The following is a 72,089-nucleotide window of genomic DNA, read 5'->3' as shown; positions in this document are numbered from 1 at the left end:
TTTTAAAACACATACCTCCACTACCCCAGCCAACAAGGATTGTCCTCAGAACTTTAGCTTTGAATGTTCAGAGAACATTCAAAAGTAGCATTCCAAGTATAAAATGAAATGTTCCTTAAATGTTCATATAACATAATCTGTTTCAATTTGGACCATTCCTTGTTTTAATGTGTTTCCTTTCTGTTTCCTGCGAACGTATCACTAGTTTGTTGTCATGGAGACTAATGATGTTGCGCACTTGTTTCTTGTTGAGCCCTCAGTTTGCTTCAGCCTTTGTTTGTGTTGTCATTACATTGTGTGTGTAAAGCTTTTGCACTCTTCTTCCTGGGATATATATGTATTTTTTTTTTTTTTTTTTTTTTTTTTTTTATAGATAGTATAAAGTATAGCTGCAATTGGATCCATATCTTCGTCCACATTCTGCCAAAACATGGCAATAACAAAAATATTTAAAAGTTGTAACCCTCTGGTGCTCTTCAGTCATTTTTGAAGATTCGTAAAAAATATATATATATATATATTTTTTTTTAGAATTGGATTTACATTGGAATGGTACAAAACTCGATAAAAAGACATGGAAGATTTCAAAGAGGTTAAATGGTCTGAAAAAAAAAAAGTCACACTTTTTCCGCGGTCAAAAATTGGATGGAAATAATAGGGAAACAAATTTCATCTAGTGTAAATTTTGATACTGAGCCCAAACAAAATTTTACTGAAAGCAAGCTCAAATTTGAAACACAACATAATATTTAATAGAAAGGTAATATTTAGAATGTTTTCATAACTTCATGAGAGTGGAAGCAAAACATTATTAGAACATATTTGTGTTAACTGGGACAGGATCTACCTGGGTATTGTGATGTAATTTGTGATGTCACTTAAAATGCAAAAAGATTTGCCAATAATTAGTTATACAATGTGTATAACTAAATGTGTATACCGTATAAAATTTCTGGGAGTCGGTTGCACAGTGACCACTCTTCTACTGTACTAACAAAAGAGTGTGCTACAGAGATCATGATTGGTTCAAAGCCTTGTTCCGCCCCAATGCCTTTCTTCCCAAGGTTCAGAAGTCGTGGTAGGCATCTTTTACTGCCTGAAGCCACTTCGCAGCCTCCTCCACTCTCACTACCCTTGATGGTAGGGCCACCAAGGGTTATTTGGAGATTCCCCAGGTCCCCAGGTGCACTTATGACCGCAAAGTGCCGCGACCAGGTGGAACAGTCTGGGAGCCTGGCTAGTGCTTCTCAGCCGGTCCCTGATGGCTCTTGTGGACAAACAGACTCGGCTGCGCGATTCAGTTCACAAGGCGTTGCCCCAGGTTCAGAGACGTCTTCTTTGCCTAAGTGGCATGTAACCACAGGCTTTATCACCCTGTCCTGCGTGTGTGATCCTTTTGGTGGAGGAAGCAGTACAGCCTGTCCCTCCAACAGAGATAAAGACAAGGTTTTACAGCCCTTACTTCATTGTACCAGAGAAAGGCAGTGGGTTACGGCCAATCTTGGCCCTTCACAAGTTCCCATTCAAAATGCTTACGCAGAAACATTTTCTCATGTGCATTCGTGCCTAAGATTGATTCGCAACAATCGACCTGAAGGAAGTGTACTTCTACGTTTCACGATTTCACATTCCTGGCAGTGAAAGGAACGAGCCAAGAGTGAGGAGTCGGGGCGGTGGAGGGATACTGAAAAACTGTCAAGGAATGTAGGTGAGTCGACTGAGTGAATATATATATATATATGCTTCCTCTCATGCTGATAGGATAGACATGATGATTGTTGATGACAAGTTGATTGGATTGATTATTTGAACGTGCTCCTCCCGAACTGTTTAATGAAACATCATTTCGATTCTGCCTCGACACACACCCTTTCTTTGGTTTGCCTTCAAAGGTCGGGCGTATCAGTACAAGGTCCTCCCCTTCTTCAACAAAGTTGCGGAGACTGCCCTTGTGAGAATGTGAGAAATCACATTCTCAACTATCTCAACGGCTGGCTCATTCTAACTCACTCTCGAGATCTGATGTACAGGGACCTGGTACCGAGGGGGGCCTTGTCAGGGGGTAAAAAACTCTCACACTCTCCCCTGTGCAGAGCATCTGCTTTCTCTGTATGGAGTTGGACTCGGTCAATATGCCAGCGCTTCTCTCACCAACGAGCGTGCGCAGTCAGTGCTGAACTGCTTGATTTTGTTCAGGGGCAAAACCGCTGTTCAACTGAACAGTTCCACCGCTACAGCACTGGCTGCACAGCCAAGTCCCGAGATGTGGTCCAGAGGTGTGGTCATCATACCGATCTGTTGATGAACTTTCAGCTTTTGGGTTGCTCTTGCTCTGGGTTGGGGTCAAATTCCGAGCTCAGACCCTTCCCAGCACACAAAATATGCATATCTATACTATATCTGATTATATGAAAGTGTGAACTCGTGAAACATTCTTAGAACATATTTTGATAGCTGGGAAATGTTTATATTTTACAATACAATGCAGTCCAGTAAGTGAACCAGAATGTATGCTGTCTGGTCAAAGGTCTGGCTATGTGAGATTGTAAAATGGATAACAAAAAAAGCTTGTAAATAAAGATAATAAATAGCTTGTAAGATTGTGGTCCGTTCCTCAAAATAAACATTAAACTACTGTATCCGGTCAGTAAAAGTTCCTATCGTAGATGCTGAAGGTGACAAGAGGGATTAGTGTCAATCCCTGGTGTTTCCATTAGCTGTGTTTTACTCCGTATGTGGTCTGACTGACAAATTGTGAATGCCCACACTGTCAGGGGAAACAAATGTAGTGGCTGTAGAAGGACATTAATCAAAACAACTTGAGGTTTTTCCCTTATTGCTAGTTTAAATGGACCCCTTTGCCTCTGTAGACATATCTCGGAAGCATTCATACTGTGAGATATCATCAATTCAGCTTCCTTGCTCACTCGGATGTTAGCAACCTGGGCTTTGGTCCAACTCTGAACCTTGTACGCTGTACTGTCAGACATCTGACGTTAATACTGTAGCTAACTTTGCGTTAATCTCTTCTGCTGCACAAAAAGAAGAGAAGACGGCACACTTTTATGCATGTGGAGATCACTCTTAAAATAGTTTTTCTTTTCTTTTTTCTTTTTTCTGTATTTACATTAATTTGTAATATTTTATTGTACACAAAAAAAGCATTAATCCTTAAAAAGAAAAAAAAAACTGTTGTTTCTTAAGCATGAGATACATTTAAGTGTTTATGTTGAAGTAAAATGATAATAATCTATTTATTCGGCTTATTCTGTCATAAATTCTGCAGGTTGTGTCAGTTGTGCACATTTGGATTCATTCAATTAGTCGAGCTGTCAAAGGTGTCACTGCTCTGTGGACCTCATTTGCACAAAGGGCAGCTAAAAAAAAAAAAAGACACATTCAACAATCTAAATATTGCTTTAATTTGTACACTCGAAAGACACATCAACTGTATTATACTCAAATATCACTTAATTTAAAGGGGGGGGTGAAATGCTCATTTTCACTCAATCTCCTGTTAATCTTGAGTACCTATAGAGTAGTATTGCATCCTTCATATCTCCAAAAAGTCTTTAGTTTTATTAGTTTCTTTAGTTTAAAGATAGGCTGTACCGAGTCTTTCCGAAAAAAACCCGAGCGTCTGGAGGCGGGCCGTGTGGGCGAAGCCAGAGCCATAGAGAGAATCCGTCGATCTGGGCTTTGTTTATAAAACATTCATCGTCGAAATGCAGGGAACAAACAGTCTACACAACTACACAACAATCTGCATCCACTGTTCCTAACGCTGGGTTCTTGGGAAGCTGAACATGGTAAGCTTTCCCTCACATCCAAAAACACACTTTGGAGACACTATGCAGCGCTGCCGATGATTTCCTGTTGAAGCGCGTTGATGTGCGCGGTCTCGCTCTCCTCTGGTCGACGTGTGCGCGGGCGAGCTTTTCCGGGAGAAATGCTCATATAAGGAGTTCCACTTTGGTCTACGTCATTAGATCCACGGTCGAAAAAAAACCAGCCGAAACTTGTACCAACCCGGAAGTAAGATTTTCGGCACAGAAATTCTCCGTTATTCGTCCAAAATATTTTTTAAAAACTTTGGCCATGTTATGCATGAGAATCCATCTCTTTAACACTGTAAACAACTCTGAATACATGAAACACCATTGTACCCCCCCTTTAAATTATGCAGTTTTGAACAGACATGATGTATGGATGAATAAGAGGCCAGTTGGCCTAGTGTTAATGTCAGGCATGTTAATGCAATCTTAGTTTTTTATTATTATTATTATGTTTGTTTTTTTTGTTTTTTGGGGGGGGGGGGGGTTGGGGGGGGGGGGCAGTGCAGAAAGTCTGTCATTATAACTGATCATAACAGTTGACCTTTCAAGCTCCCAACACTTACTTGGTCTAAATTAAAGGTGCTGTAAACTATTTTATAATGCCATGCTTAAAGTATCCGTACTACATGATATCACTGCAATAGATGTTCTGAGAAATCACACCTGTCTCTGTGACAGCCTTAGGCTCTGTGAACAGCAAAAATAGAGTGGGAAGTGGATGAAACACTTTCTTCCTGTAAATCATTTTTACTTGTTTTTCCTTGATTCCGGAAGTATTTTTCCCATAGATTTGTTGTTGTTGTTGTTGTTGTTTGTCTTCTTCTTCTTCGAGTCCGTTGCAATTACAGATATCGTTCTGCCAATATCTGGCGCAGGTCACAGCTGATGGGGTCGGTTCAGCCAGGTCCTGGGGGCTGCACTGGGGGGCGTTTGCCAGCTAGGGCGTAGAGACACGGGACTGGCGTTGTCTTTATACATCCTGTGATAATGTGGCAGGTGTCGTTGAGGGCTGTGTCAATCAGTTTGGTGTGGTGGGAGCGGCTCCAGCACGTATATCCGTGTGTGGGGAAGCACAGGGCTAGGGCAGTTGCATGGATGGTTGGTGGTTTGGCGCCCCATTTTGAGTTTACCAGTTTGCGCAGGATGTTATTGCGAGTGTTGATCTTGGCTTTGGTGTTCTGAAGGTGAGTTTTGAAAGAGAGTGTCCTGTCGACTGTGACTCCCAGGTACACAGGGTGAGGGTGGTTGGAGAGTTTGTAGCCATCCCATGAGACGCTCAGTTCTTTTTTCGTATCTCAATTTTTAAGATGGAAGCTGCATAGTTGGGTTTTTGATGGGTTGGGTTTCAGGTGGTTGTAATTGTAGTAGGTTGTCATCTCTTGGAAAGGCACTTCGCATAAAGCATTGCGAATGAAAAAATCTAATTAAAAACGACAGATAAATATTCAACTATTGATGTTAATTGTGTATATAGAAACAACATATTTTATGTTTATTGAAAAATATGCATATAAATACAAATGTTTAAGTAGTTTGAGTGTGTAGGGAGACTTGTGGCTTGGTTGTTTCGATTCGCTGATTATGCTGCATTCCAGGCAACTCGGAATTCAGATTTTTTTCCCACCTCCTACTTGGAAATAACATATGGAATGCCACCTGGAGTGTGAACTCAGGACAGATTGATCAACCCTGGCCTCAGCAAGACATTTGATGTCACTTTCAAGATGGTGGCAAGTGTAACAAGTTAGCTCAAAGGGGAAATATTAATAATAACTCATAATTATCATTTTAATATTTGGGTCAGTTAATTGGATTAACTTGAGGTAGCTAAATTAATATTACAATCAATTAATCAGTTCCAACGAACTCTTTTGATTATTCATTTATTCTAAGAAAAGCGTATCTTTCATGGCCACCGAAAAATAATAATTTCTTAGCATGTACAGCGCTTAGAGCTTGTAACAAGATCAAGATCGTAAAATGGACGTTGTTGCAAGCAGAGAATCAGAACCAAATACATATTGTGCACAAGTTTTATTAACTAAATCACAAACATAACTAAACTAAACAAACATGCATACATACATACATACATACATACATACATACATACATACATGCATAGGTAAAATGGTGAGTGATATGGAACCGGAAGCAGGAAAGGGAACTATGGAAAAGATCTATTTGACTATGAAAAGAACCATCAGCTTATCATTTTCAGAGCACCTCATTAAATTGATACTTGCATGGTCTGTGCAGTGGACACAATTCTTGAAGTGGTTGAAAATTTAGTTTGTTGATGGGTCCGTGAGTGTCAAATGTCACTGTACAAGTTGCAGTCGTTTTCTTCTCTGCTGGATGGAGAATATATGATGAACTTGCATGGTTATTTCGATGCTGTTCTCAGTATCCCCACAGTATCAACTTGAAGAAGCAGCAGTTGAGGCCAGAAGAGAAGAGAGGGAAGGGTCACTGTGGATTTGTCTCTAATAAAGCCTGAGAAAGGCCCCACCTCTCCGGGTTTGCTTGACCAATGAGAAGGGTGGAATTTCCAAGAGGGAAGATTCCTCTGTGGTTGATTTATGAATCTTTGTTCTAAGCGTTCTCATTTGCAATGGCAGCTGGATTGGTTTCTGATGAAGAAACTAAGAAAGATTCTTGTAATACTAATATGTTGCGCGGCTATCGGCATATCATGTACACAATCATTTCGATCTTCAAAGTACCAATTTATAGAGACCAAACATGGTATAGGTGAGGATACCTTGACCGTTAGTTTCTATAATAAAATACTTAGAATCAAAGAGATAATAGTATCAAAAGATAATAGTATTAAAAAACACAACACAATACAGTAAATCATTCACAAAAAGTTCTGGGATGCATGTTAATTTCAGGTTAATCAGTTCATCGATAAATGAATGCAGGAGAGTCTGTTCTTTGAGTTTCACATTGCTAAGAGTCATAAAACCAACTTATCTGATCGTGGTCATGGTAACTAAGACCTTCTTGCCCTGTTTGGGGGGATGGGGCCACAGATCCCAGAGTGAGTTCTAAATATCATTTGTTAAACTATAACAAATACTTGTGTCTGACTTGTCTTAGTAGTTACACAAGCCTGCTTCAAACGAGCATAGCGTGGAGCCAACTTATTTCAAACGTAAAAACAAACTTCAACATTAGACATTAAAGGGATACTCCACTTTTTTTGGAAATAGGCTAATTTTACAACTCCCCCAGAGTTAAACAGTTGAGTTTTACCGTTTTCGAATCCATTCAGCCGATCTCCGGGTCTGGGGGTCCCACTTTTAGCATAGCTTAGCATAATGAATTGAACCGGACAAGACCATTAGCATCTCTCTCAAAAAAATGAACAAAGAGTTTCGATATTTTTTCTATTTAAAACTTGACTCTTCTGTAGTTACATCGTGTACCAGTACCATGGGTGCAGCAGGCGTAATGATATGACGCAGCGCATGCCGCCTGATAATAGGCTACTGAGCTGGGAACTATTATCAGGTGCTGCGTCATATCATTACGCCTGCTTCACCCATGGTACTGCAGCAAAGTTTCTTGATTATTACGCAGGAATGAGAGTATAGTTCCTAGCCATATCAGCCTAGAAAATCTCAACTTTTCCTTTTCCGTCGGTCTTAGTACACGATGTAACTACAGAAGAGTCAAGTTTTAAATAGAAAAAATATCGAAACTCTTTGTTCATTTTTTTGAGAGAGATGCTAATGGTCTTGTCCGGTTCAATTCATTATGCTAAGCTATGCTAAAAGTGGGACCCCCAGACCCGGAGATCGGCTGAATGGATTCGAAAACGGTAAAACTCAACTGTTTAACTCTGGGGGAGTTGTAAAATTAGCCTATTTCCAAAAAAAGTGGAGTATCCCTTTAAGTTAATATAATAATACTCTATAAGCAAATGTCAGCATTTTATAGATGGTTACACTTTATTTTAAGGTGTCATTGTGTGAATATTTAGAATTATATATTTAAGCACTGAGTAATATTAAGTAACTACATGTACTTACTATAGGGTTAGGGTAGGACTGGATATGGTTAAGGGTTGTATGGTTATGGTTAATTTTACTCTTATGACTATGGTAATTACATGTAACAAGGACACTGTAAAATAAAGTGTTACTGATATTTCTTTCAGTTTTTGCCATAATTGAAACAAAAAGGCAAAATTTAGATTTCATATTGAAGCTCCATAAACTATAACAGTCTTCCATGCACAAAAGTGTGTCTTTAATCTCTTTATGACATAATGAAACAATATCGCACAAGCAAGAGAGCAAATAGCTGCAAGATTTCATTAGCAGAGCAACAGCATTTGTGAGTGACATTGTTTTTACAAAACAGTTCAATAAACAAGAAGTTAATACACATTTCAGACACAATACTGACAGCAATGAAAATAGATCCCAACTAATCCAAAGCAGAATGAACCGTTTAGTCTCCAAGCAACACAAAGTTGAGGTGTTTATATTCTTGATGAATCCGTGTGATGAATTCGATGAATCTGTGTTTTTCGAAAGAATCGGAGGAGTGAATGATTCAATGAATCATTTATATTAAAGTTCCTTACTATTTTTATCATATTGTTAAGCGGCTGAAATAGTATGAGAAGTATGCAAGTATGCACACATGCGCTGAATCTGAAATCGCACACTGCCTGAGTAGGTACTACATTTGAATTTTAACTTACTTCACGACTGTTAAAAAGCATGTTCTATATAGTATGAATGTGGGTAATATGAATGAAATTTAGACGTACTATATCCGCCACGTTGTCATTATCATGTGATGTAGTAGGTCATCTGGGGACTTTTCTCCTACTTTTTTAAACATACTGTACTATATAGTAGGGAAGAGAGATTCCGGACGCAGCGCTAGTCTTTTCAATTGAATAATTCATTGACTCACTCCTAAAGACAATAATTTTTTGAGTGATACATACAATAAAAAGTCCCTGTGCTGTTTTCTGTTTTCATATCCACAGTGTACAGTGTTTGTTTTTATCATTGCCATCATGATACCCCTTCAGTAAAACTACTGGAGTGAGTTGTCCTCCTACTGTCTGAAGCAGAACACTTGTGTGTTTGTTTGTAATGTATCAGCCATTAGAACAGATGATGACTCACTGCCCCATCCATGGAGGAAAAGATGTTATGATTAGTATGTGATACTACAGTACAGTGATACCCAGAGGGGCATTACGTCCTTCACGGGAGGTGTCAGGAGAGCCCTTAAGGTCTTATTAGACGGCTTCTGAAGAGCTTCTCCTGCCTCGTGATTAGGCAGAGCACATGCTGCTCAGACTGCAGTGCACCGCTATACACTGACACACAGGGTGAGCTTGCTGTAAGGCACCTGAACACTTCTGAATTGCGAATATGTCTTGCAATTTCATTTAAATTGAATGTCTTAGGACCAATGGATCAAGCGATTATTACGATGCAGACGGTGCTGCCTGTCTGTGATGAATTAGCCTATCTGTGTATCTATATTCTGTGAGTGGCATTACAAATAAGTAAAGTCAAGCCACCTTTATTTATATAGCGCTTTTTACAATACAGATTTTATCAAAGCAGCTTCACAGTGATAACATGAAAATAATACAATAAAGTTTGTTTCTAGAAGAAAATTGCATCATCGTCCACCCTAAGTAAGACAGATCAAAAATATTGTTGAATGTTATATATCCCCAACCAAGCAAGCCAAATATATATATATATATATATATATATATATATATATATTAATGAGTGCTTGTCATTTTTTTATAGTGTGGAATAGGGATGTAATAATAATAACAACATATTATGTAAAATATTATTATTGTGTAATTAATCCTTAAAATACTCAAATAAAAACATGAGTAGGCTATAACTGACAGTATGTAGAGTGCCATAATAATGTGGCTACATATTAACAGTCAAAATGCTTCTTGGTCAAAATTTCTGATTTGGAAAATGAATGTAAACGCAAAATGTGATTTATGTCATAATACTGTTGAATTTGTGCATTAGGCCTTGCAGCACTGTAAATGCTGCCTAAAATACCCACTACTATCCACTTGTATAATCAAACAGCAATATTGAAACCCAGTCGTTATTTTTAATTCATTTCTTTAGTTATTGATTGTTTACTTGAATAATTATTTAAAGAGATATCCACTTAATTGAGGAGTAGTTGAAAGCTGCATGTCTCTGTTTCAATTTAAGTTATATTTATATTGAATAATTAGATTAGATTAATGACAAAATCAGTTTATTATTATTATTATTATTATTATTATGTATTGTTGCAAGAGGTTTATATAGCTGTGTTAATTGTTTCCGCTCATTGCAGGTGAACAGTGTTCCAGCGCTGCGGGTAGCTTTTTCCAGACTGCTCCTCTCACTTCTGCTGCTGTCTGATTGTCTGCCCACCTGAGAAGACAGGAGAGAAGGAGGGATGAATGTTAAAGAGGTCAGGTGAATCATTGAAAACGCACAATCAAATGCAACCAAATCTTACTGCTGCTTGGTTTATTCATCCAATTTTCATTTCATCGAAGCATGAGATGCTCTTTGGATCATCTCAAATCATGCTGGAGAACATGTGAAATGAATTCAGCTCTGCTGTCATTAATGCAAAAGGGTGAAAAAAACAAATACTAAGACATCCATTCAACTTTGCTCTGAAATTCTTACTAAATACATACGCAGATAACACATTTTGCAATAAATATTTTTATTGCAAAATAGCATTTCCACTAATGTTCACAGACTTTCGACCTCCTTGTGTGTTATTAAAAGATCATCTTGACAGTGATATTTTCTCTATTTCAGTAGCTGTATGTTACACTCTTAAAAATGAAGGCTCCAAAAGGGGGGTTTTGCAGTGAAGCCACATAAGAACCATTTTGGGTTCCCAAAAGAACTTTTCAGTGAACCATTTTTTTTTTTCTTAATATGATTAACATTTTAATAATCTAAATAACCTTTTTTTAATATAAAGAACCTTTTGTGCAATAGAAAGGTTCCTTGGATGCAAAATGGTTTTCATTGAACCATTGATGCCAATAAAGAACCTTTATTTTTAGTGTACTATACAGAAAAGAGCTGCTCAGCATCACATGGCCACCAAGTGAGCTGACTTACTTTGTCGGACTGGAGCTTATTATTTTGGAAATCTTTTGTCATTTTTGTGAACAATATGCATCAGGAGGTCCATGTTCAGTCTATGTGTATGCTGTCTGAAGCTGAGACTTACTGTAATGTCGACTAGAAAGACCAGAGTTCTGTGGAGATCTTCACACTGACAAGAGTGTGAGCTTCTACACAAGTGACTTTTCTGTTTCACAGAACCAAAATCCATTTCAACTCATTCTTCAGGAAGAAGCCTTGTCACAAAAGGAAATGATCAATGTTTAAACTTCTCTCACTTCTTCCATTCCTTCCATTTTATTTTCCTTTTAGCAGAAGGTGTGAGCTATCTCATCCAGCACACACCACCTGTCTACGACTGAGCCTGTGCCAAACTGCTGAATTGTATGAATATAGAATTGGTCCTCTGTGACAAGACAAACTATGCAGAAAATTGAGAATACCTCCATCAGTATTTGCCACAGTCATCATGTGTGATCAAATATTCATGCATCTATTCCCCTGCCTCCTCCTTTCTGATAAATACAGGTCCATTTATCTTGATACCCTTATCATCATCATTATCTTTATTAAGCATAGCTGGGTAATTCCTAAAATTTGGTGGATTTTGAACTGAGCAGGTTTGTTGAAAAAATATAATTTTATTTATTTATTTTTATTTTTATTTTTTTATTGTCAGAGTAAAGAAATGTATTTTATCATACAAACAAATTTGGGTCAAATATGGACAAACCCAGCCATTGGGTTAATTTTTTTTAATTACATTTTTAAACCACATATTTGATTCAAAATTTGGTTAAAACAACCCAACATTTTTTAGAGTGTGGTCAAGCTATAACCTAATAATCCTAACCAAATATTTCAAATTTCACATTCTATGAAATTTGTCCACCCTGTTACATGACATTTTTACAATACAATATGTAACAGAGTGGACCTTAAAAACAGGGTGTATATTATAAACTTATGTTTATAATATTATGTCAACTTTTCAAGCCCCTTATTAGCAAAGAACAACATGCTAGCAGATTTACCTTTAGGAATAATTTTAATAGACATATACAATCTATTAAAAACAATATTTTCAGTACTGTATTAGGACCTTCCATTTGAGAAGTTAATTTCCAGTCAAATGCAACAATCAGAACTAACTGTTGTATAACCAATATTGATACTGATAAATTAAACATCACTAATGTTGGCTGATAATGATGATGGTAATGGCATATAGTGCATCCCTATTATTTATCGCTTCATCTCTTGTTTTATCTGAGAACTGTGGTCTGTGTGTTGAATTATAAGGTATTTTGTGGCTACACAGGCTACACCGTAATTTCAATTTTAATGGACATTAAAACAAAGGCAGATAACCGTATAATCTGGAAGGTAGCATTATTTAATAGAACACCGGCACAGTAACTTCATATTGACTCACGGCTAAACAACAGCAGAGTACCGTAACTCAATTTGAGCGTTCCAAAACAAAGCCAAAGAGCGGTAACTGGTGTTGTTCTGCCTTGGTTTCTCATGGGCTTTTGGAAGTTACTGTTAAGACAACCCATTATTTTCTCGAAAAAACAACAGAATTGATTCAAGATACTCATCCACATGATAAAGGAGATCTTGAATGTGCCAAAAATATCAAGAAGTCATTTTCGACCAAAAACGAAGTTACGGTCTTTTGCCTTTGCACGGCAGAATTGTTGCTCCATGTTCCTTTTCTTGTTATCATATGTCTTTCAGTTTGAATCCAAGCCCAAATCCTGGTAAGAACATTAATTGAGAGCTGATATTCAAGGGATAACAGTAACGTGTCTGCTCTTTTGAAAGTAAATGAGCACTGACTATGAAGAGGAGACTAAGCAAGATCCTCCCATCAATAATGAATCCAGCTAAACCTCTGAGAACTCTAAAATTTCTCCTTTACGTATGAATTATGCATGCGCTTTAGTGCATTGCTGATCTCTTTCAGACGTTGTGCCAGGGTGTTTGTGACAGTAAAAGGCCAAATATTACTGTTCTGTTTGGTCCGGAAGAAAGAAATTTTACTGAGCCCATAGACTGCAAAGCCAGCCAGTAATGTTGCTCAGCTCTGCGTGTGGCTGCCCATAACTGCCACAGACATTTTGATGTTATGATTTCAGATCCATCTTTTTTGAAGAAGGCCCTCCTCATAATAGGTATCCATTTTCAGTTTTGTATCTGTTGTCAAACTATGGAAGTAAAATAATGACAAATGTTTTTGAAACAAAAAGTCAATGTCAAGTCAATCCAGTGTCAAGCCAACTTTATGCCAGTTTTTTTCACTGGGAATCGCTTAGTGTAAAACTTGTTCATATTCTGAGTCTGCTTGCCTGTTCCTATATCTAGTATAGTCTACATCCCCAATAAGGTGCGTGTTTGGTCTTTTATATCACTGTTTTAGTCCATTAAGCCTTAAAGGAGAACTCCGGTCAATTTTAACATTGAGCTAATTTTTTTGTACATTTGGAGTGCTGTCAATACAGAGAACAACGACAAAAATCGGTGTTGCCTACACCGTGTTATCCTCTTTTTAAAATTTGCACCCTGTTGACTTCAATGGGGCAAGTTTTAAACCTGCTTTTAGCCTCTTAACATCCTTGATGTGTCATTACAAGTGCCCAGCCATGTGAGTGATTCCTTCAGAGTGAACACAAGTGAATCTGACTGCAGTAGATGTGCAAGATATGAATAAAAATGATGTTATTTCAGCCAGCGCACATACCTGTATTTACTTCCTGTTTTCCGTTGAAGTCCACAGTAGTCGATTGTCGAGTTCGGGCGCATGATCGTACGTACTAAACCTATGCGCGTGAACTCGACAATCGATTACTATGGGCTTCGACCGAAAACAGGATGTAAATACAGGTATGTGCGCTGGCTGAAATAACATAATTTTTATTCATATCTTTCACATCTACTGCAGTCAGACTCACTCGTGTTCACTCTGAAGGAATCACTCACATTGGCTGTGCACTTGTAATGACACATCAAGGATGTTAAGAGGCTAAAAGCAGGTTTAAAACTTGCCCCATTGAAGTCAACAGGGTGCAAATTTTAAAAAGAGGATAACACGGTGTAGGCAACACCGATTTTTGTCGTTGTTCTCTGTACTGACAGCACTCCAAATTTACAAAAAAAATGAGCTCAATGTTAAAATTGACCGGAGTTCTCCTTTAAGAGTCCTGACCGCAGGGGAATCCTGGAGAATGAGTATTGAGGGAAGTCGGCAATATAAAGTAAAAAAAAAAACTAAACGTCAATCTACTGATATTCCTGCCATTCCTGGATGTCAAATGTTGAATTTTCTGTCGAATTTGAACCACTGAATTTGTGGAAGCGAATTTGTAAAGCGAAATAAAATGGACCGAAAATTGCCTGTCAAATATTATAGGTATTATATTATATTATCAAATATTATAGGCATATTTTTAAACAGAATTTATATTTTGGAAGTGAAATCTGAATATGGATTATTGAATTTTTAAAAATAAAAACGTGTGTTAAATGTTTTGAATTGAAATATTCACAGCTTGAATATACAACCATGTTGAATTCCAGCCCATAAAAATACAAGCCCTAAAAATACAACGCATTAAAATGCAAGTAGGGTTAATGCAATGCATATTTTTTCAAGTAGTGCAATTCAACAAGCTGAATTCAACAAGCTAAGTGAACTATGACGACAGGCTTCGAGTCTGAAAGGGATTGTTCACCCGATTTATTTATTTTTTTCATCATTTACGCATCCTCAAGCTGTTCCAAACCTGTTTGAGTTTCTTTGTTCTGTTGAACACAAAAGAAGATATTTAAAAAAATGTTGGTAATCAAACAGTTGACGGTAGCCATTGACTTCCATAGTAGGAAAAAAAATACTCATACAGGTTTGGAACAATATGCGGGTGAGTAAATGATGACATAATTGTCACTGTTTGGGTGAGCTAGCCAGGATAAATATTTTATAATAAATACTGCAATTTTCCATTAAAAAAAAAAAAGAATTATAGCTTTTGATTGTATGGGGACTTTAAAGAGGAAATGCACCCAGTTAAAATGCTGTTCTCTTTCAATTGGTAATTTTTGATGAACAACTACTACCATGATTAATACAAAATGTAGGCCTACACAAACATCTCTTTTGAATAAATGCAGGTTTACCACCTGCTTTCCGTGGGTAGAAATAGCGCAACTCTAATTGCAGCAGACAAACAGCATTAGTTTTGTGAATAAGGTGCAATCCATAATAAGCCTAATTTGCATAAGAGATGTGTTTGTGCTGAAACAATAACAATGATTTTAAATCATTTAAATTCAAATACTCATTATAAGGTGCTGTTTTGATGCATTTAACGTTTGGTTAAATTGGCGGTTAGTGAATAAGAGACAGGTTTTGTGCTAAAATGTCGAATTAGTGAGTCAAAAGAGGATGAAATCGGGCTGTTGAAAGTTGAAAAGTAAGCAAGTGAGAGAGAAAGAAAGAAAGTGCTTTTTAATAGTGGAACACCTCTCAGTTTTTCACCTACAGTATGCACCTAATGAGACTGTTCTCTATCTGTGGCACTTGCGAATACCAAAAAACAGACTCTGAAAAATAATATATACAACATTTGCTATATGATGACATGGATTTTCCAAACAGCAGTCTGATTACTTTGACTTGAGGCAAGTTTGCATGTCTCCCTCATTAGTGCACAGAGAGTTCGCTGGGGGTTTTGCACCATGTTAATCACCTCCTGGATGCAATATGGATTCCACTCTCAAGTCCTCATTTCAGAGCACTGTTTTGACCAGGGCCTAGAGCAAATCACCTGCTATAATTGTGATCAATGGGCCATGTCAACCTATTTCACAGACAAGTGCTTCTCTTGGTGGCTGGGGTCAATGGCACAAATAGCAATGATTTACATAACCAATACTGAAAGTTGCAGAATCACTGCGAACAACTTACCTAATACAAGAGATTAAATCTTGCAGCGCAAGAGCATTTGAAAGCTTTTAGGGAAGACACTTAGCACTGTGGCTCTTAGATAGCACTGGCACCTGGGCACGAGCTTTTAAAAGAGATATATTGTCAATTTACTGAGAACAGAGTTAGCCTATAAAATCTTGTGTGGCAAAGGTTATTAGATAGTATTTCTGACTGCACTCTGCAATCTCACCACTGATGCTACAGATTTTACATTAGCAATCCAGGCTGGAATGGTGTATCACACAGGTTGTTAGTATTTTGCTAGATTTTAATGTATATTCTGGTGCAGAGAGTAATGGGACTTCCCCACAGCCCCTACCACTGAACCCTCAATTCGGAGGTGGCGAATTCAGGTTGTTCTGTCTGCAGGTGTCTTGCAAATGAAGTGCATTCACACATACTTTTTAATGTGCCATTAAATACAAAGTTGTGTCATGAAACTCTAGATGGCGCAGGCTTATTAACTGAATTGTTAGCAATCACATTGCTATCTGCATAGTGCAGCTGATTGGTTGCTGTGACATCAGCGACCAATGAGCTTGCTGCTCAACATTCAAATACTTGCCATTGTTTTTCAGAAACCCTCCACCTTCCCCAGCTCCACCTGTATAGATCTGCTACAGGGGTTATTTCATGTATGTTATATGTGCAACAGCAGTATGTCTGTGAATGTATTGGCAGTAGCAAGTCTCAGTACTTGTTTTGCAGCAGCAGCAGAGTAACCAAATACATTGCCATATCCAGTACCATGCCAATCTCTCAGAGATTGATAAAACTAAAACACACCCTTAGTTTATTTAAACCCGATTGATGAGTCGAAATTAATTTTTCCAGTTTCCGATTTGACCATAAAATTTAAATAGACCTGTTTTAAACCTGGACTATTCCCAAACACATACGTATTCTCAACATAATGAATTATCTTATCGTTGTTTCGGTTTTATGCACTTCCTTCTTAGTATTCATCAGCTATTGTTTCTGCAAGGACTTCTGCAGTCTGATTGCACATCACAACCTAAGGAAAAAATCCAGTCAAAATCCATTGAACACAAACTGTTTGCAGTGCAGTTTCTATTTGCAGCCCGCCTGAATGTGAATCACAAGGAGATTGTGCTTCTGTTTCTAGAAGGGACTAGCTCATAAGATCCTGTTTGCTATCCTGCCATTCAAACATAACGTAATCAATTGCATATGTATGTTGGACTGTGAATCTTCAAAAGTATTAATTAGGGTTCATTAACCATTAATACAACTATTATTAATGTAATTAAGTATTGTATTTTAACACAAGTATATGATGACTGACTTTTTATTTTTGGGTGACTCGCCCTTTAAAAACAGCATTTCAACTATATTTGCTTGCTTTCATGCTCCTGAAACGTCCGAAGTAGAAGGATCTCAAATGTATGTGTGTGGAAAACCAACATAAATTGATCAATAAACATTAATAATGGCCTTCCCGTGCAAGCACAGAGCGATTAAGCAAACGTGTGGCGTATAAAGAACCGAAGATGTGCAAATATGCTCACACCATCTGCAAATCAGACCTTAATGTGATGATAGTTTCTAATCATTATCCATGACCTCAGCCTCCAAAGACAACCCGGTTAGTTTTATTTGCACAGGGCCAGGCACATATCATTAGAAGAGTCATTTCCAGTCTGGGCTGACTGTGGCTCTGTGATAAATGACATCAATGAGAGGCGATTCTCATTTCTCTGCCATTTTGTTTGGATTCAATTTAGTCAGAGCCCACAGTGTGGATGACACTCTGGTTTGGGCCTGGAAGCGCCCGGTTTCCAAGAGTGTCAGAGAAGCAGATGCTATAAATGAACATGAGAGCGCGTTAAAAAAAAGGGAGGCTATCAAGAGGGTGTTGAAATCTTCATTACACCTGCCTAGCGATTATCATTTTCACGAGATTGTAAAAAAAAAAAAACTCAAGATTTTCAAAGACACATGTTGGCACACATGACTCGTGAAGAAAAAAAGAAGTTAATCAATATTGACTGCATATTATTTATGCATTGTATAATTACATATGCACTGCACATTATAATTTATTCGTATCAACACAATGTGCTTAAAGGTGATAGATTCAGCTTTTTTCTGCTTTTTTAATTTGTGATATTGCTAAGGAATGTATTTGGATGATACTAAAAGCAACCGACCAACCACCAGCATTGATCTGTGCCGGAAAGCATACACAGAACAAAATGAAACGGGCTGTGCTAAAATACATCTAAAATATTCCAGAGTTGAAGACACAGCCGAATAAATCTGGGAATTCTGCCAGTCAGAGGAAATTACCAAATGCCAGTCGGAGCAGGCGGTCCAGTTAATGATCACCTACTCCGTCTTGATCAAACTCCTGTACTTCAATCATCACTGATAACCACTAAATTACGATAAAATAAGGAACACTGACAAATAGACTACAAATCCCTGGAGAGAACGGCATTGTAAGCGAATTGACCTAAAACTGTTTTTAATATCAACTGTGTGGGCGGCTCGTTCATACTATATGGGGAAAGCTTTATGACACCCTAATAATATTTTACAGTGAAGTGTTCAGCTGTCTCTTAGAGAGACGAGCCAGACTAGATAAATTACTGGCAATTTCCAAGATGACATTCTGAGATAAAGGATCCTGTGTGTTTTTGTGAGTGTCATTAAACTATCCATCAAAGAGCCAAACCACCCTCGCTGCCCACAAACCATTTACCATTGCACTCAAGTGTTATCAGTTGAAACGTCTGATGTTTTCTTTTATTTATTTAATTATTGTCATTGTTGTGTCTTTTATCTCCATGCAAAAAAAGGTTCAGTTCGACTTATGCTAATCAGGTTTTAAGTTCACTACTTTATCTTTTTTTTTTTTTTTTTTTTTTTTGGAAAACCAAAAAATTCTAATTTTAGCAAAAATCTGAAACACATCTAAGCTGAAATAGTCGCTGTCTCTATCTTCTCATATACCGTGGGGTTAAAAGCGTAAAAGTGAGAGTGTGTGCTGGCAGGTCTCTGCACAGGAATATCTGTAAATATCGCTGCCTGCTGAGTTTCCTGCTGACTACTGCCAATGAGTGACAATTACCAGGTTCCAGAGAAAGGCTCAACCAAGACTCTGGGCTGATGACCAAAAGGTGACATTTAACTCATGTCCTCCTTTGGTGAGCAAACATTAGTGATCGATGGATCAAAACAGTTCTGATTTAAACAACACAGGGGAAATGTCAGTAACAATTAGCTGATTCAGTCATTGGCAGGAGAAGAAGTAGCCTGCTGTTCAATGGCCTTTGCTGGGCGTCCGATATTACCTTTTTCGTAATAAAGAAGAGATATAGCAACGTTTTTGCCTCTAGAATGCCACTAATGGTAAATACACAACGGTCGAATCTGTCACATTTTCCACTTGCAAAGGTTCGATGCAAAAAGAGGGTGAGAAAATTTCCTCTAGCCTTTGAGGCTGAGAATGATGCATGCAAGCAAGGGCTCTGATCTTATTACTGTTGAATGATTGCCCGAAACCGAATTCAGAGGAATGAACAGTCGTACAATGGTGATTGGAGCTTAGAGAGAAATGGTTCAGCCCTGTGGAAAAGGTAGGAGCACAAATTCCTTTCCACGAGAAGGACAAAACCTGCAGATTGGATTATTTCATTTGAAGAAAGTGAGACATTTTCTCATGCCATTGATTGGTAACCCTGTCATTATTAGGATTCAACTTTGGACATAAATAAGAAAGTTTCATAAATAAGAAACAGGGGGGAAAAAAATTACAGTTGGCTGAAAAAAAAAAAAAAAACAGTGACATTATTCATTCAGTTGAAAAGAACACTGTGGGTCTAAAAGAACGTGTATGTATGAGTAAATACAAGTACAGATGTTTTACTCATCCGGCTTCTAGTTTTTCCTGACGCTTTCAATTTTTCATTTGTTTTGAATGTGTTCCTTTGAGGGGTCACTCTGTTGTGTTCAGCTAGGTTATACTATAGGTACTATTTTAACATCGAGACCATTTGATGCATGTCTAAACGATTAGTGTGTCTTTTATAAAGCACCAGCATTCAGCACCATGGACAGAGGCACGGTGCTTAAATGAGTATGTTATTTAAAGTTGGCATGAAACGGAAGTTGCGCGGAAGTTGCAAAGTCTTTTTTGCCCATTTGTGATGTATATCCGAGTGAAATTTGATTATGAGGGCACATGAATTGCACAAATAAATAATTTATAATAAACTACATTATTACAAATACAAAAAGGAATTGTCCATTTTGATTTCATGGCGACTTTAAAGGATAGTTCAACAAAAAATGAAAATTCTCTCATAATTTACCCACCTTCATGTTGTACCAAGCCTCTATGGAACACAAAATATGATATATTTTTTCAAGAATTTTTGAACAATGGCCAATGTTGAAACCCATTGACTTTCATTATGTGGACAAAAAAAAATAAAAATAAAAATAAAGCACACACACTGAGAGTATCTTCTATGTTCAACAGAAGAAATAAAGCAAAACAGGTTTGGAATGACATGAGGGTGAGTAAATTATTTAGACAGAATAATTTTAAGCAAACTATCCCTCATCGGTGGAACACAAAAAGTATTTTGACAAATATTTCAGTACTTTTGTCCATTGAATGGAAGTCAAGGGTAACTAAAACTCTTTGGTTACCAAAAGCCTTCAAAATGTATGACAAAACAACATGAGGATGAGTGAATCATGACAGGATCTTCCTTTTTGGGTGAACTATTCCTTTAAATGCACAAGAAAAGTATTGTCAATTTAATCACTGAAGAAGGAACTAAGAAGGAGGTATAGTTGCATTGACACATGTATTGGAAAATACAGAATACAAAAACATATTACATTGGTAGGTTAAAACAACCCCCGGATGAATCTTTCCAGGATATAACCAGGTAATTGAAAATCATTTTGAAATGGCACTCCACTCCTCCGGAAATATTACATCCAGCAGAGTTTGAAATTGTTCCACTAAAAATTAAACAACTCCTTATAGGCTGACCGCACTTTGACCTGGGTTATTTTAGATGATATCTCGCAGCACTAACCTCTGCAGCCAATAACATTTCTATATATTGTAGAGATCGCGTTCAGAGATATCAGGAGAATGAGACTCAGAGCTTGGCGAAATGAAAAGGTTAATGAAGCCCCATGCTTAATTGTATCAATGTCATCTGGGCCAATGCTCTTGACCCAATTGATCCATGGTCTCTGATCACATTTCACTAAAAGCGGATTCAGAGTCTCAGCAAGGGTGGCTGATTAGCAAGACAGACTCTCTGGTGCCCCGCTAATTGGGAAAATTGTCTACAGAGAGACAATCTCTCTAAAAAACCCATGCTTTCACTGAAAAGAATAGTCACAGCTTGCATTATTATATTTACATGCTAAGCCCTCTGAGGCAAAGATATATTTTATGTCAAATAAAAGTAAAAACACCTTTTAAAACACTATTGCAAGGCACATTTTTCACTGAGCAACTGATAATCCCAATGTGTTCATGTTATTTTGGAGTACAGTGCTCATTTCATGGAATCAACATTTGTATAAATATAATCTGCACATTCAGTATTTGGTGGGAAATGTCAAACTGACACTCAACAAGATAGTGACATTTGCTGACTGAAATGCTCTTGTTCTCTTGAGCAATCCATGTCTACAACTTCCAAGCCTTTGGCGATGACAGAGGTTAGAAAGGATTTGATTGCCTGTAAGCATAAGTACAGGCCACGTAGGATTATATCCAATGCATGCAGGCAACATTCATAATGAGAATATGTTTATCACCTTAAGCCTCCTACACCACACACTAAGACATCTGGACATTAAAATCCTCCGCTCTGAGAGGAGGATTGTAATCGTAGGGATCTCACCTGGGCAAACCAAAGCCTGTTTGAATCAATCTCTCTCTCTCTCTCTCTCTCTCTCTCTCTCTCTCTCTCTCTCTCTCTCTCTCTCCAAGAGATATGAGACCTGTCAACATTAATGTTCCTCTAGACAGACACATTGAAATAAAGCTCTGTGTAGCAGATTATAGGGAATGAGGATTAAGGGCCTGTTTGTCTTGATAATTGTTTTTTAGGAAATATTAAATATTATTTAACCTTCCAGGTTGGTTAAACAGGTTGATATCTTCAAACAACAACAAGACAGGGAGAGAGAAAGAGAGGATTTCAATCAAAACGTTATTTACAGATGCTTAAATCACTGGATTCAGTACATTAACACATACATTAGGGTTCAAAAGTCTGAGACCACCAGTGAAAATACTTATATTTCACAATTTTCTAATTTAATACCAAATGTCAAATGATATTATCAGTATAGCAATTTGGGTGAAAAGTTAGATTGGACAATCAGTAACACTTTATTTTACAGTGTCCTTATTACTTACTATAGCAATAACAGTAAATAATGTATAATTACAAGCAACTAACCCTAAACCAAACTCTACTCATATCCCTAACCCTTTAGTACCCTATGTACATGATGCTAATTACTGTTACTCAGTACTTAATTGTATAATTACACTGTAACAAGGACACCTTAAAATAGTGTAAATAGTGCAAAGTAGTGTAAAAAGTATGATTAACATGAATTAAAGAATTGCTCAATATTTAATATGCCTCTTTTTGTTTCAATTAAAATATGCACACTGTAATCACTGTTTGGGATTTATGTATTTATTATATCAATTTAACTGGAATAAGTTGAAATAACATGTGAATATGCCAGTATATGCATCTCTTTATGACCAACAGTAAAGTCAATCTAGAATTTGAGGCTCAAATGTCTAAACAAAAACACCTTTTACTTACGTTTTTGAAGCAGGAATCAAAACAGAAGTTTTCAGTGCAATATTACTGTGAATGACATAATTTATTGTGCACATAGCATCATCTTAACACCTCTGGTGTGATAATCTCATAAATTATAGTTTTAAGCAGAGAGTTGTTTGCTTTCGGGTTAAGATAAGTAATTTTGTAAAACTATAAACATAATTTAGTATAACTGAAGAATCGATTAAGATTCCACTCCCTGGTCGCAAGCAATTCGTTTAGACGCGGGGCAAATGAGAATTTAAGCAGAATAATGGCACTTAGTGTAATGGTACACGCAGCCGTGCAGTACTCCTTTAAAAAGACAAACGCACGAGGAATATGAAAATATGACGTGACGTCAGGCGTCGTCTTTAAATATTGATCTCGAGCGCTTGACTGCCGCAAAGCCGCTCTTGAGAACTTCAGAAAGACACAAACATGAGCTGAACGGTGACCGGGCGAGCGCTGCGCGGCTTCGCGTTGGGTACTTGGAAGCAAAATGTGCCTTTTAGACCTGGAATATGCGATTTCCAAAACGGATTACATTTAGTAAGATGCTGTGTCACATTAGCAGGTCTAACAAAGGAATTACTTTAAACATTTTCAACACTATATCAGCACAGAATCAAGTCAAGTCAAGTTGCTGGAGTCCAGATATATGAGGTGATTTCACGTAGCCTACAAAAGTGACGCGACGTCGAAACTAAAGGGCAGTGGAATTACATTTGTTTTTTTGCAAATTTGGAAACTTTACCTTGTTCTTCTCAGACTTCCTGTCATCTTATGTGTCCGCTCGGAAATATTAACTATCATTTTCCCAAATTAGATGTAAGTTCGCGCAGTCGGAGTTGATGGGGAGCTCGAGACAACCAGCAAATCTCACAGAGAAACTTACGGGGAAAAACATGCCTTGTTTTCATCCATGGAGACATGGCATATAGGTTCCTGTCCAGCCGAATCGTGCCATCCTCAAACAGATTAAGCAGAAGATTTATTTTTATATTCACTATATCTTTGTGTTTCATGTATCTATGCTACAGCATCCTCTTCTGCTCCGGTACAATCATGCCTAGCCAGAGATTGGAGGATCATCGCTGCGTCCATCTGAAGAACATGGGAAGTAAAAAACTTTTACAGAAGTCACATTATTGCACTATATCAGCGAAAGCGAGAGTTCTCTCGGATGAGACGAGGGCTGTGGGTTTCTTGAACCTTACTGGCAACCAAAGCAAGCATTCAGCCTTCCAGAAAACACAAGATGTGGTAGATCACAAGCAGAGTAATAACAGTAATTCGCCAAAATACGGGAATAAGAAGTTGCCCAATGCACTTATAGTTGGCGTTAAGAAAGGAGGCACCAGGGCAGTTCTGGAGTTCATCCGGATCCATCCAGATGTTCGAGCTCTTGGGACTGAACCACATTTCTTTGATAGAAATTATGACAAAGGATTGGAATGGTACAGGTAGGTTTTTTTCTGGCTTTTTTTTTTTTTTTTGTATTGGCATTCTAGTTAGTCAATTCAATAACCAGGCAAGTACAATTGAAAAAAAAAAAATATATATATCCTTTTACAAATGTCTATTAAATGAACGCAATATCACACAAGTGATGTTGTACTGAAAATTGGCAGCAGGTAATCACAGCCATGCGAATATTCAATACTACGGCACAATTGCAAGAATTATATTAATATTAGGCCTACTAGTTATAATAAGGTCAATATTGAGTAACTTGCAGTTCAGACAAAAAAATTATAAAAAATAATTCAAATAAAAAATTGCACGTTAGTAGGCAAAAAAATATGTTTATTTTCCACCAATGAAAATACTTCCAACTTCCAAAAGTCAAGCATCAAGCTTTACTGTATGTGTCATCAAGCAGTGCACTGACTAAAAGCCAGAATGGAATTGATAATATAAGTGTAGACAGATTTATCTTCCCTTCTCAAAAATCTCTTTACAATCGGCATGAAACAGAAGTTGCGGTGTTCTCTTCTTCCCTATTTTGACATATTGTACTGTATATCTGAGTAAAATGGCTTCTCGAACAAGAAAAAATTTTGGGGGAGGGCTTGATTTTGTCTGTTGGGAATTGATTGAATGATTTGTTATTGCTATGATCTCATATGAGTGACAGGTTGTCCTGCCCTCCCACCAGTAGACACATCATCAGAGAAGAGAAGAGATGTTGTTGCAAGACGGAGGGGAAGTTATTTTGATTAAAGATTACAAGAGCACATAAAATAGGAAAAAAATAATAATGATGATGTGCATGTATAAATCATAATAAATACTGCAATATTCCATAAAAAAATAAAATAAAATAATATATATATATATTGTAATTTTTTTTTTATTTCATGGTGACTTTAATCACTCCAGCTCACTATGGGTTTTACATTCCGTTACTAGTGAGGGAAACCTGATCGTGGAGAGAGATATATATATATAATATATTTATCTCTCTCCACGATCAGGAGATCATATATAGATAGATAGATAGATAGATAGATAGATAGATAGATAGATAGATAGATCAAATTTTATTTTTTATTTTATTTATTTTTTCTAAACCAGCTCCGTTTTCTCTGATGCTGTTTACAAGAAAAAGAAGGGGGAAAATAGCATAGATATTCCACGTTACAAATCCCACGTTTTGTTCTAGACAAACTCTATTCAGAATTCTTGGAATTTTGATAAGTCAGTCAAATTACCCATAAAATGATGTGCTCAGTAAAACTACCCAGTATTCTGAACATGACAAAAGTTGTACAAACTATCTGTGATACTGTGCATGCGTAAACAAATATTCAATATTCAATTGTTTATATTAGGTTTTGCTTTAAAAAGGAATGTTATTCCTTGTATAGCAGCCATCATGGTCCAATACAATAAATATAAACAAACAAAAAACTGATTTAATCAAATAATATTAATAGAACAGCCAAAATGTCAATTTTAAGCAAATCAATCTTCAAAATTGCACAAATTTGAAAAAGAAAAAGAAATGCCTAATGGGTGAAATGTCATAAAGGTAATATCAGCAGAGTCCAAAAATGATGAAAACTGCCTTTTTTTGTGGTGGCAGTAAGACAAGAGCTGAAAACTCAAACTGCTGACAAGGAGATGTTAGCAGTAAGTCATACCGAGAGAGCAGGAATGATAGCGTTTTGGCCAGAGACCCAGAGCGGAATGACACAGAGTGATTGCAGTGTTCGGTTTCAGGGGGAAAATATGCAGATAAAGGCCAATGGATCTCTTTCAAGAGTAAACCTTCCATAAACCCTGTCAGAGAAAGGCATGGATCATATTGATCAGTGGGCAGATTAAAATCAACTCCTTCCTTCCCTTCTTCCCTATACTGATGGGCTGCCATTCAAATACCCATCGGGGAGCCGTTCGACTGTGCAAGAAGTCGGTGTCGATTCTGTGTGGTGTGTAGGGCCGTGATGCAGGGGTCTCTGGGAGATAATATCAGCCCTCCCTGTTTCAGCACGGCATCTGCCTGCAGCACAGCTTCAGTTATTACACACACACATCACATCCCAGCTCAGACAGGACAGAGAGGACTCCCCATGGGTCATGTCCAAACGTGAGGGGGAAAAGCCATAGAAGCCAACAGTACATACTTGTGTGAGAGCAGCCCTTCAGCCATTAGCAGGTGTTGCTGCTTGTTCAGTCTGCTCGTTGTCTGGAAACCATCATAAAACACACTTCTCCTATATTTACGTTCGTTCAGGGGCAACTCCACTCACCCACAGTCTTCTGTGCTTAAATCAATTGAAGCAGATGTGTTTGTGAGATGTGCGGATCGATGCTAGTCCCTTGTATTTGGACATGGGGAGAAAAAGATGCGGGGAAGAAAGAAAGGAATTCAAAGATGTTGTCATTTACAACATTATTACCGGTAATCTACAGCCACAGCAATCGGTCATGGGTGCGTTCACGACAAATTTTTGGGTGAGCTATCCCTTTAAGTTTTATCAATACATTTAATTCGAATAATAAGACATTATAGGGCTATTAGCAAATGAAATCACTATCAACAAAATTTCCACTGCAGAGGAAGCTGCATCTGAAGTGGCATCTAGATTTATTTAGAATGTTTAAAGGGTTAGTTCACCCAAAAATGGAAATTCTGTCATTAATAACTCACCCTCATGTCGTTCCAAACCTGTAAGACTTCCGTTCATCTTCGGAACACAAATGAAGATCTTTTTGATGAAATCTGAGAGATTTCTGTACTCTCCATTGACAGCTACGCAACTACCACTTTGACGCTTCAAAAAGTTAACAAAGAGATCGTAAAACATTTTTTTTTTTTTAAATATGCATTAATATAACACGTTATGAAAAATGCAATGATACTTTTAAATATGAAACTAAATCATCAATAGGCGGCGGCAAGTGACTGTCTTAAGTCATTGAGTCATTCATTCAACTGATTTGTTGAAATGGCTGAATGGGTCAATGTGTCATCAAATAGCCTCTTTTACACATCAATCCTGGTAAATTACCGTAAAATTTCCAGAATGAAATTCACTGAAATCCACATGCTGTTCACACAAGCAACGGCGTTTTGCCTTTTTACCAGTAAAAGACCATTCACACATCAGCAGCAAAATACCGGTAAATTCTGTGATGTCAGTCATCGGAAATGATCTTTTAACGCCACGCCGTTGTTTTCATTCTCCCGTATGAGGAAAAGCGCTTTAGTTTCACTATCTGTTCAATTTGACAACATTTTTTGATGTCTGAGTGAAAGGCATAATGGGTGATAAAACAGAATGCATTGTTGCCCTTAAAAACACAAGATGCACATAATAGTAACCAACTGCAGCGCTGATGAATGGACACATTGAAAAAGCTGCAAGACAGTCAAAAATTATAATTTAGCGCAGATATTTAAATAGAAAAACTAAAAAGCGTACTGTAAACAGTGCTGAGTAATCACGTCACCTTCATAAGTCTTTATTATTGGCCAAAAGCAGACTTCTTCGTCATCAAGTTTTGACTTTGTACGTGCAAATACCAGTAATCTTCATTCCGTATTCACATAGCACTCTACCGGTGGTAATGTTACAACCTCCCTTACTGGTAAATTGCCTGAACCAATTTATCGGTATTTTTTAAAAGGTCCTGTTCACACATGATCTGTTAACACTAATTTACTGGTAAATTACCAGTAAAGACTGTGTGTGTGAAAGGGGCTAATATTGACTCACCCAATTCTTTCAAAAACAGTGAAACATTCTGTAATGAAACTCCGCTGTGTGTTGCTCGGATATGCACAACAGTTCTGCTCTGGCTTTGTTTGGAGCTATGTTCATTGGCGAAATAGAGCAAAATAGTCAATATTGTGTCTAAAATGCAAGTCATTTAATATTAACTACTTGTTTGTTGAACTGTTGTATAAAATCAATGTCACATTTGCAACCGTGCTGATATTTGGGAAAACAGCACTTGGTTATGTGATGATGTAATATATGTAATATATTGATAATTCATCCATGAAACTCTATTTGTGCTCTGATAGGTTGTTTCAACATAACGTACACAATCCAATCAAATTCACGTATTCATTACCACTTCCCTTTATAACCATGACGCATCCAAATGAATTCACTAATTCTGCGCATTATGCATATTCTTATTCTAGCCCTTCACCTCCCCAGCACCACCTGCTTAGATCTGGTACAGGGGTCTTCCTCTGTCTAGCGGCAGAAGCTTGTTTCCATTAATTTTATGATCTGTGCATTTAGCAGAAGCAAGTTGTACTTTCTCTGCAGCAGCAGTGACCTTAACACCTTCGGCAGTGTAGCAGATCTAGTCCAATTATGTTTTGTTATTGATGTTTTAAAAAATGATATTTTTCTGGTCGGGAAAGTAAGATTCTCTTTCACTTTCCGCTTCAAAAAATTATTTATCCTGCCAAACGGACAAGCGTTAATCTCGAGCATATATATATATATATATATATATATATACACACATATATACAGTGCCATGCCTATAAAATAGGCCTCTTATTCTCACACTAAGACACTGAAATAGTCCCCCTAATCCTCACTGAAAGCCATTTTATTTTAGCCACTGACTTCTTGCAATGAGAGGACCAATAAGGGCTGCAATAAAGGGCAGAAGTAATGAGAAAGATGAATTGGCTGATTAAGTCAAAAGTTTCTTATAAAGCCCTTTAATAATGTGTTTTAGAGTCTTGTTTTTCATTTTACTTCAGTCTTTGTCTTGACAGGGCCCATTCATTAAATTCACGTAGCGTTTTTGAGATTACCCCTGGGTTTTTACTAAAAGTTGTCCTAGATGGAGCAACAAAGTCCTTGCTTGAAATAATAAGATCTCTTCTTTTGCCTTAAAAAAAGTGCAAGCAAGGTTCCTGGACAATTTCATAAATTGTTGAGTTTTGTGTGCTCTACCACTCCTCCGAAGCCTACGAGAGACATGTAATACATATGTGGATGCTCATTACTTTATTTTTAGAATGGACAAGGATCCTTATGGCCTCATTTGTTGTAGGCAAACCTGTTTTCCCATTATGAGTGGACACTCGTGAGCCTGCTGATGTAGGTTTCATATTCATTGGGCTCATCAAATCAAACAAATATTCTGCACTACACACCATCTAAACTTAAAAGGGCATCTGAATTCTATTGATTTTACTATAGTTGGAAGTTCTTCAAGCAGATTCCCTAAGAAATCCTCAGATTGTACGAGACGTCTTTTAACATTTGCTGGAGCCAAGAAATTCCTCCTGGTCCTCTATTAATTGGCTCGAAAGGGAAAGGAGCATTCAGAAAGGTTGACAAGGACAGAAAGTTGGACAGAGCTTATTTAACTGGGAAAACCGCACATTTCTCCATGCACATGAGAGACCTTTCTATTCCCCTGCATCACTAACGGGAATGGCTAATCCCAGTATGGTTCAGAGAGTTGTAGATCTTCCTGTAGCATTAATTACCTACACACTTCTTTCTTGGATGTGCCCCAGAGAACGGAAAGCTACCGAGATGTTTTGATTTGGTGATTTTAGTGTAAATTACTCATTAGACATGAGTGCCACTAGCAAGAGCGGCGAGTAAATATGAGCTACTCCGAGAAAGTGCGTCTACTGATGGGAGTCCATTATGGGACTGACTGGATTAAGAATGAATGTTGAATGCTCCGAGTCACTCTAGAGACAAACCACAGAACCGCTGAGAAGCTGAAGGTGAGCGCTCGGATTCACTTAGAATACTTGAAGAGAAGCAGTCATCATATATTATCATACATTATGCCATTCCACTGGCCCTCTGCAGTGCAAATTAAATCGTGCATATACCGGGCCTATAAAATGCTTTCACCCCTTTAGAATTTAGCACATTTTATTGAGTTACTCTGAAATGCAAAGTAAAAAAAGCCAGACAATTTACTATATAAATTACAAAAACTTGGAACTAAATGAATTTCATGAAACTCTTTCCCTTGCTTTTACGCATGTAAATCACCCCTAAAGTTTTCCTCTATGCACAATAACATCATCTGAGACCACTAGTATGTACAGTAAAAACACACATGCGTGTTGGAGAATCTGCTTCAATGTAGTACATTTCAAGGAAAATTGTACACCATAAAGACCAAGGACACACGTAGAAATATTTTGTTGGAAAAATAAAGCCCCATGAACCTTTAACTCTATAGGGCTGTTTCATTATAACCAAGCATTGCATATTAGAACAAGTTCCCTACAGTGAAGTACAGGTTTTCATGCTTGAATGTTCCAAAAACGCATTATTTTTCACATATTCTACGTTGTTGCAGCACCTCTCTTCTCAGTCTGTCAGTAACGCTATGTTTAGTTCCTGTCTCTGTGTAGCCACTCCTTCTTAAAAGCACAATGTGCTCTGATTGGTCGGCTGGATTAGTGTATCGTGATTGGTCAACCGCTATGAGTGTGAGCGTCTGAGCGTATAATGATCCGAGTAATGATACTCAAAATTCAGCTTTGCCATTACAGGAATAATTTATTTATATAGAGATATTAAGAAAAAAAATGGCAAAATTTCACAGTATTAATGTTTTACTGTATTTTTTTTATCAAAAAAATGCAGCCTTGGTGAGGATAAAGGCCCCGATATACTCATGGCGAAGTTCTTTTTCGTTCTTAGTTTAGGGGTAAAACGACCATATTAAACATGAAAAACATTGTCAGTACAACTGCATTTTTCTACTATTTTTCTACTCTCCAGTGTGTTCATGTTTTCACTCACAGACGTCTGACCTCGACCAACTGCACAAGCCAAAGTAACCAGAATTTAGATTTTCACCTGAAATAAGGCGGACCAGAGCAAGCTGTTTCGAACTCCCAAAACGAACTCCAAACGAAGTTTGTTTCTAGTCTGATTTTGTTTGAAATTACATCACATCAATTCAATGAATTTAGTAGCATCACTCCATTGGTAGTCGCCGTGTTGATATGCTTTTGCATAAAGTCTAATTGTATCCAGCCTTTGCTATGTTTGCAGGCAACGTCGACATCTGCGGAGATTTCAGATGAAGGCTCAACTTCAGGTCAACACACAAAACTTTCAAATATAATTCTAATATTTGAATATGGTAGGTTTTCTGTGGAAGCTTCTCAGTTCATAAAGACGGGAGATGCAGAATCCAGAAATAATCTGGAGAAAAACATGCTGCAGTCTGCTGAAATACTGAAACTTGGGAGATGATTAATCTTCCAGCAGGACAATGACCCAAAAATATACCAAAAATTTAATAGTTATACTGGAGTGGCATAAACTAAAAATAAAAAAGAGAGATAGAGAGAGAAAGAAAAGTTCATGCTCTAAAGTGGCCAAAATCAAAGTCACTCCAGATTAATTATATGCATCTGAAAAATGACTTGCTATTCATAAATTGTCCCCATCAAACTTGGAGCATCAGCAGTTTTGTTAAGGTGGGCAGGCATGTTTTGCATCTCCTGTCTCGACCGAAGAAAATAACAGCTGGGGTGAGGGAGAGGAATGCTAATGTTAAGGGTGTAACGGATCCTAGTGGGCCAGAATTATCTCAAACTGCCTATCTTGACTCATATCCTCGTAAACGCAGTTGGTTGTGTCTTAAATAAACGTAAACAATTGAGAAAGAAAACGGATGCGTATCATTATATTGGATCCGTGCATTAGCTCTTAAAGTGACAGCAGGCTAATAGTCATTAATGATAATCAAACAAAAAAAATTATTTTAACAAAGTATCATGTAGCTTTAACAAAGATTAATTATTTAATTTATACAGTGAAGACTAAGCAGTGTTATTTTACATTCGACCTTTTTTGGCTGATCTGAAAAATGATCCGATCAGTGACTCAAAAACCGCAATATGATCCGAACCGTGAGTTTTGTGATCCGCTGCACCCCTATCTAATGTATTCAATTGTCAATTTTTCTTATTATCTGTAGTTCAGTAAAATGTGTGTATTTTTCCCTTTGACATCATACAGTACTCTGTATCAATTTGGGAAAAAATCCAAAAGATTGTATAGTACATATACGGGCAGCAGAGAGAGCTATAGATATCATGTATCACTTGTTTCAGGCTCCAGTGCATAAACATAACCATTTCCCATTTTAAAATCAATTCACATGCCAATGCATATTCACAAGTGCACCTTATGGGAGAAGATGGTGGTGGGAGATGGTGTGGAGTGAAGTTATTTGTAGCTACTGTATGGATGCATGACTTTATTGGGAATGGCTACCATGTCCGCCATTGAACGGCATCATCTATGATGATTACCCTTAAGTAGCTACATCAAGAAAATGAAAAATAATAATAATAAATAAATGCTTATGAGCACAGTAGCACCGTGTTATTTAAGGCTTCTATTTTAATGCTAATAGACAAGAACATATGATTTTTGTCCAAAGTGTGAAGTCATTAATGTGACAATTTGCAATGAAATTCTGTTAAGATCACACTTTACTTGTGCTTCAATGGATTACGTATAAGATGAAGTGCAGGCATTCTGTGTTTTGCGTTCAGGTGTCCCTTCAGCCATTTGCATTTCTGCCACATACTGAGTAAGCCTGCTTCTTATTATTCCATGATAATGTTCCCATTATATCCTGCAGCTTTGCAATGAACCCTTTAAACCAGGAGAGAAAAATATGAAGCATTTTCTTTGTGGGTGAATCAGGCCCATTCCCCGCTGGACAATGAAAGCTTTGGCTCGCCTCACTTTTTCACTTCCACAACCTTCTGAAGTGCGCTGTACTCTGTCTGTGGCTTTGAAATGAATGATAACATATTGTGTTTTGACAATGCCACTGATACAAGGCTGAAATTAATTGGGATAATGAAGCAACAATACCATAACATTTTTCACCAATTTTTTTAATCATTGTCATAAGTATGTTTTTTTTATTATTATTTAACAGAACCATCCAACACAGTTCTCGGCTGTGTGAAATTAGAAGCAATTTAAGGAATAATTTGAATAATAGTTGTTGTGGGTTTTGGTTCTTTTTCTGTTGTAGTAGGCTGTATAGACCTTTGAAATAACTGAAATCATTTGGCGTAGTGATATAGAACTGTAATGCGGTCAAGACCTGGCTGGAACTATTTTAACCATGTGTTTGCCTGAAAATAATTGCACACCTGAGAACGTTCGTCAACCAATCAGATTCAAGCATTCAAGCATTCCAAACTTTGTTTTTTCAGTTAATTAAGTGCATCATTCAGGCATTTGAAATGCATGTGTTCTTTTTGGAATTTTCAGTGTGAACATACTTCTAACACAAAACAAAAAGTGTGAAGAATAGTGCATAAGTATGCAAATTGGGACACACCTATAGAATATGATGGTCGTATTTTACTTCAAATGCGTGTGATGTTGCGCATATCACGTCGAAATGTGAGTGTTGGACCACCGTGCTCTGAAGTGAAGCCAGTATCCAGGAGACATCACCTCTTTGAGCTCTCCTCCTCCTCCTCTCGGGGATGTATCTGAAGTAAATGAGACCAAAAATACTGTGGCACTGCTGAGATGCAAAAGATGTTTCAGTTCCAACACAAATGAGTTTGGAGATTGACAAGTCTAGGTCCTTTCATCTTTTTATAGTCTCTGTTGAGGAGCTCTTTGAGCAACAACACATGAAGTCTGCCAACGCGCTCTTCTGAATCAAAATACACTCTTTCCCGGCAAGGTGTACGGTAAAGTTAATTTATCATCGTGCAGCAGCCTTGCAGTCTATTTTGGGGTAGTCGATGGTCTAATTGTTCCCGTTTTTTCTGGCTGGATCAATAACACCAACAGATCGTTATTGTTTAATTTCATATGTTGCAATTACGGCAAAGACGTTGCATGATGAATCTATGAGGGCAAGTGAGTCATTTGTAAATGCACACTGAACATGTTGTGTTGACAAAGGTATAGCAGCGCTTTAGCTTTTATAAATCATTCATTAGAAGTGAAGGGCTTGAAGATGAATGTCTGGCTTAAATGATAACACATTTTTTAGGTGTCATATTGAAGGAGTTATAATTCATTCAAGCGCTGCTTTTAGTCGCATTACTACTGCCAGCAATGTCAACCTACACCCACGGTATGATGTATGTGTGGATGGTTCATGGTTAACTCTTAATAGACTTTCTCTGAGGCGAGTTCCTGTTGCTGACTGGTCATTAATGGTCTGACATCCTCCCAGAAGAAAATCTGAGCAGTTGAAATATTCATGATCTGTATTACGGTGATGGAAAAATTAAGCCATTTGCTCTTTCCAGGCCAGGAAATGAGGAATATTAGTAACACTGACTAAAATCTGTTCATTGTTCAGGGATTATGTGACTTCGTTATTACTGCACATGATGATGTGACTGAAAAACATTTCACAGCTTCTGCAGTTATGGTAAACTAAATAAACACTTTCAATTAACTTTCTCCTGGCAGTGACACAGAGCATGACACCGTGCCATAACCAGATGCAAAATACAATGTAAGGTATTTTTTCTTTTATCTTTGTTTTATCTTTTTGCATGATGGAAGAACATTGTTTTGGTTGTGCTTCGGCTCTGCTTGACTGTGTGGATGAATGTGGTTTTCCTACTGCAAATAAAACATTCACTACTAGCTAGGCTTAAGAAATGTAATCAGTTTAGATTGAAAGGATCTCAAGCTAACTGAAGACATTACTGTAGCTTGAGCCATTAATAATCACAATATACTTCCTGGAAAAGAAATTCCAGCACAGCGCTACAACAACCATAATGAAATAATCCTTCACAATAAATAATGCTTTACAATGAACTCTGTTAGAGAGCTACATATAGCAATTTATCTGTTCAATGAAATACCTTACTCACCTGTTGTAGTAAAAACGCCATCTCCACGTTGCTTTTACAACATTTCAAATCCCTCAGTTCCAGTGGCGGGCAGTGCATTTCACACCTAGGCCTTCAGTGGTGTCCTACCTGAATTAATAACTTTTAATAGTGTAGCAGCGCACAGACTGTCTATAATTGTTGTGAAATTGCTGTTTTTATTTTGCACCGGCAGTTATAGGGTTAATGCGGTGAGTTCAGAAAAGGCCGGGTAGAGAGAAACGAGCGAGTGAGTTCGGCTTGTGCGTTATAGTGTACAGTGGTTCTTGCGTTCCTATTATAAGTTCAGAAACGGAGCCTCCCTTGTATTGTCCTTTAAGGGTTACAATAGTCCCTTGTCAGAGTTACAATAGTTAGAATGTTTAAAAAAAAAAAAAAAAACAACCTTTTGATCATATATTTCCACGAAAAATTAAGAAGAAAATCATATTCAGCACGGGAAAACCGGGGGCAAAAAAAGCATTATACTCACCAAACCTACTGATTATTTTTTACACAAAATCCATCCTAATTTCTTTCCTCAAAAAGACTTAAATTACTCTTTTGTACAGGTTATCTGTGCGTTTCAGTCAAAACAACCTTTTCTATCGCCATCCAGGCTAATGCTGAAAGTCGGGTCTGTCCCGTCGTATTTCTGGCATACGTTTTAATTCGCTTTAGGGCTGAGACTGTGTGCGCGACAGAAGCAGTGGACACAGGAACAGTCACCGCAAAACATGACGATGTGTACAGCTGGCCCATGCTCTCACACAGATTTTTGAAGGAAATCAATGAGATCAGCAGGACTTTTGCCTTCAAAATCAGTCATGGCATACATTACAGTCAGTCAGTTGTGTTATTACCTGGACAGATCGAATAGAGTTCCGTGACTCTGCATTAAGCTGGATGGCTGAATAAGGGATTTTTTTCCGGTACATTTGAACCTGGGGTCGAGGGGGGAAAGAAACACTAATTTGTGGGTTGAAAAACTATTAAATCTACAGGGATATATTTTAGTTTATGCAGTTCGCTACAGATGCGATTAGCTAGCTCAGCCTCTGACTACCAGTGATAGTACGCGCTCTGACTATCCAATGAAAGGACGTGAAAATGCCAACGTTATTGTACGCCTGCTAGATGGCCCCAATGCAGTCAAATCGAAATCTGATTGGCTGTTTAAATCTTACTGATTAAGATATACTGATATGGATGACATTTATTTTACTATTTATCGCACTATTGATTCTGAAGGCCTCAAGGCAGATTTCTTTGGCCATGGCAACACATGATGGCTGAAATATAATTGGATAAAAGCTCTAACATAAACATACACTACTGGAAGCAGGCAACCAAGATCATTCATGGAGAAAATATATTAACACTAGAACTCCCAAGGCGGTCATTTTGACCGTTTTTAAATTTTACAATGTAATAACTTTGTTAAAATAAAATAAATGTGGCTGTAGGACTCTGACTTTTCCTAAATATGTGTATATTTTATTCTGACACTGTTATTTTATTAAAATCATAAAACACACAACAGTTCTGACTATTTCTACCTAGAACTACCATAACGGTCATTTTGACCGCACGCGTTATAGATATCATAAGTCCGCTATTGCAAGTTTCGCAGAGGGACTTCATCATACGACTGGCGAGCGAACTTCCGACCACATGGAATCAAAAGCCATACAACTGGAGGAACTGCAAACAAAATAAGACCAAGGAGATGTATCAAATGTCACAACGTGTGTGGGAGCTGCACGCGAAAGGCGGTGTTTACCTGTGGAATGTGCGTAATTGTCAATGATGCGGTATGTTTGCGCCGTTCAAATGGGCAGTTAACCTGATTTTGTTCGTTAATATTTTTTGTTCACTGAAACTAATCGTTCTGTAGCAGTTCGCTTTCTTGTTTAGCTAATGTTCATGTTTTTTTCTTAGCCTGTTTGTGTGTGTACATTTTCACATTCATTTGAATTAAAATTGTGTGTCCTGTTTATACCTATCATTGTAGATCCATTTATTTTTAGATTTTGTATTGATTATTGAACTTATTTACAAACAGGGCTGTACTAACTGTATGAAGCTTTGACATGTCCTAACTTTTGTGCGTGTCTATTCACGTGGTGAGTGCGGTGAAAAAAAATATTATTTGGATGCAAAATGTTCCTCAAATAGAGGCAGCACCTGTCGGGGCAATCTTTCTTTTGTGCTTGTTTTAAGGGCTATGACGACAGGAATTAAAAGCTTCATTGGAAAAGAGAAGGTTAACATGTACAATAGATATTACATGACGAAAATTACGTTCAGTACGGCCATATGAACGTCAAAGTATGAACGGTCAGAATGACCGCTATGGTCGTTCTAGTAGTTATGGAATTCCGGTAGTTCTAGTGTTAAAGTGCAAGTCAGTGATTCTGATAGTGTTTAGGCCAGCAGAGAAGGCCTTGCTGGCCCTGACGGCCCACCACTGCTCAGTTCTCTCCATCACCAAAAAGCCAAGCAGATGTTGATGCTTGTTTTATTACGAGCTCTGTCGCATTCTCTTTTTGCCAGCAGACTCTCCTCTGTTTGAAGTTTTTTTTAAACCAGTGATTCCCCAGAAGTTCAAGATTTAGTTGCTCCATGTCAATCTTTTTCACTCAATATGACAACTAACATCTGCCACTCCCACACTATACACACCACAAAGTAGCTGGAGCAACTTTTCTCTATTTATGGACATGACAAGACACACAGGCGAGTGACGTATGTATGCAATTTCTCGCAAAAAAACATCCCGATCGGTCTAAAATATAAACACTTATAATAAGCTTACCATAAGACAAAAACAGGTTTTGGAAGAAGGATTGATGATGTATTGGCGTTTACATTTTGAACAAAAAAGTTACATAGTGTACCTTTAAATGACATCACAGTTGGAGAGACAGGAAACTAAGCAAGAGGTACAATACACACTGGATTCGAACTTGCATCCCCATGAGCCATGCACTTCTTTATACATCAGGAAGCACATGCCTTTCTAGTCTCAGTCTCAGACATCAGGCCCACCCTGACCATCTGATGCAATCGCATATCTGATTGGCTGGTACTTTTTGGAGTCAGGGGCTAAGTTCACCTTGAAAAGTTGTTTACAAGGTACAGGGTCAATACTGTTAATACTGTTAAGAACTAATCACTGAATTTTCCAGCTTAGTAGTGCTAATTTGTTTTTTGCTTGTTTTTTTTGTTATCCACCTTTGTGGATATAGGAAGAATGTGTGTCCATAATCTGTAGTTCTTGGATGGACAAATATTCAGATTACAAGATTATAAACCCGCACCTAAACAGAACATGACACAAATCTAACTGTGATTGGCTGTTTTATGTTGGTCTCTTCCTGTGTAAGTAGGTGGTTTTTGGACGGATAAAACTGCAAACTGGACTAGAGCTTATGTTGTAGTCAAATGTCTGGCTATGCGAGACTAATGCTCTGCAGTTTCCAGCAACTTTTGTGCTTAACATGTTGGATACCATGCAAATGCTCTGTTCACAAAATTGATGTAATAGAGTGCTGAAAAATTTGCATAAGAAACAAACTGCTACTTTTTTTGACTATAAACCACTGATTAAAAGCCATATGAATTAAAATCATTGATGCCAAAAGATTCATAAAACAGTTTGACATTTATACTGTATGAACCCAATAAACTGTTTGTAGCATAGTGTATGAAGATGCAAAGAAACCCAACCAAACTCCTGAGTAAACTATGAAGCCATAGATGTTGGCCCGATCCCTACGAAGGCTCAGGAACAGGATATTGTTAATGGGGCTTGGCTCATTAAGAGTGTCAGCGATGACAAGCATTTGAACTCAGACAGGAAATGAGGCTCGCTGTCTAAAACGCTGTGAGCGTATATCCCTACAGCTTTGTCATAGTGATTGATGCTTTTCATTTGAAATACCAATCAGACCAGCACTAGCATGAATATGATGATCCAATCCTTTGTCCCACCATAAAGCACTTTAATTAGCACAATGAGGCTCAGATTAATTAGACAGAAATGGCAGCATAACTGCCCAGTTAATAACCACATATGTAGGTTTAAGCAAGTCTTCAGCTAATGCAATATTGGAGTGCGTCTGAGCATGCATTATCTAAATATGACCAGGTTACGCTTAATACCCGTGGATTGAGTGATTCGATTTCTATGGTCTGTTCAGTGTAGGGAATGGACAGCATGTTTGAAAGAATAAGCTGAAAACAAACCTCAGCACGCCGTCACACATAAATGGACTAAAATCAGCCCTGAATCACAAATAGCTTCAGATATTTAATCCTGAGATTTTATATGTACAGGATTGTTGGACTGGTCAGAAGTGCTTAGGTGCATGAAAGCTTCAAGCACACGGTAGGGGAAAACAGAGTTATTCTCAGCCATGCTCAAACAGCATCAGGAGTGCGTTTAGTACATCATATCGACTGAACATTCAAATCTGACCTTTTCATCAGACATTGGTACATTTCTAAGGATCAAAATGCTGGATCAGGAGGTAAAGGTTCAGGAATACAAAATTAAAAGAATGCGCTATAAAACATTATGACTTGCAGCAATCAAAGCACAGAGATGACTTTGCTCTAGCTGCGCTGTATTCCCCAGTCCGTCTGAACTTTTAGAAAACCCTCATGAGGTTACATCAGAACAGTGTATAAGGATAACTTTTTTTTAAATATATGATAGGGATCTGCAAAGTCAGTCAAAGTCAAATTCCTAATGTTTCTCAGATAGCCTAAACTGGCAATTCCAAGTTAACTATTACAGAAAGAGAAAAAGAAAGGCAGATTAATGAGAGCATAGTCTGTAGTAAAATCGCAGGAGCTGCTAGACCCTGTTTATATGATCTCTGAAAACATTGGCTGGTGTAACGTAGCTGTCTGAAGTTTTTTTTCCCTTTTCCAGTCATTAAAATACTTTAACATTTGTTCCATTAAGTATTATAAGAGTGTGTGTAAGAAAGAGATGCTCTACATCTATTCAGCTGTGGACCCGTTTATAGGTGACAGTCTTTAGCATGGTGCACTGCCTCACCAGCTAATATAGGCTGTTTCAAATATTTTCCACTTTTTAAATGTAGTCTTCATTTTTATTTAAAATATGTGATGGGAAAAGAGAACTCTAATTTAAACTCGGGTCGGTTGCATCAAAAGCTGACGCCACCTGCCTTGCTCGCCAAACCACTGATTTTGTCAACAGGATTTATTTTTTATTTTTGTCTGGCAAAATCAGATAATTTTGGGCGGAGTTAGTGTAACTATCCTCTGCCAACGAGACGGGCTATTTGCACTTGGTGTAAATAGACACTCCACCACATGTATCCTCAAACTAACCACTTCTGAACAATGTAAAACATGTAATAGTGTAAAACTATACAGGTGACAACATTCCATTATAATATACTGTTAAATGAATAAAAAATGTATCCGTTATAATGTCAAATCAGGTAAACATGTTCAATAAATGTGACAGCATTGATACAATAAAATCAGCATATTAATTCCTTGACTTCAATGTTCAATGAATCTAAAAAGATTCACAAACAATCATACATATCTAAAGGTGTTGATTATGTAAAATTCTTACTCTTTAGATGCTGTTAATATGTTAAAAAAAATAAAAATTGTGTGTGTGTGTGTCTGTGCAACATATGGAATTGTACTTGATCCACATTTTATGTATGAATACTAATGAGATCATGTTGGCACTTCGCTGTCACAGACATGCTTCATTTGCACGGTATCTCTCATCTGAACGCTCTCCGAATATTGCATCTGTAAAATCATAGATGCAATGCTATTTATTTACAAAAGTTGTCAAAGCCACATCATCTCACTGTCAAGAAATCCTTAAATTGGCCCAGAGTAGAATGAGATTAGATTATTTCAAGAAGGACTTTAGCGTCACTGCATTCTGTGTCTATTTTACTGCAAATCTGCACTGTCATCTATTGGAGAAACATACCGCAATGTGTGAAACACAAAGGTGCGGCACAGAAGAAAGTCATCTCAGCATGCAGGTTGGCCAGAAGCCTTTTTTTTTCATCAGAATCAATGACCTCAGTAGGAACGGCACATTGGTTTGCGCTTAGCACGGCATGCACTCAGATTTTTTTTTTTTTTTTTTTTTGTCTGATGTTGTGTTTTTTGCATTCATCGTACGGTTCAAAATGTGGCCCAAGAATAGAGATACCTGGGCTGACTAAAGGCCTGCAGGAGACTTTTAATTTAAGAGGATAACTTTAGGTTGATGGTATTAGTATGACACAAGCTGATGTAATTCACAGAGCTTGTTCTCCAGAGCTCTCACGACCTTGTCAGCAGATCCCAGACATATCAGAAGAGCTGCCTGGCTCTCTGAAAACTTATCTTCAGCAGAAAAGACAACAGGAATACATCGTGTTCTGGCAGACAATTAACTGCACTGTAACTTTCAGATGTAATATCAGACCTTTGCCTGATGCCATTTCTCATTTCTCTGAGGTGGTGGATCTGTTGGCAGCAAGTAGTGACTTAACCCCCTGATGAATTAGAATGTCAGTCTGCATTAAAAGTGAAAGCCAGTGATGCCAGACATCAGGATATCCTCAATTATGTAGGCCTGTGTCTACAGATACAGTGATATAATGAATCCAGGGCTCAGAAAGATAGCTGGAGTAAATGTTGCGATGAAAACGTCTCCCTTGGAACGTTAAGTTTTAAACTGGCGGCAATTGTTTTATGTCTTACTTGTTTGTGATATAAATTCAATTAGGAATTAATTCTCTCTAATTCTGCAAGAGACTGCCTTCAAATTTAATTCAATGGGAAAAGATAAAATTGTTTCCTTTGCTGCACCATGATAAGCGTATTAATTATGTAATTGCAGAGGAATTATGCCAGTGATTAAAATGTTTACATTTTTTTTGCATGCTTGCAGTTGCTATTAAAATCTTTCCTATTACAGGGTCTTGGCAATTTCAAGACTCTATGTACACAATTTACATTCAGATTGTCTTTTTATTCTTATGCTAAATAGAATTGAGAAAAAAAAAAAAAAAAAAAAAAACATCAGGCAAGGGTTGGTTAATGACTGATTAGCATGTGTTTCCCATACAACAACGTAACTCTCAGCTTAAAGGGATAATGAAATGAAAATTCTGTCATTAATAACTCACCCTCATGTCGTTCCAAACCCGTAAGACTTTCGTTTATCTTCGGAACACAAATAAAGATGTTTTGAATGAAATCTGAGAGCTTTATGTCCCTCCATTGACTGCTACGCAACTACCACTTTGTCGACTCAAAAGATTGAGTGTTTTAGTCCAAATTTTCTGAAGAGACTTGATTGCTTTATATGATGAACAGATTTAATTTAGGCTTTTATTCACATGATATTAGCAGATGATCAACAATATTCGCTTCACCTGTGACTGGTCATAATGTTTTGGCTCATCAGTGTAGGCAAATATAGGCAATATTTCATTATAGTAGATTTATTATAGTAATTGTTGAGGGCTCTTTTTCCATCCCCACCACCTTTCTGTTACAGCTCAGGATAGTGTACAGCTCAGGATAGTAGTTCCTGTGAACAATTAGGGGCTGTTTACACGACACCGTAAAACTTTGTACTGGCCGCTCGTTTACACAACAACGGCGTTTTGGATGGCTGAAAACGCAAACTTTTGAAAACGGGTTTTAAAGTGCAAGTTTTTGAAAACGGTCTAAACTACAACGTCAACGGTGTAAACAACAAAAACGCAAATCTCTGAAGACGATGACGTCATACACATGCGTATTACGTGTTCAATCTATAGTGTTTCATCGCCATCTAATGGGCTGGCAGCAGAATACAGCTATTTTAGTCGTTTTTGCGGATCCGTGTGAGTGGGGATCGTTTTGACAATGGTGTCCTCTCTACACGGAAAAACTTCTCCTTTTTAAGCATATCGTTGTCGTGTATACGTACCCTCAGTCACATAGCATTTTCGGTTCAGATGAGAAAGACTCAAAAACAGTTCAGGATTCCAGAACTGAGCAGATTTCAAATCACATACTTCCAGGAGGGGTAACACTTTAGAATACTGTTCCTTCATTAATGAATAACTACACAGGAACAAATGAGTAATGCATTAGTAACACTCTAGTAACTACTATTAACTAACAAGAAACTATGATTAACAAATTAGTAAGTAATAGCGCTCAGTCGGATGTGGTAGTTCACTATTAGCTAATCAATAATCAATAATCAATACTATTTTTCATACCTCACTGAAGACTATAAGAACTACTATATACAGGTTAATAAATATTTATAATGCACAATGTATAATATAAGGTAATGGTAGCACATTAGTAATGAATCAAGTATTACTACATCATTCTAAAGGAACTACTAATAATTTGGATCAGTATCTAAAGTGAAAAACATGATAACAACCTAATATTGACTGAAGTCACTGTAAGCTTTTAAGGCTTTTGTAAGGTTTTGGATAGTAATGAATCAAGTGTTACTACATCTTTCTAAAGGAACTACTAATTATTTGGATCAGTATTCTAAAGTGAAGATCATGGGAACACACTAGTAATGACTAAAGTGTTACCAAATCCATTGGAAGGAATTACTATTCAAAATCTTACAAAAATCTCAAAAGCTTACAATGACTTCAGTCAATATTAGGTAGTTATCATGTTTTTCACTTTAGAATACTGATCCAAATAATTAGTTGTTCCTTTAGAATGATATAATACTTGAGTCATTACTAGTGGGTTACCATTACCTTTTATTATAAATTATGCATTATTCATGTTAATTATGAACCTGTAGATAGTAGTTCTCTGGGAGGTATGAAAAAAATAGTAGTTCTTGATTAGCTAATAGTGAACTACTACATTCATCTGAGCGCTATTACTTACTAATTTGTTAATCATAGTTTCTTGTTAGTTAATAGTAGTTACTAGAATGTTAATAATTCGTTACTCGTTTGTTCCTGTGTAATTATTCATTAATGAAGGAACAGTATTCTAAAGTGTTACCCCAGGAGGTCCTGCGCCAGCTGAGTAACTGCCATTGAGATGAATAAAAATACTAACAAACAGCTTTCTAGAGGTTTTATTTTGATCTCCTTAAGTAAAACATTACTATTTTAATTGAAATTGAAAATTAAGGTAAGCTCTAACAAACCTTTACCATTATTCAGTTTTACGTTTATTTCTTGTTACCATCTAGTTTTATTTCTGCATTGTCCTCAAAAATTAAAGCTTTCAAAAAAATGTTTCACAAAGTGCCAAGAACTTCTTCCCCTTATGGCTACTTCCCTGGCTATTCTTCAGTGTGAACCCAACAGTACGCTTCTGTGCACCACTTTGCAATTAGCACCTCTCTATTCCAGCTTTCAGCTAACTTAGCCTTCACTCTTCTCTTTAAATGAATTTTCTTCTAAAAAGACCAGACTCTTATGCAAGCAACAGAGCACCTGCCAGCCCCGTCTCAAGACAGCAGATGAGAGACACATCAGTGATGTGATAACAGGCAGACTGGCAAATTCATGGCATCTTTTGATTCTTGCAAACGCAATTAATTAAAGAACTGCGAGTACCGAGGTAGGCAATGGCACCAAGACAAAATAAATTGGAGTTTGGACCGAAGTCTTTCTTTAATAAATATTCTGTATAAGAGGGCACGCAATTGTAAAGAATTGCTTTTCCATGCAATTTAATAATAATTTCACAAAAAATATTCACATAATAAAAAACTGTTCATTCAGTGAGGAAAATTATAGAGTGCACTTCATTTCAGTTAAAGCATAAATTCTCCCTTAGTGATGCATGAAATATTACAGTTTGCAACGAAAATGAAGTCTGGTGTCAACTTCAGTAGAATTTTGTTTTTGTGAGTGCATTTTTGATGGATGTCTGGAAAGAAATACACGTTTGATTATGTAACATTGCATCAGGTTGTGATTGGTGCTATGCATTCAGACACACATTAAAGTTGTTTAGTTGGTGAAGCTCCATTGCACCGTATGCAAGATTAATGGCTTACTCTGGCCCTGAACCTCTAAGGCTAACAGAGACACCTTGGCCAGCAGCGCACCATTTATAAATCAAGCTAAATGGATCGATATTTTCAGGACTATGGAGGTAAAGTATGGCAACTCCTGCTTTAGGAAAGACCATTATGAATTGGGGATGAGTCTGAAACTCGAGGAAGCTGGTGGAAATTCGAGGTTATACTCTGACCCCTGTGTTCCATACAATAAGACGGTCAATAAAATTTCCATCTTTATTACAGTCTATAACTAAGATTTAAATTCTTAAGCCCTCACTAATCCTGTCTTATAGCTGTAATTCTCAATTGAATGGATGAACGCTGATGTAATCATGAAAAGTTAATTTATAGCTCTGCTTAAATACCATCTGAGGGAAAACAATATAAGGGATTGGAAATGTAGCAAAAATCTCTATATTAACTAATGTGGATATCTGATATCTTTACATGTTTACTTGATCAATTATATAGAAAAGTACATTAGCAGGGAGCTTGTGTGTTAAATGTTTAACATACAGCATATGTTTAATTTATATATGTTTGTGTGATTTTTGTTTTGTGTTGTTTGTAGGGCATTTCCACGCAATCTTGGGAATCCGTAACTATTTTACGTTTTGGCAAATTGCTGGCTAAATCCTATCATTACTTACAATCTCATTCAAAGGTTTTCATACAATCTGCTTACGTCCCAGTGATGTTTATACTTAGGGGTGGGCCTTACTGCTTACTTTTTTTCTAAAAATCATACATTTTCGTACAAATGTATTCGAGACTGACACATTGTAAAAAAAAGTCAGTGTTTTCTTGTGAGATCAGGTTGGACCTTTACACCACATCTACACCAGATGAGAGCAGTGTGACCCGAATAGCAAATAGAACCCATTATAATCAGTGATGCTGTACTGGATGTGGCGCGATGCGACAACAAATTCCCAACAGTAAACTGATGCCCCATTCTATTTCTGACGTACTTCAAGCGTTCGTGCTACTTCTGACATAAAGAACAAATGGATTTGCAATGGTCGCTTTGTCTCATCCAGTGTAGACAGCCTCAAGCTTTAGACATGGTGTTTTAAAATTAGTCAAAATTAAAAAAATTACGTGCGATGTGACGGGCAGAGAAAAGACGGATCTGAATGCAAGCTTGCAGTTTATTGTAACAAAGGGGTGCTGTTTAAGCTGAAAAAATTACTGGAGAAAGGAGCTGGTTTAAGATGACAAAATGACTAGAGACAGGAACGGGTTTAAGATGACAAAATTATTGGAGAAAGGGGCGGGTTTAAGTGGACAAAATGATTGGAGAAAGGGGTGGGGTTTAAGTGGACAACATGATTGGAGAAAGGGGTGGGGTTTAAGTGGACAACATGATTGGAGAAAGGGGTGGGGTTTAAGTGGACAACATGATTGGAGAAAGCGGTGGGGTTTAAGTAGACAAAATGATTGGAGAAAGGGGCGGGGTTTAAGCTGACAAAAGTGGACAAAAGTATTGGAGAAAGGGGCGGGTTTAAGCTGACAAAAGTGGACAAAATGATTGGAGAAAGGGGTGGGGTTTAAGTGGACAAAATGATTGGAGAAAGGGGTGGGGTTTAAGTGGACAAAATGATTGGAGAAAGGGGTGGGGTTTAAGCTGACAAAAGTGGACAAAAGTATTGGAGAAAGGGGCGGGTTTAAGGTGACAAAAGTGGACAAAATGATTGGAGAAAGGGGTGGGGTTTAAGTGGACAACATGATTGGAGAAAGGGGTGGGGTTTAAGTGGACAACATGATTGGAGAAAAGGGGTGGGGTTTAAGTGGACAACATGATTGGAGAAAGGGGTGGGGTTTAAGTGGACAACATGATTGAAGAAAAGGGGTGGGGTTTAAGTGGACAAAAGTGGACAAAAGTATTGGAGAAAGGGGCGGGTTTAAGGTGACAAAAGTGGACAAAATGATTGGAGAAAGGGGTGGGGTTTAAGTGGACAACATGATTGGAGAAAGGGGTGGGGTTTAAGTGGACAACATGATTGGAGAAAAGGGGTGGGGTTTAAGTGGACAACATGATTGGAGAAAGGGGTGGGGTTTAAGTGGACAACATGATTGAAGAAAAGGGGTGGGGTTTAAGTGGACAAAATGATTGGAGAAAGGGGAGGGTTTTACTGTTATAAAAATGCTGATTTGTGAGCAGTAGTGGAACTGAAGGTGTTTGAATAAACACAAACACTCGTGATCGTTGTCATGCGGTGGATTCGGCCAATCGTGGAACAGCTGTGTCGTCATCAGAGCTCGTGCAGCCGTTCTGGAGAAGCTGCACAGAATGAATTAGTCGGCTGTTCTCGAATCGCTCTCGCGATACTTTGATGCCATACGTCACAGTCACGTGGCGTCGGCGCTGTCTCAAGTCGGACAATATTTCTAAAATATTAGCCGTTTTGCTAACTTACACCACTGAATTATGCTGTCCCCTCCCTCAAAAACCCCACCCTGGATTGACATGTTAGCTCTCAAAATGACTTAGCACTTTAGAGCGTTCAGCTAAACGGTAAAATCCTGCATTCAGATAGCAGTTTTTCTGCCTAGGGCTCTCACAGAAACTAGTGTGATTTCTCAAGACACCTGTTTCAGTGATATCTGTCAGGTGAGAGGGAAGTTTTCTTCGTGTCTTTCCAAAACAACTGCTCACGGCACTATTAATACGCTAACTCCTACAACAACAGAATTGTGACCAAGTGGATATCACCTTATGTAGTTCATCAGTTCAAGTAAGAACAACTCTAAAGCTGGACTCGATGGTTTCTTGAAGAAAACTTGTGAAAATAACGACCTATTTCGCATGTCCCAGATTTGCCGAAGCCTTTCTCTCTATTGTGCATCTGTAATGCAGGTGATGGTGATTTATGAGCAGAAGTAAAGGATGTGCCTGAGATTTGATAATTTCCCCATACCCTTCAGCATCACACTCACCGGGGAGATAAGAGACTGGAAATATTGGCTGCGAGTATTAAAACCTCTTGTGTGTGCTCTGATTATTTTGTCACTTTCTGTAACTGAATTCCTATTTGTCATGTGGAAGTCTACACTAATTTGAGGGGTGACCACATTCCACAAGCTATCTCACTTTTTCCTCACTTTTCAAGGCTGTGAAAAGAAAATAGCAGTGTTATATTTTCATCAATTAAATATAATACATTTGAACATGTTCTCTGAGGAAATGTGTGTGTGATTGCAAGGTGATTGCAAGATGGTTGCTTAATCAAGTCAAAAGTGTGGTTCATCCTTCAATGCATGTCTATAGAAATTTTTTCCTTATTTTATTGTTTGTCAAATGTCAGACTGCTTGGAAAAGCAATAGCACACCCCAACAATTTGATGTATCATTCCTGTCTGTAGGGACATTAGGGAGTTGCATGCTGAATTTTAACACTTTTTTTTTTTATTGTTGTTTTGCACATATTTACCAAGGGTGCCAATATTAGTGTAGGTGGCTTAAGTGAAAAGCCACCATTGTGAACCTTTCCTATGCTTTTCATTCATTTTGATTAATATTTCTGTTTTCACAGGGGCCTTATGCCACGGACTCTGGACAGCCAAATCACCATGGAGAAAACACCGAGTTACTTTGTGACACGGGAGGCACCGCGACGCATCTCAAACATGTCTCGTGAAACGAAGCTGATTGTTGTGGTGCGAAACCCGGTAACAAGGGCGATCTCCGACTACACACAGACCCTGTCGAAGAAGCCCGACATCCCCTCATTTGAGGACCTAGCATTCATGAACAGGAGTCAAGGCATCGTGGACACCTCCTGGAATGCCATCCGCATAGGCATGTACATCCTACACCTGGAGAACTGGCTGCAATACTTCCGTCTGTCACAGATTCATTTCGTCAGCGGGGAGCGGCTCATCACGGATCCGGCCGGAGAGCTGGGCCGGGTGCAAGACTTCCTGGGGCTCAAACGCATCATCACAGACAAGCACTTCTACTTCAACCGAACGAAAGGCTTCCCGTGCCTGAAGAAGCCGGAAAGCAGCAGCCAGCCCCGCTGTCTGGGCAAGTCCAAGGGCAGAACTCACGTTCAGATTGACCGGGAAGTTATTGAGCAGCTTAGAGAATTTTATAGGCCATTCAATGTGAAATTTTATGAAATGGTGGGTCATGACTTCAGATGGGACTGAGGAGGACCTTGGTGAAACCAGCCTCTCTCTTCTGATGATGAGTCCACCTTCAAGGGATTGTTCACCCAAAAATTTAAATTCGGTCATCATTTACTCACCCTAATGTCGTTCCAAACCTGTATTACTTTCTTTCTTGAGTGGAGCAAAAAAGAAGATATTGAAGAAGAATGTGCTGGGTACTGTTTTGTCATTTCATATAAAGTCATATGAACAACTTTTATAATACTTTTATGGTGTTTCTGCACCCTTTTTAAAGTTTGAAATCTCTATATACACTATATAACTTGTATTTATATATACACTACCAATTCAAAAGTTTGGGGTCAGTATGTTTTAAATAAATTAATACTTTTATTTAGCAAGGATGCATTCAATTGATCAAAAGTGACAGTAAAGACATTTACAATGTTACAAAAGATTTCTATTTCAAATAAATGTTGTTCTTTTGAACTTTCTATTCATCTAAGAATCCTGAAAAAAATGTGTCACCGCTTCCACAAAAATATTAATCAGCCCAACTGTTTTCAACATTGATAACAATAAATGTTTCTTGAGCAGCAAATCATCATATTAGAATGATGTCTGCATGATCATGTGACACTGATGACTGGAGTAATGATGCTGAAAATTCAGCTTTGACATCACTATACATCATTATGATGGAAACAGTTATTTTAAATTGTAATAATATTTCACAAAATTACTAGTTTTCTCTATTTCAGATTTTAAAAAAAGCAGCCTTGGTGGGCATAAAAGTCATCTTTCAAAAACTTTTAAAAAAAATTGTACTGACCACAAACTTTTGAATGGTGGTACAGTTTTAAACAGGTTTGGACGGTGAATAAATGATGACATTTCATTTTTGATTGAACTATACACTTAAATCAGTTTGTGGGACAAAAGGAAACAGAACACCTCAAACTGATTAAGACCCAGTGCTCTTAATATATTAAAAAGACAAAATATGGGCAAACAACAAAGTTGTATGTACTGTAGCTCAAGAGACTTTGCCTTTGACATGAAATGCTTTAATACATTTAGAACTCACGCAAGCTCATTAAACGAACAGATTAAGTGAGAAGCTGTTGTTCAGTGTCACAGCGTTTGGTATGCACAGCATTTGTTTCATTCATCACCATCCTGTTACTGTTTAAAACAATCAACCAAGTCAATCATCTTGATATGAAATAGAAACCCATAAAGCATACAGTGACTGCTGAGGTGTGTCATTACGTTTATCTCACGAAATGTAATACAAAAAAACAAAACAAATTAAACAAATCCTAAAGAACCAAATTCACTTCCATCCTCACTGCAATACGTGAAGTTGCTTCAAGTTCTGTACATGCAATGAGAACAACTACATCTGTGTTTAATTTTATTTATTTATTTATTTATGGATATTTCTTAAGGCCAATAGAGAAACTGGTTCAACAGATTTAAGGGGTCATGACATGATTTGTTTTATTATTTTAATATGTCCCTTGAGGTTCGCTTATAATGTTAATAAAAGGTTTTTTTGCACAAAAATAATAATATCAAGTATATATATATATATATATATATATATATATATGCGGAAAATTTCTGTCTGAAATGATCTGTTTTTAAGGGGAGGCTTCTTTATGGCTTGTCAGTAAACAGCCACTGTTTTGATTGGCTAAAGTCATTGTATAGGAAACCATAAACGCCCACTCGCGATTGCATGTGTATGTTTTGAAAACATCATCATCTACAGACAAAGCATTATGAAATCATTTACTTGTGTGATGCAGCTGCTGTCAGATCCAGTACAGGTGGCTGCTTCATCTTTCAACAAATGCTTCTTTGCAAACACTCCATTACAATGTGCGTCATTTAAAAAGCTAAATACTCCGAACAAACATAATCCTCCAACGTGCCATATGCTGGGATCCTTCTTAAATCTCTTCAGAGAAACAAACGAGCTGTTTAAACTGAACGTACCTTTACGGTTCAATTCACTCTTCCATTTGTCCTGTTGTCGGCAGACTCAAGTACGTGGACTATGTCAGAAACTGAATGTGCATCTGTATGCTGTATCCAGTGTAGACAGCATCAGTGATTATAATGGGTTCCATTTGCTTTTGACGCAACACTCGCATCCAGTGTGGGCCAATAGCAACTGTTAAGCGGCTGAACGCCAATGGGCGGGGCCTATGGTGCGATGATGTATAACTATTCATCGATGTCTTGCTCTGAAGGCAGTCATATGCGAATGTGTTTGCTCGTGTGACAACAGATCCCGCAATATCAAAAAAGAGCTTGGAGCTTGATTAAATAAATACGGTTGATAATGAGGAGGACATTTTAAGCTATGAAACTTGAAGGGTGTTTTAATGTTACAATGACCTATTAAATGTCAAAAGATCAAGGCAAATCTGATTTCTCATGTCATGACCCCTTTAAATATCTTTTCATTGGTCATTTTGATGCACAATTCAAACAGTAGGAAGAGGTAATTCAGCGCATGACTGTCTATGGTAAAAATAGGATTTTCTTGCTCTTTTGATGCACCATGTAAACATACTCTAACATTCAACGCTCAACTCTCTCCCCAGTCATTCAGTAATCATCACAGCAGCCGTTCATGGTGTTAGCAACAGCCAGGTCAGAGGTTTGATTCTTTGATTCTCTGATGAAACTGATTAAATGCATAGCTTAAATGCACTGTGAACCATGAGCAAAATCATAAATGTAAATATAATGTTTAGATTTAAATGAATAATGAGCTTGATGAAGAACAGTGTGAACTATGTCAGGTGTCGTTTACATACATTACATCAAGTATTACAGTATATGTACTGTAAGAAAAAAAGTCCAAGTTCATACACGGTGGATAACGGTAAAACGTCTATGAAAGTAAAGGTCTTTCAAACAAAAAAGCATGTTGAATTGCAATTGAAAAAGAAAAAACTCCAGCAGTTCCTGGACGTGCAATGCTGAACATCCAACCGAATTTGAGCCACTGAATTTGTGACAATGCAATGAAAATACAATGCATTAAAATGCAAGAACTGTTAATGATTTTTATTTTATTTTTTCAATTAGTGCAATTCAACATGATTTTGTGTTTCATTTTGAGTTACTTCCATAAACTTCTATACGTAACAATATAACTTAAAACCAGAAGCAACTCAAGGTGCATTTACACAACAACATTGTACTTAAAAAACAGAAAAGTTTTTCCTTCGCGTTTTTGAAAAGGTTTGTGTACAGGCGACAACGTTGTCAAATCCGGATCAATGATAATGACTTTAAACGCTGTATTATGCAAGCTCAGAATTATAATTAGTTGGCGATCTTAGGATTTGCCATATGAACGGCCAAAACGCATAAAAAAGTTTTCAATTTTTAGTTGAAAACCATGTTGTGTAAACAACCCCTCAAATTACAGTGGTTTTGGTACAAGAAACATAAGTAGACTTCAGAAGAAAGAAAATGGTGCAAAAGTGTTCTGGTATGGCTCCTCCTCACTTAAAAAAAAAGTGGTTTCAGCTATACAGTGCTTTGGTTATAATCCATAAATGAGAAAACAATATAGTGGGTTTACTCATCTAATGGGTGTTTATCTTTCATCTTTTATGTGATGTCCTTTATTATAAATGCAGTATATTTGCAGCATTTTGAATGAAGCAGGGCCTCAGTCCATCTTTCAGAGCGATGAATCAAGCATTAGCTCGTCCTTTAAAACACATCTGTGAGCTCTGAAAAGGTCTACCATTGATTTGCTATGATCATGAAGGAGGAAACAGCGCAATTACTGGTAGAAGCCAGTTTAACCTTCAAAGTAAATACCGAGAAATAAACAGACAGTGCTGAAAATGTCATGAACTTTGAGCTTTTCAGAAGCATCTTGTACCCTGGCCTTAATAAGTAATGTCAACAAAGTCAGGTATGCCTTGTCTGCCTGTCAGAGATGGTTGGAGAGTGTGAAAGTCCATTAGAATGTTATTCTAGTCTAGTGCTTTTAAATGACATATGAAAGCATCCCACGTAATGATCAACCAATATGGAGTTTTTAATGGCTGATGCAGATAGTAATATCTAGAGATGCAGTGGCTGATGCATCTCAAACTAGCACTGAAGAATGCATATTTTACCAATGACAAGGATAATTAAGATTAATTTTAATTATGATTTTAATTTAGATGTTAAAGGTAAGATGCACAATTTCAGCCATTTTTCTAACACAGCCCATAATGACACATCAGCAAACCAATGTTCCCTTAATTGTCTCTGTTGGGTGGACAGTTCAACCACCTGAGCAAAAACATCCCTTATAAAAGGCCTGTACAGCATACACACAAAAACCGCTTACATCATGCAGTTTCAACATTAAAGTCCTATTTCTACTTTATTTGACCGATCTATTAAATAATTTCAGGAAACATTTAATAGTCATCTAAACCCCTGAAACACACACACAAAACCTATTTGAGGCATTTAACTAGGGATGGGTGTCGAAAACCGATTCCATTTTACAACAGGTTCCAAATTTCCCAGAACCAGTGATTCAATAAGAAACATGCATTTCGATTCCGCTAATCGGTTCCTGTGTGTGCATTGGTTAGCTAGTTGTTTTTGTTATAGTATTTTTAAAACATTGGCTAAAGTTCCTAGCCTGTTGATTTTTGTTCATGGTTTTCAGCTACAACAAAATATTTTGCAATAAGACTTCAAATCAAAATTAGGAATCGATAAGCAGAATTGGAATCATTAAAATTCAAATGATACTCAACCGTAGTATTGTGCAGGTTTCCTTACCACTATTTTTTTATAATTGTTTAATCATTTTAATGGAACCGGAATCAGAACCTGATAAGCGGAATCGAAATAAGTGTTTCTTATCAAATCACCGGTTCTGGGAAATTTGGAATGGTTCTCGATACCCATCCCTACTGAGCTGCACCCTTTACTGTGCAGGTGTGAATTTTCATTTCACTTTTTGTGGAAAAGGGCCTTCACATTTGCCATTAAAGGGGTGGCTGATTATTATTTCACTATTTTAACTTTAGTTAGTGTGTGATGTTGCTTTTTGAGCATAAACAACATCTGCAAAGTTACAATGCTCAAAGTTCAGTGCAAAGATCGCTTTTTAAGGACTACAACAAATGGCTGGCACGACCATATCAGACTACACAACATTCCTCCCGGGTTAGTGACATCACCAAGCCCCTGGAACACGATTTATAGATAATCAAGACAGAATATGCTAATCAATGACTAGAAGATAACTACACATCAGCTACATAAATGTATCAACTAACCATTCAGAAACCTCCTGTTGCATTCTACATGTTGTCACTTCTTCTTGAGTCTCTCCATCATTGTCTGAATCCGGTTTGAACATAAAAGGCTCAAAGTTTTTGGAATTTTCAGTGCATGTCTGTGTAAGGTAAAAGGACACAAGGTGTTGAAGCTCCACCCTCTGTGCTGGGAGCAGCAGCTCATTTGCATTTAAAGGAAAAGACACAAAACGGTCATTGACAATTTTAACATGCTATATAAAAATATCTGTGGGGTATTTTGAGCTAAAACTTCACATACACACTCTGGGGACAGCGAAGACTTATTTTACATCTTGTGAAAAGGGCATTATACCACCCCTTTAATAGATTTTTTTTTTTTTAAACAAACAAGCAAGTCTAGCTTTTTAGAGAAAAGTAACGCAAAAATAATGTAATGCATAACTTTCTTTAAAAGTAACTAAGTAATGCAATTAGTTCCTTTTTAGGGAGTAATGCAATATTGTAATGCATTACATTTAAAAGTAACTTTCCCCGACGCTGACCGCAACCACTGAAATACTCCAACAGCGACTGATCATTCTCTTTCTATGAAACCTGTACAACGCATTCACTGGTTCTAACTCAATAGTGGATCCAAACACTGCTGTTATTTCTCCCTCACTAGAAGGCAATCAAATAGCTTTCCCCTGCCTTCTGCACAGCATTTTTTTTTTTTGTTTTTTTTTTTGTGGGGGCCATGCAGGTGCGCAGCTTAGAGGGAACACTGCAGTCAACCAAAGCCCTGCATCCAAATATGCCTACATCCATACTATATAGTACACAAAAATACAGAATGTGAAAGAATAGGATGTCTGAATTCATAGAATTCAAAAAACAGTACGTGAAAAGTACCCGGATGACTGAAGTGTGCGTTCCATGGTCACTTTACCCATCCCATGAGGCCACGGGAGAGAATTTGTGAATGGCAGTCCAGCGACACAATTGGTCACATGACAGTGACAACATGACGGATGATACATCCGAAATTGCATTCATACTACACACGTTCATACTATATAGAACTTTCTTTATTAATGGTTGTAAAGCAAGTTTCAAACCAAATGTAGTACCTACTATATATAATAATAATAATAATAATATGTTTATTTTCTATAGCGCCTTTCAAGAACCCAAGGTCGCTTCACAATGCAATACAAATAACAAACAAACAGCAAGCAAACAGATACAAAGACCATCTGCTTATAACAGACAAACAATTGACATGAATCAAAGAAAAACATATTGTACTATCAAAGCATACAATTACGACAAAGTAAGTAGCAAATAGGGCTGAGAAAGTGGGGAACAGGGAAAACAGTGTCGAGGATACTTATTTATTGGGCAAGCTTGAAGATATGAGTTTTAAGTTGTTTTTTGAAAGACCAGATGTTGTCGGCCGCACGAAGATTCGGGGGCAGCTTATTCCAAAGCTTTGGGCCAACAACACTAAAAGCCCTACCGCCCACCGTAGAGAGTCTGACCCGGGGTACTACGAGTAGGTTTTCAGTGCTGGACCTAAGGACCCGAGTTGGAAGATATGGCTGTACCAAATCAACAAGGTATTTGGGTGCCGGGCCATGGAAGGCTTTATACACTAGGACCAACAGTTTGAATTGGATGCGGTTTATGACAGGAAGCCAGTGCAGTTGTTGAAGGATAGGAGTGATATGGGCAGATTTTTTATTATATGTGAGGGCTCGTGCAGCAGAGTTTTGTACCATTTGAAGGCGGTGTATTGCTTTGGTGGGTAGTCCGCTGTATAATGAATTACAGAAGTCCAATCTGGAAGTGATGAAAGCGTGAATGACAGTTTCTGCATCTATAAAGGTAAGAGATGGGCGAATACGCACAATATTCCGCAGGTGAAAGAAGCATGATTTGACAGTCTGACTAATGTGTGAGTGAAAGCAGAGCGTGGGGTCGAACAAAACTCCCAGATTCCGTACAGTTTTTGAAGGCCTAATCTCAATACCATCTATATCGATAAAAATGTCATGTCTTGGTGATATATGCGGTTTTGGACGCACAAATGTCCACAAGTCTGAAACATTTCTGATTGGCTTGTTTTCCAAAGGCTAAAATGCTATTTAATGAACATACGGTTGTCAAAGAAACAGGTGTGATTTCTCAAGACATGTCAGGCATTGTGTGCTATTCCAAAAAATACCAAACTTAAACATCCAATAGTTGTAATAATGTAATTGATCAGTTTAACCTCTAAAAAACTTGGACTTAACATCTTAAGCTGATATACTGTATACTCATATAGTCTTAGGGGTTAGGATGTGCATAGCAACAATATGTTGCACCATTACCAACATTAAAAATAGACGTGCTAATGAGCAAAAGGAAGCATACTGCTCCACACTTGAGACATCATTTGAGGTGCTGAAGAGTCAACATCCATCTGCTGAAATTCATTACAATTCAACAAAACAGTGCTCATGGGAAAAAATGTTTGCCCTTCATATGCTCACTCAACATACATCAATATTACAATACAACTATACAGAACTTGCCCGGGTTGGCCATATCATTTATAATGGAAAAGCATTTTGTCATGCTATGAGGAAGAAGGGGAAAAAAACACATCTCCCAAGTCAAAAGTACCCAAAATCCCACAGATGGGATTGGCGATGGGCGGAAATACCTGCTGAGAACTGTTCAAAAGTGAGAGTACCGAGGCAAAGCAGGGTTTGCTGAAGCTGAGTTTGTGCATCACTCATAAAAGATGCATTCTTCTATACAGCAAAATAGTTTGTTTCAAATGTCTGCACAAAAGCACCACAAGTTTTCTGCGAAATGCCTCACAATTAGCATTCCATCTCAATTTGATAAGGCCAACCCCTTGTCACGGCTGTCAAGTCAGAGACAGTTTTGTGTCCTGCAGCGGTTTCAGCATTTAGAGCTCAGACTGGCATGTAGAATGAGCAAGACCATCAGAGGGCCATGAGTGTCACAACACTGTCTCAGTTAATGAACAGCATGCCAGAAATGTCTGTCTTCATGCAGTATTAGTTAATTCTTGTTAGAGAGAAAGAAAGAAAAAAAGGCTGCTTTTGCACTGAACTTGGTCACATTTATTTAGGCCACAAGACTGTGGATGTATGCCACCTGATTCAAGTGGCAAAGGTAAGCACTTTATTTGGGTCCTTTAATAAGCCATGCAACTGGTAATTTTCATTACTAAAATATGAGTTTTGGGTTTGTTTGTTTTTTCCTTTTTCAATAATAGTCAGTGAAACGAGGTGCATAACAACCTGAAAATACACCACCGTTCAAAAGTTTTGGGTCAGTGCAATTAATTTTTTTTTTTTTTTTTTTTAAATTGTAATGAAACTGGAGTAATGATGATAAATGATGGTTATGAACATCTTTTCACTTACTGAAAGGAAACAATTTCTATTTATTTTACTTCCTGAGCTTTTTTGGACACGTCTATTTCAGTAAATAAAAAACACCAGCTTTTCACTGAAAATTGCCTATAATAATGCTGTAATAAATGGCTATAACTTGCTTAGGGATTGTTACATGTAGTCAAAATTTCATCTGGAAATCTAGAATATCCAAGTACAACTTTCTAAAGGAAAAAAATCCAAACTTCATGCATGAGGATTTGTTTGAATTGAGTAAAAAAAAAATCACTAAACTGCCGTTTTTTCTTAAATCTGGTAAATTCATCCATTCTAATAAATGTAAAATTGGTAATTTAAATAATCTAGATTTAAACTTCAAGTTCTCCTGTTTAAAATGATATATGGCACTTGATGCTGACTGCTATAATGGGTTAGAAAAACAAAGAAAAGAACAGGCGAGTCAGGTGCTCCAATATGGTCTAAGTCTTTAAGGGCCATTCACATGGTAATTTTCATTAATAAAATATGAGTTTTGTTGTTGTTGTTGTTGTTTTTTTCAATAATATTCAGTGAAACGAGGTGCATAACAACCTGAAAATACACCACCGTTCAAAAGTTTTGGGTCAGTGCAATTAATATATATATATTTTAAAACTTTTATTTATCAATTATTTATTTATCAAGGACACAACTATTTTCAATACTAAGAAATGCTTCTTGAGCATCAAATCAGCATATAAGAATGATTTCTGAAGGATCATGTGACATTGAAAACTGGAGTAATGATGCTAAATGATGTATATATAGAGAACCCGGGTCTCCGGCATGGGAGTCAGGCACTCTAACAAAGAGGCTAAAGACTGCAGCCTCATCTGTTGAGATCAGTGGAGTGAGGTTTATTCGCACAGCAACTACTAGCTGGCCTCCATTACACTCAACCCCCTAAAACATATGAATATCTCATGAAAGTGAGTATACCCCTCACATTTCAGCAAACATTTTAGACATTATATCTTCTCAAGGGATAATACTATAGAAGTGAAACTTGTATATATTTTAGAGTAGTCAATGTGCTGCTTGCATAGCAGTATATATTTACTGTCCTCTGAAAATAACTCAACATACAGCCATTATTGTCAAAATAGCTGGCAACAAAAGTGAGTAAGTGATAATAGCTGTATGTCGTTTAAAGCCAAGTCGTTTTTGTACGTCATGCAAAGCCACATGTCCTATTCATCATTTTCAGGTTTTTGTCTGCTTGACAGGACCATACAAATGTGTGTATCTTGTATTTGAGCAATTAAAATGTGTGCTTTGAGTACAATTCTCTCATACTGAACACTGGATGTTCAACATGGCACCTCATGGCAAAGAACTCTCTAAGGATTTGAGAATTACAATTGTTGCTCTCCACAAAGGTGGCCTAGGCTATAAGAAGATTGGTAACACCCTGAAACTGAGTTACAGTACAGGCCAGGATCATACAGAGGTTTTCCAAGACGGGTTCCACTTGGAACAGGCTTTGCAAGGGTCAATCAAAGAAGTTGAGTCCTCATGCTGTGCGTCAGGTGCAGAAGCTTGGTCAGTGCTCAGACCATACGCCGCACACTGCAACAAGTCAGTTTGCATGGCCGTCGTCCCAGAAGGAAGCCTCTTCTGAAGCTGGCTCACAAGAAAGTCTGCAAACAGTTTGCTGAAAGCAACCTGTCCAAGAGCATGAATTACTGGAACCATGTCATGTGGTCTGATGAGACTAAGATAAACTTGTGTGGCTCAGATGGTGTCCAGCATGTGTGACGACACCCTGGTGAAGTGTACCAAGAAAACTGTGTCTTGCCTACAGTCAAGCATGGTGGTGGTAGCATCATGGTCTGGGGCTGCATGAGTGCTGCTGGTACTGGGGAGCTGCGCTGCATTTAGGGAAACATGGATTCCAACATGTACTGTGACATAAAATGAAAAGATATATATATATAAATATATATATATATATATGACCAGGTTAATAAAATAAAAAAATATATAAATTATATATATATATACTATATACTATATATATATATATATATATATATATATATATATATATATATATATATATATATATATATATATATATATATATATGACCAGGCTCTGGTCTAGAATCAGGGAGGCTCAAAAGGAGCCTACAACGTGATGAATTATTTTCCTAGCTAACCCTAAGTCTGGTTAGAAGGTTGGAGGACTCTCAAGAGGCCGCCCTGCTAGATCAGCCCTAGAGCTGGAGGCGCTCCCCTTATTTAGGGTCCCCTGTTAGAGTGCCCAGCCTCCACAATGTTTCAAAGCACTGTGTATACCCAGGATTGACTAGAGTTACTCCCCTCGTTTGCAAGGGTTATAAAGCTCTTTGCTGAGTTCTACTCTCCAGGATGCCCGTCTCTATGATACGGTTTCACTAGTGGTTTTGTGAGAGACTCCGTTTAGGAAAACAGACAGGTTTTTGGCAAGACTAGGTCAGAGGATTTGATCAGGTCAGCCTCCCTGGTGGCATGTGGGGTTGACTCTCAGAAAGTGACTGGACGGGACTCCTTTCGAACCCCCTGGCCATATTCCCTTAAAGGAACCCCTTCCATGGAAGCTGTTGTTTTCAAGCCCTTGAGCAGCCTTGGTAGGCTTTTCCTTGTCTGGAGGCCTCTTTGAGGCTTATAGCTTGGGCAGTGACCGTAATGTCACTGACAGCCTGTATGTGACCCACAGGGGGAGTGTTTTTCTTGTCATTTCAGGTTGAAACTGGCAGTTCTGACTTTTTTGTCACAAGCCATAATTGGCATGCACTCCCCTCAGCATGGTGGGATTATACATCGTTCCCCATCGACGCAGTGCGAGTTCCCTTTCAAAAGGGAACGTCTAGGTTACAACTGTAACCTCTGTTCCCTGAGAACAGGGAACGAGACACTGCATCGTTAGCCATGCCTCGGGATGTCTGCTGAACAGTACCTACAGACGAAAGTGGATGACATGTTCTCTAGGCGCCCCTTTTATACTTTCGGGTCGCACTGGGAGTGAAGTCATAGGCTGTCGCCTGTCAAATTCGATTGCTGTGATTAGATAGCTTTTCAGACACCGGTTCACGTGGAGGGCGTTCCCCATAGCGCCATCGACGCAGTGTCTCGTTCCCTGTTCTCAGGGAACAGAGGTTACAGTCGTAACCTAGATATTTTCCACAAACTGGCAACCCGGGTGTTGAAATATTACTGGGTAAATTGGCAGTGGGCGGGATCTCACATACCAAAACAAAAATGGACATTCCAAAACGGAATGATCTTTTCAGTGTAGAATAACTGGCTGTAACATTGTTTTTTTCTGAGAAACAATTTGAAATTAGCATGTTTCCTAAACATATTATGGTATTATTATGCTGTAGTACAGTCAAAAAAAAAATGTGTGATAGGTCAAAAATGCAAATTTTAAAGGGCAGGGAGACATTTGATGCGTTTAAAACTATCTACTTTTTATGCTAGGTTAATTTTCTGTTAGATAATAGTTCATTTAATAGATTTAATAGTTCTCAAAACATACAAAACATGGGATTTGTCTCTCTAATTCTTACAAAAAGGTCATGGGACACCAAAGTGTGTACTGTATTCTCTGAATGTGCCAAATTTAGCATGCCTCTTTTCATTTTCATTAAGAATATATAATTATGTTATAATGTGCAGAGCTAAATAAGTGAACTTTTTCCTCCATTTTCTTGAAAGTACTTTTAAATAATAAAATATATATTATTTTACTTTATTTATAAGTACAAATTTATATTTAAGTAAATGCTTTTATAATATATATATATATATATATATTTTTTTTTAAACAAAAAGTCTTCCAGGCTAACATTAAAACTCATTAAATAAAGTTCAATGGGGAATAAACAAAGCAAACTTTAAGAGCAGTATAATGGCCCAAGAAAGGTTCCCTCAGCATTTTAAGTGATTAAATCTAATTCTCTAAAGTAATCACCTCTGCTCTGCTGCGTGCGCTGTGAAACTGATGAGCAAAGCACAGAGCTGGAAAATGGTTCCCTCTCCGTAAAAGTACATGACACTTGTAAAAAGCTCGTCGTGTTTTGATACGGCTTTAAATCAATTTTATCGGTGCTAAAACCACAGTGTGTTTTTCCTCATCCCTCTCCTCATCACATTCTCATGAGAGCGAGAGCTGTTAATAGCGACGGCGAATTTGTGAAGTATTTTTATCAAAGCATTTCACCTCACTGCTCTTCTCCAAGCGGCAAGCCCACACCGGATAATGAGAACGGTGCCTGGCCACGTTTGCCAGAGAGGAATACTCGCCTATGGATGATTTATAGGATGACAGGCATGTCCCACCTTCAAAGGATTACTTATTATGTACAGGACGATCACATGAGCAAACCTTTTCCTGCTCCAGCTTTGAATTTGCAACGGTCATCAGCACTACTGCACCCTTTTCCTAAAATAGGCATTGTATGACATAATGAAGTGGTTTGGTTTAAAAAGCAGTGGTAACAGTGGCTGATGAGGGTATGTAATTGAGAGACCTGGAAGTGGCTCATCTGATTCTTTATGCTTGACATACTCAATCTGACATCTCCTGTGCCACACTAATGAAGAGCGAGCTATTAGAGCCACAGCACACACAGTTAGCTTTGATGAAGTCAAGGTCTCGACACATCCATGCAGAGAAAAGACAATGAAAAACCACACGCACAAACCCACGCATACACGATTTAAAAAAAAAAAATGTAAAAAAAAAAATTGGTTCTCATGTTTCATGAATGAAGGCCATGCTTTGTTATCCTGCACCAAAAAAAGGGGACTATAAAACTTAATTTCACAACACATACGCAACATTCTTAAAAAATATTTTCAGTTCTGTATTTTCTGTATTTGAGGGGAGAGTAAATTAGACCAAAAAACAACAACAACACTTTCTATTATATATATATATATATATATATATTGATTGAGAGGCTGTTTACACGACACCATTTCCCACTAAAAACGTAAAACTTTTTGGTTTTCACTTTAATTTGATGGCCCCTTTAACATATTCTGTTGACTATACTGTAAGTTGCACCTACATATCTACTAACTATCATTAGTGTCAGTAGAGTATTAGTAGACTGGTAGGGTTTGGGTTAGAATAAGCTGATATGTAGTTGCAAAGTTACTTATAGTCAGTAGAATGTTGGTTGGGGGACCATCAATAAAGAGTTAGCAGATATTAAGCAGACAGTCTACTAATACTCTAATGAGAGTTAATTGAAATGTAGTTGCAAAGTTACTTATAGTCAACAGAATGTTCAAAAGGGACCATCAAAATAAAGTGTTACCAACTTCTTTATGCGTTTTAGCCGTTCATTTACAGGACAAAACAGCGTTTTGGGTGCGTGAAAATGCAAACTTTTGAAAACGTGTTTCAAAGTGCAAGTTTTTGAAAACTGTCTCCGTGTAAACAAAAACGCGAATCTCTGAAGACGATGACGTCATGCACATGCGTATTACCGCGTGTTACGTTACGTGTTCAGTCTATAGTGTTTCATCGTCATCTAATGGCGTGGCAGCAGAATACAGCGTTTTTAATCGTTTTCGTGGATCCGTGGAAATGGAGATCGTTTTGACAATGGTGTCGTCTGTACGCGGAAAACTCAAAGGAAAAACTTCTCTGTTTTAAGCATATCGTTGTCGTGTAAATGTACCCTGAGTTGCTTACACAAAGACTTTTTCTTTCAGTCATATTCTTAAAGAGGACATATCATGCTAAATACACTTTTTTATTTAAAAAAAAGCACCTAGCCCTTAAATGCATTTTGTTGTATGTTTGGAGTGTTTAGAAGTACAGAAAAGTTGAAATTATTCTCTTCAGGTGCTTCGTTGTTATCTTTATATTCTGTTTTGGCCTTATTTTTCAACCTGTTCTGATTTTTCTGTTATCTATGACGTTTTGTGAACTATTACGTCAGTATTTGCAGCGGAACTGCCAAATAAGGACATCGACTACCGGCTCAACACTTTGAGCAATCCGCCATTTTTATTTCTCGCTGCAATTTTGTAGTCCAAGCTAAAAGATGCAGAAGTTACGAGAGGGTAAGTTAAAATGTTCGGTTGTTGGATGTAGTAACCCACACGCTTCATTACACCGTCTAATGTAGATGAACTCCGCGCTTGTGACAGGGCGCATGTTTAACTGAAAGAACGAGCAGAGAGAGAGAGAGACCCGGTCGCGCGCACGCACTCTCTCTCTCTTCGGAGCCAGGCAAAAGTGTAAACAAGACACCGTCTCCAAACTAGACGCTGTCTTGCTCTCTCTCCCTCGCACATATTAATCAAAATAAATCGACACGGTGGTAAAAGGTCGGAAGACCAAAGTTGCATGTGTAAATACAGTAACACACCATTGCGATACATCCATATGAAGACGTTGTTCTGCAGGTTCGTCGTCTTCATTTTCATCTCGCTTCGGCTCCGACTCTGGCTCGGACATGTAAGGCTGGCTGGACAAGTCTTCCGTTGTTGACATTTTGTTAATAACGTGTGAATAAAAAGTTTCTGTGCCGCTAGATAATCGTATCTCTGCTATCAAACTACAAAAATGGCCGAATGGGGTGGAGTTGAACCAAGTGTCACCTCTACAACCTGGAGAGGGGGCGGGGTATGAAGTGTCTCAATTGTATTTAAAGAGACCGCACCAAAACGAGTTGCTCTTAGACGCACATCAGAAAAGGGGTAGAAAAGGGGCCTGTGGAGCTATAATAATGAGGAATTCAGACCCAAGCATTGCAGTTCCGCTTTATATAGACTACAAATGTATGATTTATATGTAAAAAGGAACGATTTAAAAGCATGATATGTCTCCTTTAAAAATGCATTTAAACCTAACTATCTTCTAAAATAATACTTACTGTATGTTTTAATTTTGCCTGTTTTTAAACCCACTTATTATGAATGCAAAACCCGGCACAGTCTCTCTTTAATGATTAAGAGCAGGAATACTGATAAAACTTCCATTTAACGACACGTCTTTCTCAAGGTATCTTTAGACGAGACACTGTCTGGGCGCAGACTCGAATGTCTTCGCCATCTCCACTTCCTCTCCTAGTTGGGCTTGTCAGAAACCTCCTTGGTGCTGCTCATTTTCCTGTGGCCTGTTGAACACGCACCGGTCGCTTACCTTTAAGAAAGGTCAAGCGCTGAACACTTCTCCAGGCAACAGAGTTGGTCTAATTAAGCTCCAACAGTGGAGAATTCTGAATCCCCAGACGCCCGGCTCAGAGAGAGAGAGGAGACCTCTGCAGGTCATGGCCATCTTGTCCCAGATTCATGCCTGTGTATGCCATTTGCATTCTCTTGTAGTCAATGCAAGATAAAATCCCTCAGGAACATCCGTGGTAAGTTAGAAAATGTATATGACAGGAAAGGAGAGAGGATTTTGAGATGCTCTGAGCAAAAAAACTGCTTGATGAATGAGGTTGGGAATGTTTTCTGTCACTGGCTCTGCAACAATCACTAAACTAGACACTAAACTGAAGGTCTGGCTGTATTCAACTCAAAGAGCAGAGCTGGTGGTGAAACGTTACAAGTAAGGTGTGTTAGGGGATCAGAGTACTTTTTACTTTTTTTTACTTGTTAGATTTGCAACTATATTTAAATAAATAATGTGGGCTCCTTTTCTATTTATTGAATTCATTTACTAGGGGTGTGATGAGATCTTATGCCACGAGATCTCGAGATATTAAAAAGTGACAATATTTCTTGTCGAGGTTGAGTTGAGTTTGTGGCAAAACCTTTTACTGTGCTTACATTATGTTGTTGTATTTTAATGCATATGGTAATTCCAACGATATCTCACGACCAATTCGTACGAGTGAGTAAAAGGTGGCTAATTTGTACGAATTCGTACAACCTCACTCAAACGAATTCGTCCGATTTGTCTGAACCCCAGTGATGGGTTTAGTACGAATTCATACGAATTGGGCAACTCGCAAAATATGAGTTTATACAAAATACAAATACAAATACAAAAAAAAATACTTCACTTGACAAAGATGCATATACTCTGTGTTACTTTCATATTTTCAACCAGTGTGTTTTACAGAAATTGGAGCAATTCCACACCATTTACCGGCGCTCGCGGTTCAGTGTTAAATACATTCTCACAGAGCTATTACTGCGGGTGAGATCACAGACAGCTCTGCTTGGAATGATGCATCAACCCATTACACAACAATGGTCATAATGCCAGTGCATTAACTAAATCCTGCGTCCACTTCTCTGGCGAGAGGCCGTGCAGATGATATTCTCAGATGTAAATGAGCGCCAGCGACTGGGTCTGCATTCTAAACATTCCTGTGGTGAGAGAGATTAATTATCTCACATTCACACCCCTAAAACGCCTTGTACACTTGCTGTCCACCTCCACACTCCAATGAGTGAAATACTAAAGATGTACCACATGAGCTAACAACTGAAATCACAAAACCCTCAGACATAATTCCACTGATATAAATGGGGCTAAAACAAGGAACTGTGTGTTGTTTTGGAGTTTATGGAAAGAAAAGGAGGAAAGCATTGCATGGTTGGTTGTCTCATTGAGCATTGTGGAACAGCGTAACAGCATCCTCAATTCTGATATATTGCAATCGTTTTGCTAGAGTCAGGAGGAATTTTGTTCCAATCGAGCTGAATACAAAAGGCATCCGTGTGAATTATGTGTTGTGAGCAATAAAATAACTGTAGGCCTTCATAACCCAATTTGTGGCTGCCAGAAACTGTTAACACATTTATAACTTTTCCTGTAAACAGTTAATTTGCTAATGTCAAATTCATGTTTATACAGCATCAGTAACTCTGACAGAATAGTGACAAATATTGACTAAACGGTCTCTGTCTGACATTGTAAAATAATATGTACACTTGCTTATTCAGCGACAAACCAAGTAATGGATTTCTTTTTTTCACGGAACACTATGGAAGAACTTTCACTATTTTCAATGCAATGGACATGAATGAGAACTAGGGCTTAAAAAATGCAGATGCACCCTAACATATCTTAAAAGTATAGCCCATATGGTTAATATGAATCTGAATCTTCAATACAATAGAAGCCATACAATAGCTTGAAACAGACCAAAAGTCGTTATTCACTGATAATCTTCCCCTACATTAAACTGGGTCACCAGTTAGTGATTTGAATTTGAGAATCATATATTAATCTGTTCATTTATTAAACAAATTTCTTACAAACAACTGCTGTAGTGGGACAAATGCAGTGCAAACGTTAACAGAAAACCAGGCGGTACAGTCCAGCAACATGGGGAAATGAAAACACCTCAAAAATAAACAAATATAAATATAAGTGGGTATGCAACACATACCTCACGAGGAGCAGATCCTTGTAGAAACTTTGTTTGATGTGCAGACTCATTGCCCTTATTATCACATCGTTGCATAGACTTGTCTTGAGAAAACCTGACACGCCGTTTATACAAAACGCGCTAACTTCAACAACCTTGCACAACGTTAAAAAGCGTTTACATAAGAATTCGGCACAACCCCGATAGATTATAGGTTAAAGCGCTATTTCTGCCATTTAAAGTTCGTTGAACACAGTAAGCATCTCAAATAACTGAAAATCAATGTTTTCGTTCTGCGTTTCTGACGAACGCGCACACTTTTGAGGAGAGTGCGTGGAATCTGTGGATAGCAATTCAGTAATAGATCTTCCCAGCAAAGCACAATTACTTGCAGATCACTGTGTATTGGTTTTATTTATGCTGTAGTGTATTTTTTTGTTTCAGTTTTGTCATTTGGTGATTATCGAGGTCATATTAAACTAGCCTATATGTATGTCCCTGTGAGTCTTCTTGGTTCTTTAAAGTCCCCATCAAAGTTTATTTTAGTTAACAATGATTAAATTCACATTTAGAAGATATAAGCATTCAAATTTTATAGTCTCTCATTTCCGCCAATATGGATGATGATATCACTCTGCACTTCAGATTCTCATCATATTTTCTGTCCAATCAAATGCTCTCTGGAATCTGTAGCATCCCGCCCTCTACAATATAAATAGACACTAAAATCGGTCACTTATTCACACATTTACTATTTCTACAGTGAATGGCACATAGTGCACTATATAGGGGATGGGGAACGATTCAACGACTGGGTAAATATGCTTTCCATTGGGGCAAAGTCTGGTTTCACGTTAGTGTCACATAAACCACCACAGCGCGCACAAAATCTGCTCTGTTACAGAGATATGATATCACAGAGCAGATATGAGTCGGCGCAGACCACACAACGTATCGGACCCATTTGAATTCTACACAGAATGCTATATTTTAAAGCGAAATGGAGGATGAGGAGAAACAGTTAGAGATTAGGAGAAAACTGCGACTTTACCAAGGTCAACGGCTCTGGTCGAGCTGTGATATAATGAAACTCTGCTGGCTATTTTAAAAAGAGTGAGGAGCTGTTCGATTATGTCCCACCCTGTCTTCCTGTTTCAGTGGAAATAACATCAACACATTGAATATGCTGCACCTTTCAAAGCAGTTTAGTTGGCCTTTAAGATTAGCAAGATTTATGAAGCTTCCTTCAAGTGCACAAAGCTCAAAATATGCTTTAACATGTGTTGATTTCTTAACTCTTTGACACAGTATATGAATGAATGGATGTGTAACTCCTCAGAATAACAATTATTTTAAAGAGAAAGATTATAATCTAATATATAATTGTGATGCAATTTAAGTAAAAATAATAATTTCATTTTCTTTCCTTATTATTTAATAATTCATGCATCAAAGTGTGGGGGTCCCACAACCTACAGTATGGTCCTGTAATAGATATCTTCTTTCTCTCACAAACCTGCCAGATAACAGAACTGAAATGGCTTGCGAACACAGTTTCTGACTTTAAAAGCCAGATTAAATTTTGCAGAAAGACCTGTTTTCTTTGATTGCCAGAGATCAGCTTTTCCAATTTTCCCTCATGTATTGACAATCCTACATTTGAAAGTGTCATACAGGAAAGATATCGAATAACACAAAGAGGAATCATTCAGAGTAATTGCTGTGTTGATACTGAAGGCGACATTGGAGATGGACTGCTAGTGGCATGGTGGGGAAGGAAGTCCATATCGGTCTTGAGAAGTCTTTGAAAAACAACCCCTGCGGGGACACAGGAGTGCTGGCTATGTTTCAGGTGATCCACACAAAGGGCCTGAGGAGAGGTCGATACAGCCAGAGACACACAGGCTGGTCCTCAGAGCTGGTCTCGGCCCTTCAGCGCTGTAGACTTCATACAAGGTCAGCTCAGGCTCTGTATTTATAGAGCGACATCACGGCTTCCTGTAAACCTGCATCACCTGCACATTTTATATCAACTTACATAGGAGATTATTTTAGCCTTTAATTGAAAGCATAAATCTCGCTTCTTCATACAGGTTTTGTTAACACTCGAAGGAGGTGTCGTCGCATTTTGCTGAAAGGTTACAAAACAAACGAGCTGTCTTAAAAGGGGACATTTTTAATTACTGTGGACTTAAAAAAATAACTTGAGCGCACGTCAAGCATGTGTGTCAACAATACAAGTGTGAAAATGAATAGAAGATTAAAGACTGTTTGCACTGCACACAAATCCGATTTGGCTACTATATCTGATCTTTAGGGATCACTGTCTGCACTGTCATTTGGCAAGTGATCAAATGTGATCCATTTGTTCAGACAATATCACCAATATATGATGTGTTTACATAAGTGGTATAATCAGCACAATGCCAAGGGAAAATACAATTTTAGTATTTTTGCTGTTTTAGTAAAAAAAAAAAATAAAAAAAAAATGACATATGTCCACTAAATAAATAAATATGAAATGTATTTACATTGATTGATAATACAAAGTTTTTAAAAAATGATGCAACTGTTCAAAAGTTTGGGTTTGTTGCAGAACACACGATGAAGAAGAAGAATTTCATGAACGTCATGAAAGTGAATCGATTGCGTCTGTCACGTGACAAATGAACGAAAGACTCGCAAAGTAAATTAAATATGTATGTTCCCTGTAAATTATCTTTGGCTGCACTATAATGATTTCTTAATTCATAATATGACAAAAATTGCGTAGGTGGATGTGTTCGTGGAATTTGGCTGTTAAAAGCATAACATTTAAAGCCACTTAAATGAACGAAATGACTCGAATAAAGATCGGACGAGAGAGTCTATAAAATGATCCAAACTTCCCATCACACAGGCAGGCAAACAAACACAACACAGGCTTTAACGAGACCGGACATAGAATACTGAAAACACATGAACTTATATACTGATGATGATAAGGTGAACACAGCTGAACAGAATGACAAATATTAGTAACCAAGACGACAAGAGTTACGGGAACAGAACAAAGGAAAACAGAAACCAAAAATAGCATAAAAGTATGTGAAAGGGAAACAACACAGACAGACTATGTGTGATAGGGGTAAGTAGCCTAAGCTTTATTATTATTTCAAAGAAAGAAATGAATACTTTTATTCTGCAAGGAAAGTGACAATAAAGACATTCATAAAGTTTTAGAAGTAGATTCCTATTATACATAAATGCTGTTCCTTTGAATGCTGCTCCATGATATATAAAAAAAAAAAAAAGTATTATGGTTTCTACATAAATATGAAGCAGCAGCACAAATTTTTTCCAACATTCCTGAGCATCAAATCATCATATTAGAATGATTTCTGAAGGATCACGTGACACTGAAGACTTGAGTAATGGCTACAAAGCAATAAATTACCTTTTTTTAAATATATTAAAATAGAAAACAGACATTTTAAATTGTAATAATATTTTAGAGTATTGACTATTTTTGATCAACTAAAATCAGCCTCGGTGGCCATAAGAGACTTCTTTTAAAAACATAAAGAAATATGCCAACCCCAAACTTTTAAACCGTATCAATACTTTAACAGGGACCTCAGACTATAAATACTTAGCAAATTGATAGGGAAAATACTCAAAAATGCACTTTTTAAATGGATAAGAACCTTGGTGAAATACAAGTAGTTTCACATCTAACCTTCACAATCTAAACTTAAAATATTGTTTATGTGCTGAACCCTCAGTTCAACTGGCCTTGAGGAAGCATGGAGTCTTTGTAATATTGGTCCAAAACATGTCACTTTTAAAAGAGAGATAAGCGTTTAAAATTATTATTATTATTATTATTATTTATTATTAAGTTACACAAAGACTCAAATTTCAAACCCCATATATGTTTGGCTTGGACATGATGTATTTCATCATGTATATTTTATACATGATGAAATACAACTAATAGGATTCATGCATCCATCCATCCATCTCAAAACCGCTTGTCTTATGTAGTGTCGCAGGGATGCTGGAGCCTATCCCAGCATCTAGGGCAGTAGCCGCTAATATGAATCAGAAAAGCCAAAAAATAAATAAAACATACTTTTGCTGTCTGAATAGACAAAGTAAGTCCTCACAGTAAGACTTGATCAAACCCTGGTCCTGATGAAGCATTCAGAAAACATCCAAGCATTTCAAGGGGCTTGAAGGCAAACGTCAGTTTTTTTCCAACAACCACTGAAATATGAAAAGCAGAATAAATAAGTTATACCCTGAAATATATAAATAAACAGGCCTCTCAGTTGGAGAAAGCTGCAGCGCTGTTCGCTGAGATTTCATATAGAAATAATAGAAGCTTGTGAAGGAGTTAAACTGGTCCAGTGACTCCACAACTGATATAATGTCTGAGAGGGATGCAGAATACCCATACTGAAAACATCTCGATCCTATTTTCTTCTTTCCTTCTTTTACTTCAAGGACATTTCAGATGGTAAGGACTACATCAAAAACTTCATTGTAGGCTAAACTCTCTGCAGGGCTTTCATGTTCAGATGAAGAGCTTAGGCTTTGGAAGGCTGTGCGTTTTGAGTTGAAATGCTATTCATTTTACATTTTTCACTGCACAGA

At 37.7% G+C, this 72,089-nt stretch overlaps 1 protein-coding gene across 1 annotated transcript; it reads left to right on the top strand.

Moving 5' to 3' along the window:
- The first annotated feature begins 23,705 nt into the window (after nucleotides 1–23,705).
- Nucleotides 23,706–50,672, top strand: hs3st2 (heparan sulfate (glucosamine) 3-O-sulfotransferase 2). The gene is made up of 2 exons (XM_079887568.1): nucleotides 23,706–24,306; nucleotides 48,798–50,672. The coding sequence occupies exons 1-2, from the start codon at nucleotides 23,774–23,776 to the stop codon at nucleotides 49,414–49,416; spliced, it is 1,152 nt and encodes a 383-aa protein (XP_079743694.1). The 5' UTR covers nucleotides 23,706–23,773; the 3' UTR covers nucleotides 49,417–50,672.
- Nucleotides 50,673–72,089: the final 21,417 nt, after the last annotated feature.

This window comes from Squalius cephalus (assembly GCF_949319135.1).
Source record: "Squalius cephalus genome assembly, chromosome: 1".
In the NCBI taxonomy this organism is placed as follows: Eukaryota; Metazoa; Chordata; class Actinopteri; order Cypriniformes; family Leuciscidae; genus Squalius; species Squalius cephalus.
The sequence above is the reverse complement of the archived record's forward strand: the minus strand, read 5'-3'. Positions and strand labels throughout refer to the sequence as shown.

Excerpts from the sequence above, each read along its gene's own strand:
- hs3st2 (XM_079887568.1), top strand. The coding sequence starts at position 23,774 with ATGGCATATAGGTTCCTGTCCAGCCGAATCGTGCCATCCTCAAACAGA. Across the intron at positions 24,307-48,797 it reads AAAGGATTGGAATGGTACAG|GGGCCTTATGCCACGGACTC; the intron begins GTAGGTTTTTTT and ends CTGTTTTCACAG.